This window comes from Podarcis cretensis (assembly GCF_951804945.1).
Source record: "Podarcis cretensis genome assembly, chromosome: 6".
NCBI lineage: Eukaryota > Metazoa > Chordata > Lepidosauria > Squamata > Lacertidae > Podarcis > Podarcis cretensis.
The window spans coordinates 56076655-56142672 of NC_137175.1; the positions used below are offsets into that span (position 1 = coordinate 56076655).

The following is a 66018-nucleotide window of genomic DNA, read 5'->3' on the forward strand; positions in this document are numbered from 1 at the left end:
GTGTGAGGAGGTCAAGGAAATAAGGTAATGAAAAATAAGTAATGAGAAGATTTGCTGTATTTTTCTTTGTTTTTTTCCCGTTTTTGTTTAATGGATTTTATTTTTCTGTTTTTTCATATTGTGATGTGTTGTTCTGTTTTTACTTAATGTGGCATTTTTATTTTTTCTTTCTGTAACCTTTAAAACTTTAATAAATATTATTAAAAAAAACAAAAAACAAGAAGGCCCTCTGCCTGGTTCCCTGTAACCTCAGTCCTTGCAATGAGGGAACTGCCAGAAGGCCCTCTGAGCTGGACCTCAGTGTCCGGGTTGAACAATGGAGGTGGAGACACTCCTTCAGGTATATTGGGTCAAGGCCATTTTGGACTTTAAAGGCCAGCACCAACACTTTGAATTGTGCTCGGAAACATACTGGGAGCCAATGTAGGTCTTTCAGGACCAGTATTATGTGGTCTCAGTGGCCACTCCCAGTCACCAGTCTAGCTGCCATACTCAACCATTTGGACATCAGATCCTGCCTTCATCTAACCCCGCCCCCCAAATGCCACCTCCCCAAAGAGTTTCCTTTACTTTGCTACATGATAGGGGAGTCTTGTTGCTTCAGAGTGCCAGCAGATAAGGTGGCCCATCCTTTCCCCACTCTTGAGAAAGGAAAAAGCTTGACCCTGCAGTCCTACCTATATAGATCTCACATAACCCCTCTTTTAAAACAGCTGCATTGGTTACCAGTTTGTTTCCAGACACAATTCAATGTAGTCGCATTAGTGATGAAAGCCCAAAGTGACTCAGGCCCCAAATACCTGAAAGACTGCCCCCCTCCCTACAGACCCCTCAGGTATTGAGCAAAGTGGGACTTATTGGCTGTTACACCACCTTCAGAAGCTTGGAGTGGCCCAGGAGAGGACCTTCTCTATGGCAGACCCTAAGTTGTGTATATTTTTTTAAAGAAAATGAGTACATGTTTCTATCTTCATGCGGAATCTTGGAGGGTATGACATTGTGTTTTAATTGCTGTAATCTGCCCTGAGACTTAGAGTGAAGGGGGGCAGTAGTTAACAACAACAACAGCAACAATTTATGCAAGAAAGACAAGACTTGTTTAATAAGCAGAAGGTCTAAGATGATCTGTTTCCCAAAATGATTGAACAATGGTGGTCTGAAGTCCACAAGAAATGTGCTGCAAGTTTGGCACTGGCACTGCCAAGCATATGTTCTATTCTTGTAATCACATTTGCAGCAAAGTAAGCAGCAGGCAGGACGCGGGTGGAACTGTGGTCTAAACCTCTTGGGCTTGCTGATCAGAAGGGGTGAGCTCCCGTTGCTCGGTCCCTGCTCCTGCCAACCTAGCAGTTTGAAAGCACACCAAAAAGTGCAAGTAGATAAATAGGTACCGCTCCAGCGGGAAGGTAAACGGGGTTTCTGTGCACTTCTCTGGTTTGGCCAGAAGCGGCTTAGTTATGCTGGCCACATGACCCAGAAAAACTGTCTGCAGACAAAGGCCGGCCTGTAAACTGAGATGAGCACCACAACCCCAGAGTCGTCTGCAACTAGACTTAACCATCAGGGGTCCTTTACCTTCTTTTAAGCAGCAGGCAAGGCAACGTCTCTGATCTCACTCTGGGATTCTGAGTGTCCCTGCAAGTGACCTGGAAAGCTGGCAAAAAAAATTGTGGAAGCATGCCCAGGAGATTGCTTAGTCATTTGGTAATGGGTCTGAGTGAAGGTATGTGGAGACGTCATCACACCATGTTATCAGTTCAGTTTAGAATGAAATAAATCAGCTCAGATATTCTGTTCATCAAAGAAGTTTTGTCTTTCATTGCACAAGCTTTCTGGAAGGGGCAAAACTATTTGGTGGGAAATGCTGATCTATGTTTTCTTTTCCTGCCCTTTGACATGAAATTATTAGGCCTGTCAACCAATTTGTTAGTCCATTAACTGCCCTGTTGTAACCAATTAATAATTCAATTCATCAGAGCAAAACATGGGGCTACTTCTTCACAATACCAGGAAGACTCCTCTGGCATGCTTCCATAATGAGGCAGTTATTCTTCGAGTCCCAAAGCCATTTCATGAGCTCAGTGGATTCTTTAGGCAGACAAAGCAACTCGTTCACATATGTTGAAATCACCCATCACTGACCATGCATCTTGAAGGATTTGTTTATTTGATCTGTCCATCTATGCCTGCTATATTTTATATAACTCCCTTTAACTTGCTAATGGTTTAGAAAAACTTTTTAAATTTGCTTTTTTAATATATTGACTCCATGATCCTAGCCTATCAGGGACCACATAGTCATCCTGGTGATAACTCAGTGCTATGAAAACATTGTTAGAGTTTCTGCAAGCAGAATCACTGATCTCGACCTTGTGTAAAGTAGACATGAATTTGCTCTCCAACCCAAGAACGAGCTTTACTGCAGAATGGCCTTAAAATAGTTACGAATAAATGTTACAAAAATACAAAGTAACACATTGCTCTTTAACAAACATGATTTTGCTACAGCACTATGTGTAACTCTTTGTAACATTAAGCCAAACTTTGACTAAGCACTTTTGTGACTGCCATGCTACCAGGAGGTAAGCCACGGTTTGGCTTAGCACTATGTGTAGACCCAGGTTTTTAAAAAATATTTTATTTTCCAAGATTTTTAAAAATAACAACATTTTCCCATTCATCTTAACACCAAATTCATCTTGTTTGACTTCCTCCCCACTCCACCCCCCGGTTTCCATTTTTTTTTTCATTTCTTCCCCTTTCATATAATTACTTTTCCAATTAATTTTCACTTCTTCATGTTTAACTAAAATATCAAATTAGTTCATAAATGCTACACCAATCCTGCTAATGTTTTGACATATTTACAGTGTTCTTTAACGTAGTCTATAATTTTTTTCCCAATCTCTCTCAAATTTCTTCTCGTCCTGGTGTCTGATCTTCATGGTAAGTTTTGCCATTTCGGCACAATCCATCATCTTAATTATCCATTGTATGTGTAGATCCAGGTTTGTGGTTTGCCTCCCAGGAGTGGTAAGCCTAGAACCACAAATCATAAGCCAAGAACAAACACCTTGGTTACAGCTCTTGGTTTGTTTGGAATGAGGCAAACCATGATACTTCACTCATGGCAGTAAAAGCAGGGGAGGAATGAGGTGTCCATGATGTTCTAACTATGAACCAGTAAACTTGCTGATTCATGCTAACTCATAGTTTGGCTTAGCATTGCATTATATGGAGTCAGACTGAGGCTGCTGCTTTTTGCTCCCACTCTGAATGGGTGGATAATTTCACCTCAATTTTCAGCCCTAAAAGAATGAACTTTTTCACATTACAATAAAAAGGTACCCCCTTTTAAGCTCAGCACTACTAGAAACTCAGCGCTACTTGAAACACATAATACCTTAATAGCTCCAGACTAAATAAAGTGTGTGCCAAAACTACTAATATTTTAGACCTATTTACCAAAAGTCTGTGAAATCGGTGTAAATTAAAATAGGCAAAGATTTAGCACAGTACTAATTATAGCACTTGAGGTGGGTGGGTTTTGGTGAGTTACCAAAAAAAGGAATTCCTTTTATGTTCATCATGTCCAACTGCTTCTCAATTTGTTACCCAGATAATTTTGTTAGAGATTCTCTTTGTTGTGAGTGTTCAGTACAAGGGGAATCATTCATAAAGTGGCTCCATGCCTGTGGCAGCAACAGAATGTTCTCAGTACAATTTTGTGTGTTGTCATGGTGATGCTTCGCAAAAAAACACCTTTGGAAGGTGTTTTTTTGAATGGTCATTTTTAGGCCAATCCATCCAGCTTATTGTTAATGCAACCTTTATTATACAGCACAGCACTTTTGTGCATTCTATTGTCTATTAAAACAGACTTTCATTATAGCACTAAATGAAGTCTTGACCCACAGTCATGTCTCCTAAAATACACATAATGGGGGAAGGGGTTGCAGTGGAGAGTAAATTAATATTACAGAATACAAGGGAAATATATTTTTTCTCAGTCGTGTCATTTTCCATGTTATTGCATTTTTCCTATACAGTTGGTAAGTTTGATACCTTTCGATCCAACTTATTAAAATATGTGTGTTCCATCTATCTGCACTGTGTATGCTTTGCAAATTATTTTGTTTTCCCTTTTTGTCCGATACAGTAAAACATATATTAAATGTTTCTCTCTGTGTTACTGGTTTCCAAATAATGCAACACACTGATTATTCCATTCTGTAATTCCATTGAGAGGACATTTTGAGTAGATTCATGATATCATAAAAGGACATCAAAAAGGATGCAATCTTTGCAACTCTCTGCTTTGCAAATAGTGAACTGAGGTTAGGATGGAAAACTCTTGCTGAACCGGTGTCCAAGTGCATACCTGAACTCTTGTCTTCCCAGGGGTGGCATTATGATAAATGTTTTTTTTTTCTGGAACCTTTGTCAGCTGTTGGACAGTGTGGGTATGTTTTCATTTTTCTCAAATCTTTCATGAGGTTTAATAACATCTAGCAAACAGCTTTCTATTCAGAGTGTTTCCCAAAAAACACAAGTCCTCCAGGCACCACACATCAGATACAGTGGCAGGTGTTTTAGTTCTATTATGAAACGTTGACTGCACAAATTTCACTCATGGGATGAATCTGGCCATTGCCATCTGCAAAGTATATGAATAAACAGAGGTTTTCTGGGGGGGAGAATGTATTCTAGCCTATGCCAAATACGCATCTGAAAGATCAGGGATTCCGTTGCAGCAACTCTTACAGGGATTAGAACATTATTAGCTTCAACACTAGAGTACTGATCATTAACATTAAAAAAAAGAATGATTCAGCTTTTTCTTTCAGTGCATGTAAGCAGGGCCATCTTAAGTATAACCAGCACCGTGGTGCAAAGATCCCTCCAGTGACACGCCCCCCCCCATTTCCCAGAGTTGCTGACCTTTTTACAGCGCTGCTGGCAGTTTTGTGGGGCTGAAGAAGGTGGGCAGCAGCTGGAGGGTGGCTCCTCCGGCAGGGAATAGGCAGAGGCTCCAGACGCTGCGCTGCTTCAGCGAGGTGGGCGAGGGCGGTGAGCTGATGCCGGGAGGCGCCACGCCCAGCCTCCACCTCTTCCCTGGCGCCTGTGCCACGGTGGCCACGGCAGGCAGAGGCTCCAGGCGAAGCACTGCTTTGGCGCGGCATGGCAAAGGCAGCGAGCTGATGCTGGAAGGTGCTGCGGCCAGCCTCTGCCTCTTCCCTGGCACCCTCCAGAACTTGGCACCCTGGGGCCCCTCGCCACTTGCCTCTATGGGCAAGACGCCCCTGCATGTAAGTCCCTGTTCCTGCATCAGGCGCACTTAATATATGCAGTTGTGGTTCCTCCAGGGGACAAATGCTCCCAGACCAATGGGATTCCACCCAGAAAAATGGTTGTTTGCAACAAATAAGTTGACCCTATCTCTTGGAGTTATTGAAATCAATGGTAGCATTCTCAAAAGATGCCTCTGGAGTAAGTTTGTTCTCTTAACTTCAAGGGGCCCCATCAAAACAGAAGCAAATTATCAGAATCCTTCTACCAAGTTTAATGGCATTGAGCCAGACCTCAGAGATGCCTTGTCCTTCTTCTTCAGCTACAATTCACCACAGAGGGTTCTCATTCTTCATAACCAAAGCCAACCCATATTTGTATTCAGGAGATTGACGAAGTACAGTACATTGTGTGTGTTTCCTGCTGTTGATCACATGATCTATTTTGGTCTCATCTCACGCATGTTTTCCTTGGGCCATTTCTTCTAGTGGGTCGATTTCATTTGACTTAATCTGCCCAATTCTGCTGAGTCACTCAAATAGCCTTTCTCACTTAGCCACTATTCCACATGACAAGGACTCTGGTTCCTTCTTTCCCCCCACCTTTTTTATTTCCAGCACCAGTTTCAATTTCCTTTGCCAGTACTAATAATATCTATGTGCATGGCACACTATATACAGGCCTGGCTTCTGGGTTCTGTCAGCAAAGCTGTTTTTTCTCAACAGTTTATTAACAGTGTTACAGCTAGGCAAATGGGGGAAAAGGATGTCACTGCCAGGAAGCAATTTTGTTTAGCCATGTTGCAACACTTGAGTTATTATTAGGTTCCATTGAAACCAACAAAGGCTTCTGAGCATGGTTATGATTATGACTGGTGCACACTTCTCCACGCTTGACAACTGCTCCCTGTTTATTTCAAATAGCCATAAGGACCATTCTTTTGGGGGGAAGCGTATTTATTTGATTGGGGAAAAATAACAATAATAATGGTGAAAAGGGAAGCACTTCAAATCAGAAATATTAAATATCCAGCTCTTCAGATGTGCCACGTGAAGAAGTTGCCTGAAACTATAAACACCACAGCAGCCAATCATATTGACAACACATATTTCTCCTTACAAGGAGAAAAGGTTAATGCAGATGAAACAATTTCTCATTGTGTAATATATATTGTTGTTATTATTATTTTATTATTATTACTTCCCAATCACCAGGCGGGTCAGCATTGAAATACGTTTTGACTCTAGATAACTGCTCTGAAAATATGGAGTGGACTTAACAATATTGCATGCCACCCAAACCTCTAAGCGGTGTGAGATTCCAGATGCTTGCCCAGGCTTCGTGTTTCCTTTGGAATGAGGCACAGTAGAGACCATGGTGTCTTTATGATATATGGTTTATTTATACATCTATACAACCTGAGCCTGTAATGGAGGGGTTCACTTTATTAGCACACCAAGAGGGTCTTGCTTCTTCTATAGCCAAATCTTTGGATTTCAGCAGAAATCAGGATGGCGCTCTCTCTCTCTCTCTCTCTCTCTCTCTCTCTCTCTCTCTCTCTCTCTCTTCTCTCTCTCTCTTTCCAGCCTGCTGCTTTTGCATCCAGCTTCTAGCTCATTCAACTCTTCACTCTGGCCTTTTGTCTTTCTAACTAGCAGACAGTTGAGGGAGGGAGATCCATCTATTTGTTCACTGGCTACCCATACTTAGCAGGTGATTACCAGGCTGGCTTGGCTAGTCCAGCAGTTGAATTCCTGCCTGGATTCAGGAATTAGAAGGGAGACTCACACTATGTTGAGTCTTTGTGCAGACTACCTCAAGTGGAAGCACTGGAAGTGGTAACATCACAAGTGCCTATGTTTTCTCTGGGTGCTGAGCAGACACCATATTAGGCATCTTATACAAACCCCTTCAGCAGTGCTGATCAAATGATCCTCCTGTTGGTGAGAAAAAACAAGTGTTAGGCTTAACAGAGAGGTATAGTTGGGAGGAACACAAGCATAGTTCAGCTTTTCCTCTTCTTGCCTTTAGGCAAATAGATCCAGAATATATGCCAGACTGTTAATACTACCAGCAAATAGATAGAAGCATATGGGATATGGCAAGTCAGGGAGTGAGCTCTTTGAGATGACAGTCCATCATTTGCAATAAGTAATTCCAATATGAAAGCCAAAATGTGCTTGTGAGCTTCTGATGACAGATTCTTGTCCAATAATGTATCCATCCTCTGTTACGGTGGGACATCTGTTTTATATTTCAGCATGTCTGACCTGTAGCTTTGGCTGATCTGATTATTAATTCATATTTTAGTTATCTGAATGCAAAGAAAAAATATATTTTTAAAGGGAGGGAGAGAAAGAGTGCATTGGTATCTCACTGATGTGCCTGAAATACCACAGTAGCCTCCCACAGTTTACCTTTGGGCTGACGATTAAGTATGAGGAACAGCAGTGCAAAGGGAGAAGATATAAGCAAATGGATCAGAAATTCCCCATGGAATGTCTCCTCCAGCATCTCTGATATCTTTCATGATTCAAAAGCAATTTGGAAGTATCTGCAATTCAATGTCCCTTGGGAATTTTGAAAAGGGTAATATGTCAAAAGTTCTTTAAAATCTGTTATTAAAAAAAAAAATATTGGCTTTATGCAAAATTATGAAGTTAACAGTCCCAAATGAAGGTCTATATTTTGCATAATATACAAAGTGATTTGCAAAATAGCCCAGCCAAGGTTATGCACTTTGGAACTCTGTTTTATTTCAGTGGGAGACTTTAGTATGTGCTTAATAGCACACTCTAATGCATGCCATCTCTGAAGTCCCATTAAGGCCGTGGAGCTTAAGTAAGTGGGTATGTGACTGCAGCATAACTCTCTCTCATTAAAAAACAGTGGGACTCCCAAGTGATTCAAGATAGATCATGACATGTGTCTTGGCACTGTGTGCAGCAATAAACTTTTCTGCTGTGCCCTTTGCTTTTAGGCACTACCCTGTGGGAATGCATTGTTCCTTGCCCTCGTGATGCTCATAGCTGCTTGTCTCACGTTTATAATTCATATAAACTCAAAAGGAGCTGTTCTAATTGAACTCTGAAGAGGTGCAGCCCAGATATAGGTTTACCACCTCATCTGCTGTTCGTAACAGCCAGAGTCACTTTTTTTTTTTTTTAAGGCTGGGAGAAGGTAATCAAACTCCCTCTACTTCTGCTGTGGGGGTGCCTGCTAAGTCAACACGCCTGCTTCCTGTTTAGGAAGTGTCATGAACTGGCAGGACGATGGGGAGGAGGAAGAGGATCCTGGTGAGGGATGTAGCCGGCACTGAGACACACCAGGGCAAGCTGGGGGTGGGGAAGGAGAGGTTGGTGTAGTAAGAGGATGGGGGTCAGCGCATAGGAACCAGAGCAGCAGGACACATCACCACAGCCAGAGGGGCCCTGTCTCCATAAACACAGCAGGCTCTGGGGGCATAGGGAGCAGTGGGAGGGGCACTCTAGGAGGCTGAGGCAGGGAAGGGCCCGCAGCCCAGTTCCCTAGCTGGCCAGGTGGAGCTCGCTAGCTCTGGGAGGAGATGTGTGATTCCTCAGCTGGAGTAGGTTCGGAACAGGTGAGGATCACCTGCCTCATCAAGCCCAGGTGCTGAAATCAGCATACAATATATACAAAAGGGAAGCAGAGGTAAGGTGTTGTTTCTGCTCAACTGTCCATTTTAATGGACCTTGATCTGGATGCTCCTGGACCTCTATGAGACTGTGCTTTGGGTTCAACTCTGGACTGTATCCTGATGGCTGGACTTTGGACTTGGCTACTTGGATTGACTCTGAACTTTCCTGACCTTTGGACTTTGCTTGTGTAGATCAACCCTTGGACTTTGAACTTTGCATACTGACTTGTTGCCAGGTAGGCCAGGGGTTCAGGACAGGAAGGTTTGGAGCAGGAGTGTGAAACCTCCAGTCCATGAACCTATTTAGGCCCACAAGGCCTCCTACTCTGGCCAAACCACCCCCTGTGCCTTGTGTTATATGTGATGTCAGGTGTGGGACAGGTAAGGACCTGCAAAGCACTGTGCAATGAACTGACAATCCTTTGCAAAGTGCTCTGTAAGACCACACTCTCAGCCCATTGTTTGGTCTCTCATTTTGCAATGAGCTTCATCGAGAAATGACAATAAGCTGATTGTTGGGTCTTATAGAACTCTTTGAAAGGAGTTTTGTGGGCTGTGCTTTAGCTCATATTATTTGATTTCAAACTATGTAGGCAAAAGGTTCACCTGATGTCATTTGTAATATCAGGTGACTGACGGGCAGGTAGCCCCACCCGCATGTCAAACATGGCCTGCAGGAGTGTGGGGAGCGGAGATAATGATCTGGCCCACTGGCTAGATCCAGTCTGCCACCCCTGGTTTAGAGGATGCACTAGACATGAACCTAGACAACAAGCTAATTGTCCCTTCCCGGTACAAACAGATACAATACACCTCTAAGGGATAGTCTGCAAGTTTGTATTAATGAGCTGATTAGCATTTTCAGCACTACCCATATTAGAGCTGCACTGAGCAACCCTGAAGTCTTGTGCATTTCTGTTTGAGAATGGAAGGGCTTCCTACTTGTACAGAGGCCCGTTATTCTTGTGTGTCCTCCTGAATTCTCACACATCCAGCAGTGCTGCTCTTGAGGCTCTCTAGAGTCACTTAGTAGGAGAGCCATAAACCACAAGTAGGCACAGACCCTTAGAAAGCAGAAAATGTCAAACTTTCTGATCTACTGATGCCCTGAGGAAATATATATTATGAACTATCATGCAATAAAACGTTGGGGTCCTGCTCATTTTTTGAGAATCAGAAGCAGTCTGATTAGAATTGCTAATTATCTGCTGAGTAGGTGAAATGCAATTTGTATTGGATCTAGTTTTTGGATAACTAGGTTAATACAATTAAGTTCTTTTAATTACTTTGTCCTGTAAGCTTTAGCTAGGCTCTGTTGTTCTACCATGAGATTTGTAACAAGATGATCATTTCTAGGTGTTGTTGATTTATTTTTTTTAAAAAAAGTAGTCTACAAGCTTATTTCAGATGGTCTATAGCAAGTCCACATTAAACATGTTGATTTCTAATTGTATTTTTATTGCTTCTTTTATTTATTAGATTGTATTTTTATTACATACAATAATAATTACATGGAATTCAATAATTGTTTTTTTTTCAATTATTCCAGTAGATTGGAATTATGGAATAATACAAGAAATAAAAGAAGCAATAACTATACAATTAAAATCATACAGTATATTGCACAGCAGGATGGTCTGCCCAGATGCTCATCAATTTTCAAATGGTTTATGGGGGGGGATAGAGTTTGGGACCCTCTGCCTTGCAATCTTCCTATTCAGAGTGGAGATATATTGGGTATTGTAGACTTCAGGCTTGCAGGATCTACTTTGGTTTTTTACCAGAACCCCAAAATTCACTAATCAGAATCAGGTGCAGAAATCACTACACCAGGAACTTGTTTCAAATGCCATAACTGAACAGAACTCAGTCCTTCCGCACTCAAAAAAAAAAAAACCCACTTCCAATTAATTTCAGAAATATTATTTAGGGCAGAATGGGAGGCTTACTGATTTTAATGTACAATTGTGAACCAGAAATCCTTGCCCTTCTACTGAAGATCATCACCCCCAGATCTGCCACCAGCTCCCACTCTAGATTCTGCCCACCACAAACACTCCATGTGATAGACCCAATCTTTCCTGTTGACGTGGTTCAACCCTACAGCACATGGCAGCATGCATAAACAGATGTCAAACAAGGGCATATCTTGGAATGATGAGTTAGTAAAATATAGAGACTTCTTGTGTGAATAAAAATCCCTTTCTTGGGGTGGGGGGTGGGGGGGATACAGCCGGGTCTTGAGCAAATACCCAAACATAGACTTCTGATGACAGCTGCACAAACATGACTTAGTATAGTAGATCTCACAATTAAAATCAGGCTGCCCTAATTTGAGGGGAAAATAAACACAGGCCAGGGCTATGTGGCTTGCTTTCAAAAAGAATCAGCCTGAGAAGAGACAGTCCTTTCAGTTCATTGCAGCCTCAAAATGGGGAGGAGGGAAGAGAGACACCAGTCTTGCTTGTGGCATCTGTGACTCACTGCTGCTCCCCCCAACAGAAATAACCTGATAGAGGAAGGTCCAGCTGAGTGAAACTACAGGAGTTGAGGATTTCCCATCATTCCTTTTAAAATGAGCTGAACTCTTCCCCTGGCAAGTGATTTGCATTGGAGTGCAGATTTTTAAAACATTTGTCGAGTGATCATGACACTTGACAAAGTCTATTTGCCATGTCCTATATCAGTGCATCCCAAACTTCTAACCCCCAGGCAGGGCCGGATTGAGGTTTGATGAGGCCCTAAACTACTGAAGGTAATGGGGCCCTTTATCTATCAAGGTGTCCTTTGTCAACAACAAATTGTCGCTGTTTTTTGTGTTGAATATATGCTGTGTAGTAATTTATGGACCTAATAGGTATCTAAAGCCATTTTATTTGGGGGGGGGGGGTTATCTTATATTTTGGAAATGTATATCCAGTTTTTTTCCTGTAATTTTTTTGGGGGCCCCCAAGAGAGTGGGGCCCTAAGCTATAGCTTGTTTAGCTTATACCTAAATCCACCACTGCCCCCAGGGACCATTGATATTTGCTGAGCACATTTTGGGGGAATACTGTATAGGCCAAACAGATGTTGGAATGGTGGTCACAGATTAAGGTCACAACCCACACATTTACCTGGGCTTTGGAGTAAGGGTCACTGAACACAGTTGGAGGAGACATGCATGGGCTGTCAGACATCCTTAATTCTGAAACACAATAGGGAGTTCAGACATCACCCCCACCCATGTACTGTAAAAACAAGTGTGGGGAGACTGTGAGGCTGTGAGCACCCTGATGCTGAGGATCACAGTGCCACCCCCCATACACCCCTGTGCATTTGACCACTGAATCAGTCCTTTCAAAATCCCTCCACCACCACCCCAAAAAAGGTCATGGAGGGTAAATAAAATTTCTCAGAAATATTGCAGGGGTTGTGCACACCCCTGCAGTACACTGCCAACCTGGAGCTCTCTGACCCTTGCCACCATTCCATCCCTGCGCTGATGAATACAGCATTGGCACCAGAAGGGCATCACTGTCTCGCTGCCCTTCACACCACTGCTGCCAATGCCAGCCCATCCATGAGGCATGGTGAGGTGACCACCTCAGGCAGTAGGCTCCAGGGGGGCAGCAGATCCCGAAGAAGTAGATCTTTGTTGTTGTTGTTTAGTCGTTTAGTCGTGTCCGACTCTTCATGACCCCGTGGACCAGAGCATGCCAGGCACTCCTGTCTTCCACTGCCTCCCGCAGTTTGGTCAAACTCATGGTCAACACTGTCCGACCATCTCATCCTCTGTCACCCCCTTCTTCTTGTAGATCTTTATCCACCCCTTGTTCTTGATGTAGATCTTCATTCCCTGCTTCTTCCCTGGTGGGGGGGGGGCACCATTTCGTGGTTGGGGCCAGGGTCCAAAATGTCTCAGGCCAGTCCTAACTACTCACTGACCACTAGAGGGGTGATGCAGCCCTCATCCTCAGAAAGGTTAGCCACACTTGCTTTTTTAAAAAAAAAAAAAAAAGATTGCTACAACATATATTTCACCAAGCAATATTACAGGAAAGGGCGAATTCCTTTATTTTCTAGGTGACCATCTTTCCGAACTGCTGTGCAACCTTTTTAATAACTCTGGCTGCAACTAACGGAGTGTAACGTTTCTATTTGTCCCGGCTCCAGAGCACAGCTAACATTGCTCCCTACTGTCTGCTGGCTCAGTTCAGGGGAAAGGATATTGAAATATGTGCAAAAAGGGATGGTTTCCCCTCTTGTTTAGATTGTCTCCAAGCAAGCTGCACCTGCCTTGCCCCTTTGCTCTTTCTCCCAGATGATACAACTCCTTCCTCCCGTTCCTCTTCCCCCACATCCCCTAGTGTTTGGCAGGGGACAGGCAGACTCATAAATGTTCTCTTCATTTGCTAGTGAATCATTCTCTCCGACTATTGAAAAACAGGCCTGCACATTGCATTAGAGCAAACAGCTCAGAGCGTGCTAGTGGAACATTTCTCTTCCTACTGAGCTTTTCCACACGTTCGACTGATATAATGTGCTTAATGCAACGTTAGCACCACCTTCTGGCAACAAAACGAGAACCCTGGAATTTCCTGCTGAGTATGAAGTGACAGGGGAAAGTGGAGGAACCTAATTCAAAGCACCAGTGGAGTTGCTGGTTCTCTTCTCTATCTGCTCCCCCTTGCAGTGGGGTTGCGGGAGGAGAGAACCGCCCTCATCCTTTTCTGCTTTGTTCCACCTCTGGAGAGGAAAAGGCCAAAACCCACATAGACACTCTGAGAAAGGAAAAAGGAAAACTTTTTACCTCCTCAACTTTAAAAGGGAGGCTACTTTCCAAAAGTTGCCAAATACCCCACATATTTTCATGGGGGACAAAATTGATCTGTGTAAGTGTATGGGGAGGCATCTCTGACTGGCATTAAGACTGGACTGAAATATCCCTTAAACAGACAGAATATACAGAGCTGTTTGTCCCCCATGAAAGTGTGTGAGGTATTTGCCATTAATTTAGAATGAAGCACAGCTGTTTATTTCAAAGCGTAACTTTTTGGGAGCCCTACTACTACTACTACTACTACTACTAATAATAATAATAATAATAATAATAGCTGTGGTCCTTGTATTAAAGTAAGCAACACACACATACAAGGGTTGGCTGTCCTTGAAGGCAAATTGGAAACTTCAACCCAGTTCAAAATATAGCAGCCAGGTTACTAGCTGGCCTTCCACTTAGAACTAATATAACCCCTATTTTAAAAGAGCTTAACTGCTTGCCAGTTTGTTTCCAAGTACAATGGAAGGTGCTCATGCTAGTGTTTAAAATCCCAAATGTCTTAGACCACAAATATCTGAAAGACTGCCTCCTTCCCTACAGACTCTCTTGCATGTTAGCATTAGCAGATCCTATCTTGATAGTTCTGGTCCCCCCAGACATTCAAGTTGGTGGCAGCACGGGAGAAGTAATTCTCAGTGGCAGGTCCTAAGTTGTGGAATTCCCTCTCCTTGGCCTTTGACATTTAAACAGAAGGAGGTTCCACCCTATTCCTGCAACTGTAATTTGTTTTTAATTGTTTTTAATGTTGTATTTTACATTGATATAGCCTTCCCTGAGACCTTCTATTGAAGGGTAGGTGGTGTGGTGGTGTTTTGCATAAATAATTTCCAATCAGTATGTCAGCAAAAAGTTTCCTGTATTGTGAGATGGAAAAGAAAAATCTGGGAAATTGCCCTTGTCTGCTTTTTCCACACACACAAAAACCCTAGCATAACGATTTCCAGCACAGTTTCAGAAATGAAGAAAGGCGATTAGAAGCACACTTCCTCAAAATGGCCATTAGGGGGGAGAATAAGACAGAAAATGATGGATTGCTATGGCAGTGTTTTATGGCAGATGACATTGCTAGAGGGGAGCTGTCCTTCATAATCAGGTAAAATATAATGGTGAACACTTATCACTTGTAAAACCTGACGATTCGTAACATTTTCCGCAGGAGGATGAATGTGAAACCTTCTGCCCTGTCCAAAGACAAGTGCAGACTCTTCCATTCTGTCTCAAAGTCTGCGTGGAGTAAAAGAGTTTAAGTGTCTTTAGCAGTACAATTCTACACTTGGCTAAATAACCACAAACATAAGAGAATGTTGGTTTTCTTTAGGGGCAGTTGGAGAGTTGTGGGTGAGGGGACACTCAGTAGAGGAGCATCTGTTTTGCCTCCAGAAGCTCCCAGGTTGAATTCTCAGCATCTCTTGGTAGGGCTAGGAGAAGCTTCTGCCTGAAACCCTGGAGAGTCTCTTACAGCCGGTGTAGGCAGTACTGAGCAAGATGAGCACAGTATAAGGCAGCTTTGTATGTTCCTACATCAAAATGCCTCATGGCCACCAGCTCCATGCTTTCCCCTCTTGTCTCCTTCAGCATCTGGCTACAAAAAAAAAAAAAAAACAACCCAGAAAAATCAAAATTCAACCTAGGGGTCGTTATTGGGACTATATTATGTCACATGACCCCTACAATTCCTTTAGGGAATGTATAACAGACCCGTCTGGAACAGGGCAAGACATGTCTAGTTAAATGAAAATTTTGTAAACCTAGAAGTGCTGGCTTTCCTTCATGGTGAGCTCTAATTTGCCTTCCTTTCTGGGTAAAGGTAAAGGTAAAGGTACCCCTGCCCGTACGGGCCAGTCTTGACAGACTCTGGGGTTGTGCGCCCATCTCACTTAAGAGGCCAGGGGCCAGCGCTGTCCGGAGACACTTCCGGGTCACGTGGCCAGCGTGACATCGCTGCTCTGGCCAGAGCCAGAGCCAGAGCCAGAGCCGCACACGGAAACGCCGTTTACCTTCCCGCTGGTAAGCGGTCCCTATTTATCTACTTGCACCCGGAGGTGCTTTCGAACTGCTAGGTTGGCAGGCGCTGGGACCGAGCAGCGGGAGCGCACCCCGCCGCAGGGATTCGAACCGCCGACCTTTCGATCGGCAAGTCCTAGGCGCTGAGGCTTTAACCCACAGCGCCACCTGCGTCCCATTCCTTTCTGGGTAAACCCCTACAATTCCTGAAAATGGCGAGTTTTCAGCATCAAGGATCAAGCTAAATCATTTGGCCAGCTAAACTGGGGCTCCTTCTGGTGGCTGACTCATGCCCTTTGGTTTCCTTTCAGGAAGTGGGCGGTAACGTTTTTTGCCTTCTCAGGCTAGGACTGCCACTTGGGAGGAGAGATCCTTTTCTTATGACTCCAGGTGGTTCTGCAAAGAAAATAAGAGAAAGATTCAGTGGATCTCTAAGCATCTCCTTATAGGACTCAGGAGACAGTGCCCAAACATCTCCCTGAGATTTTAGAAATGAGATCCACTGCCTGGGACCGCTAGGAATTGCCAGTTTTGGGTCTTGTAGATCCTATCTTTGGGCGCATTCCTGGCTCAGCTTCTCCATCTTTCTGCTCCCTCCACTCTGTTCTGGGACTGTTTGAGCCCTTCTCCTGATGCTGTTCCTTCTTTAGCCTGATCTCAACCAGCTTTCCCTCCTTTCACTTATTGGGCTTACAGGTGAGAGAGCCATGAACTGCCTGATTTACTGTTCAGGGTGCAGGCTCTCACCAGCATGGTCTCTGAAAGGCCTGGCTGTGGTGCCTCCTGGTGGGACCAACCATGGCCATCTTAATGGGATATACTGCAAGAAAGCCATGTGCAGAAGGCAGAACCCCAGAAGTCCCTCACACTGAAGCAGGATGTGATATTATCTACCTTGAACTAAAAGGAAAAGGCCAGTTTTAATGGCCATTTTGACTTTGAGTCCTGGGAGATGTGTTCCCTATCTTGCAGGCCTTTTCTACCTGGCCTGGGAGGGGAGGGCCCTGACTGACTCCAGCTACAAAAGTTGAAGCTGCTGAACAAACTCTGGGGCAGGGTAGGGTGGGGGGGCTTTTGAAAGGGTTGTTTTGGCATCTTTATTTTAGATCTTGTGATTTCTGTGTAAGTTGTTCAGCTTGGATGTGTACTTTTAAATCTTTTATTTATTGTTTGTGACTACCTTTGTCAAGTTGTGGTCATGTTGTAACCTGCTCTGAACATGGTTTGAAATGTGACAAATAAAATTATGTGTGTTTGTATGAGATACCCAATGCATTTGGAGCTTTTGAAAAGATCACTGCTATAAAAGGTTTTCTCCACTGCCACCCCCACAAGTACTCATATCCAAAAATTAGTTTTTTGAAAGATGCTGATTGCTAGCCCTGAGTGCATTTGTTTAATCAAGCCCACACAACAGTCTCGGTGTGAGAGTGTCACCTGATCTAAAATTCTACTAAGTGTTTGCTTTCTTACATTTGTGAGCTTTAAATAACAACTCAAGGGGGTTGATTTTCAGAGTAACTGTGGTCACCTGGAAAGAGACGCCACTTTCTAACCTTACATACTTCATAGTACTGTTTGTCACCAGGAGTGGTTTAGTCTCAACACTGATCAGGCCTGCCCTTCCTTCCTTCCTTCCTCCCTCCCTCCCTCCCTGACATTTACTCTAAGACTTAGAGACAGCAGGGTGAAGTATGATTATTATTCCTGTCTACTAATAATTCACTTGCCAAAAGGGATTGCCCAGGTATTTGGCTGGGGAACAAGCACCTTTTGTTGGAAGAGCACTAGAGCAAGTCACTCCTGTTTCTCTACTTTCTTGAATTTTAGCACCAGAAAAGAGGAAGTAATCCTCTTCTTCTGTAATGCAGATCACTAATGTAAGCAACCAACAGGCATGGGCCACTTCCTAGAAGTACTTCTCCAGCAGTTTAGTAAGGCTCAAATGTTTCAGGGGTAGAGTTTGGCAATCTTTTGTAATATGGCTCCCTGTGCAAGGCCAAAATTTAGCACCCCTAAATGGATCTTCTCAATTATGGATGTTCTCATTTTTGTGCCCCTTCAGCTCAGTGCCCTGCATGGGGGAAGCACCCACACTGCCCTAAATCCACTGCTAGAGAGGGGTTGGTCCCTGGTTGCTTGAAGGAGGCAGTGGTAAAACCTCTCCTTGAGAAAAATGCCTATTCACCTTTTTAAGGTGTCATGGGGCAAACAGACATTCAGGAAATCGATGCAGGTGCTCATCTGATAGACATTGAGCTAGGTTATCTGTGATAATCTGCAACTGATCTTGGGTGGAGTCTGATCGACTGTGAGCTGTTTTTCTGGTCAGGTGGTTTTGAATGAAACTACCACAGTGTATGTAAATAATCCAAGCCAAAGCAAATGTCATTCAGCCCCAGCTTCAAGTTATCAAACACAGGGGTGAGAGGGAGGGAGGAGAAATGTAGACTGCCTCAAGCACACATCAAGGAGTGCTAGCGAGGAGTGTCCAAGCGAGGAGTGTCCACTTTGAGATGAGCCAAAAGTAAGGTGAGGCAATAGAAGGAGGAAAAGGGCAAGAGAGAAGGAGACAGAAGCTCAAGGTATTGTAGAACTCGGCATCATTCAAGGGGCCAGGATTATCCTAAAGATACCACAGCAGGGTTGAATTTATCAGTTGCTAGTTGGGAAGAAATAGGCATTCTAACAATAGAACCCATCCTATGGAACATTTGTAACAAATTTTTTTTAAGCCACTAGGCGGTATTGATGTTTTCCAATTATAAAAGCTCTGGATGTATGGCTCTTCTCCCCTAGTAGCATTGCTATTAGTATCTTGCAAGATAAAAATACATCTTTCTCAGCTATTATTTTGAAAGGAGCACTTATGAATCACAAAATGACTATGTTGTTGTTTGTGAGGTGCACTTCGCTTTCAATCTGCAACAGGAGTTTCGAGTGACTCAGGAGCTGTGGAAGGGCAGGGCAAGCAGGGCATAAGTAAGGGAAAGAAGAATGCTGGCTTGGGAAGCCCTGTAGCATATAAAATCATAGAATTGTAGAGTGGGAAGGGATCCCGAGGATCATCTAGTCCAACCCCCTGCAATTTCTTTGGGTTGCATCCAATGTGGTGCTAAGTTTAAAAAGATTGGCAATGAACTTGTTTCACTCACACAGGAATAAGGAACCTGCGGTCCTCCATGAGTATTGTAGACTACAGCTCCCACCATTTTTTATCATTGCCCAAGCTAGCAGGGGCTGCTGGGAACTGGAGTCCAATGGCATCTGGTGGGCCACAGGTTCCCCATCCTTGCAGACTGTCCTGTTCAAGTGTCTCCTCTTGTGCAAGGGGTTCTGCAGCTTGACAGCTTGTATTCATATGTACAATTTGTACAGAAAAGAAAAGGAAATTCTACCGCATTTCCACCAACCCAAGCTCTTGTGTAACCATTGCATTTATTTTCCCGGAACTTGGTTGCTGCTTTATTTCAATAGGTTAGTTTATTTTACCTTATTTTAGCTCTGCTTGAGTTATCAGCTGTGTTTTATTCTGTATAATGCTTTCCATACTGATGCAGTTTAATACTGACGCCACCTTGAAGCTGAGGTAGTAGATGGTATATAAATATTTTAATGAATGAAGAAATAAAATGAAATAAAAATGAATGGTTTTACCCATGGTCCTGTTGTAGACTGCTAGCACAGTCTGAACTCTGTTGACAACATTGCTACAATTATTACGGAACAATAAGAATGTCACCAAAATGGCAATACATTGTTTCTTGCCATTAAATATCTGAGAGTTATTAATATCTTGTCCCACGTGCCCCAGATCTCCTTTCTGGTTGAAGTGGGGCACCTGTTGTTGAAGAAGAAGAAGAAGAAGAAGAAGAAGAAGAAGAAGAAGAAGAAGAAGAAGAAGAATTTATTATTTATAGCCCGCTCATCTGGCTGAGTTTCCCCAGCCACTCTGGGCAGCTTCCAATCAAGTGTTAAAAACAATACAGCATTAAATATTAAAAACTTCCCTAAACAGGGCTGCCTGTTTAGTTGCTTATTTCCGTCACATCTGAAGGGAGGGCATTCCACAGGGCGGGCTCCACTACGAAGAAGGCCCTCTGTTTGGTTCCCTCTAACCTCACTTCTTGCAATGAGGGAACCACCAGAAGACCCTCGGCACTGGATCTCAGTGTCTGGGCTGAACAATGGGGGTGGAGACGCTCCTTCAGGTATACAGGACCGAGGCCGTTTAGGGCTTTAAAGGTCAGCACCAACACTTTTAATTGTGCTTGGAAACGTACTGGGAGCCAATGCAGATCTCTCAGGACCGGTGTTATGTGGTCCCAGCAGCCACTCCCAGTCACCAGTCTAGCTGCCGCATTCTGGATTAATTGCAGTTTCCGGGTCACCTTCAAAGGTAGCCCCATGTAGAGCGCATTGCTGTAGTCCAAGCAGGAGATAACTAGAGCATGCAGCACTCTGGCAAGACAGTCCACAGGCAGGTAGGGTCTCAGCCTGTGTACCAGGTGGAGCTGGTAGACAGCCAGGTGGAGCTGGTAGAATTGCATTTTCCATGGCACCCAATTTTCCCAGATGCACCACACATGAATGGGAGTTCTTTACCAGCTCACAAATCCTGTAGCTGTCATCTTGTGGCCCACTTCCCAGTACTTACTGAGAGTGATGGCATGGCCAGGAGGGTGCGATTGCCAGCGCTACATGCTTCTGTGAGGCTTTGTAAGCAAGCAGTCCCTTGAACGTGCAATGCATGCCAGAAGACTAGAAATGCTAGGAAATTGTCGTTCGTATGGTACCCAGCTTCTACTTACATGTAGTGATATTCAAGAGTTCAGTGAAACAGAAGCCTTTGTGTCTTGAATGGAGATGGGCAAGCCACCCCTTCCGTCAGCCTCTGGTGCAATTTGGAGGAAAGGGGAGCAGAAAGGTCTCATTCATTGAGCAAAGACTGAGCTGGATTCTGAGGTTTTCAGTCTGTGATGTGTAGGGACGTCATTTATCCCCCCCACCACCATATATGTATGCACATGCATATATGTAAATTTAAGGAAATAAATACAGTGGAACCTTGATTTCCGAACAGCTTAGTTGCTGAACAAATTGGCTCCCAATTGCTGCAAACCCGGAAGTAAGTGTTCTGGTTTGCGAACATTTTTTGGAAGCCGAACATCCGACACGGCTTCTGCTTGAGTGCAGGAAGATCCTGCAGCCAACTGGAAGCCGTGCCTTGGTTTTTGAACAGTTTCGGGAGTCGAACGGACTCCCGGAATGGATTAAGTTTGAGAATCAAGGTACCATTGTAATACTAAAAGTTAAATAAAAATACAATGTATCTCAACATCATGAGGAAGACGGTGACCTGATGTATGTGCCATCCAGCTGCTAACTGAAGATGGGTTACTTTAAGGCCCCTGTTCTCATTTCTTAGGGGTCTTTATCTTTGAACCAGTGTTGATCCTCTATTAGAAGGTTCTTCGGTTCGTGTTCTGCAAAGTAGAACACATGGCTACTTTAATGTCATTTCCTCACATTAGCAATGCCTAAGGATACCAGCTGCTGATGTTGGCTTTGTGCACAGCATACATTTTGTGCACAGCATACATGCCCCCCCCCCCCAGAAGCCTGAGAATGGTAGTTCGAGAATGCTGATAATTGTAGCACTGTGAGGGATAAGCTACAGTTTCCAGGATTTTGGGGGTTGGTGCTTTAAATGTATGGTAGGTATGCAGTCATTGTTTGTTTGTTTTCAGATTAGGCACAGACTCCATTGGGGCTGGTCTGCAGCTATGTATCCTTTGATTTTTCCTGATCCCCCCCCCCTATTGCTAAAGCAGTATGAATATAGGTCTGTATCCTTTTGCCATATATTCACATTGTGTGATCTTCAAGGATTGTGATCTCCTGACCTGAGTGTCCTATATCTTACCTGTAGACAGATGTTTGTAGACGTGCTTCTTGAAAGACCTGTGGGATGCTGGAGTTACTATTTAACACGATAGTATTTCAAAGCTTTCCTATGCTCAAGGCGCATCACGTAGACAAGATTTTACAGTTTGCTAATGGTTCTTGCAGAAATAATTGTAGTGGAAAAGCAAAGGTTGCCTGTAAGTTACACAGTGGTTCAAATAATATTTCTGGAAAGGCATCATGAAACTATTTCCCTAAAATCTCTCTTTCAGCTGCTTAAAGAAATGAGATGGCGACTCTTTCATGACATTAAGTTAATGTTTAAATAGGTTGTTCAGCAAAAAAAATAAATAAAGTGGTTTGGGCTCCTTGTTCAAGAAAATGCTGCTTCATTATTTGATGGTGGCTTTCATTCCTGCAAGCTCACCTATGCAATCTTAATAAGTAACCTAGAAGCTGACTTGTGTGATTTAGTAACAATGTGGGAAATTTGTGTCTAAACTGCTGATCTTTGCTTCCTTTTCCTGTTCTTGGGATGGAGCCCTTTGGTTTTATTCTATCAAAATCTATTCAGAACCTTATTTCTGCTGCAGTGTTTTGGGGAAAAATCTGTTGGATGTTTGCTTGCCAGTGGGGGGTTGAACCAAAGCTGGCAGAGACAAAAAGATGCTGGCCTAACTAATTTCAAAAAAATGACATTCCTGGTTCAGTTGTCACCATGTCTATGCCAGATCAGAATTCCTAATCCCATGCAGGTCTGCTCAGAAGTAAGCCCTGTAATAGGAACGCAGAACAGTTAGTACAGCAGACAAATACAGCTCCTGATCTAAAAATCTAGGGAAAGTATTTCGTTTTTTATTTTAGTGTGTTATACACACAAATGGCAGAGGTCTACCAATTTATTCTCAGACAGCAGGAGAAAAAATTATCCCCACCCCCCCCAAGTCAGACAATATTGCCCCTTTCAATTGTCCTGAAAATGCATAGAAAGATGAGGGAACACTTTTTGAAAAGCAAAAAGGAAAGGAGGAGGGAACTATGAGAGAATGGAAGACTGGGCAACATTAGGAGATGCCCAGGAGGTCATGTCAAGGCTATACGAAATCCTCAGGTTGCCCACCTGCCAGCATCTCTGTTGCTGTTATCTGACTACATATTAAGACCTCCACAAGGAGAGAATCCTGTGACTGTGAGTAGGACTGCCAGTGGGGATTTATTTATTATAAAGGTAGGAAGCATCCCCTTAGATGCTTTTTTTCCTTTTTCTTTTTAACCGGTGCTAGGCTGCAGAAACACTCCATTAACAGGATGAGCTTTCTCCTATTCTACCTTGCTCAGCTGGTACACTTTCTGCTCTTCCACAATTGTCCTTGTTCATTTTTTTGTGACGCTACCAGTGTTTGTTTAATGAAGAAATGTGTTGCTATTGTGAAAGGTTAACTGGAAGTCCATTACAAGCGTGACGTGCAAAAAATCCTCACCAACCTACTTCAAGGTGCAGAGTGCATATACTCTGTTCACAGAGAACAAACATGAAAGCAGAGGGAAAACATAGATGGCCCCAATGAAGAAAAATAATCCAGACTGAATGTTAGAGCAGATTTTATTTTTTACCACTTTACCCACAAGATGGTGCTGTGCTACCCATGAATGCATAGATACCATTGTCTTTACGGTTCCTAAATTGCCATTTGAGAAACTATTTTATTAGGATTGGTGAAACAGTGTTATAGCTAGCGCCTGTGACCATTTACTGGAAATTAAATCCCACTGAGTTCAGTAAGCATAACATCTCTAAGTTCTGTTTCTGTGCGTGACGGAAGGCTGGCTAGCTAGCTGGGAGGGTTGTCATCGCCTCCACCCCACTTGAAGGAGAAACGACTCACCCTGTGTCTGTAAGAACCAAGGAAGCCATCTAAATTGCGGCATAAAATGGCTCCCCGTCTGAAAATGGGAGAATCTATGCCAAAGAGGAAGCTCTGACAACCAGACTTTGGGGACAAGGGTTAGCATTATATGTGGCAAGCCTCGTTTCGGTTTCACTATCTTCCGTAGTTCTGTGTACCAGTCAAGCCCGCATAACAGCTGTTTCCATAACAATTATCAATAAAGTAATTATGGCGCAATTCAGCCTTCTGACACACAGAGCTAAACTACATTCCCCTTCCTGCCCTGACTCACGAGCTGTGGTACAGCCACGTCAGCAAATGTGCTTTGCGACGAGATGCTGCAGCTGTCAGTATTTAAATGCCAAGGAAGGGGGTTGGAGAAAGCTTGCTGTTTCTAAGAAGATGCATCCAATGTCAGAGTGTCATGGAAGAGAGATAGCTTGTCTAATGGAGACCACTGCTTTGGGCAATATTAGAGATAACCAAATCTGAAGTCAGTTCCCCCACCACCACCTTCTAATAACTTGGGTTATTTCATTGCCCAATATTGATCCTGCTTTATCCCCTTCTACTTACCTATTTAAAAGATATTAGTACTGAGCTGGTATCTAGCTCTAGAGCAGCAGCCCTGAGCCCAAGAGCTACAGCCAGAAGTGGCTCACTCTGTGAGGCAGAGCTGCAAAGCTAGCTTCCCAGCCTCTGCCACCTACCAGGAGAGAGGAAAGATGGCTGAGAGGCCAGGGTGTGTGGGCATACCAGCAGAGACAATCTGGTGCTCCCACCAAAGCGCCTTCACTGCTCTGATCTCCTTGCCTCCTTCGTTGGAGGTTTTTAAGCAGAGGTTGGTCATCTGTCATGGATGCTTTAGTGGAGATTCCTGCATAGCAAGAAATTGGACTAGATGACTCTCAGGGTCCTTTCCAACCCAACTTCCAGGAAGCAGCAGCAACAAACTTGCCAGGAAGCCCCAACAAATGATCCGCTTCTGAGTATAGCAAATCTCTACTACAAGACTTTTCTTCTCCTAATCTCTGTTTGTGCCTTAACTGGAGGGATCAGCCAGGAGGAGAGTGTAGAAATTCTTCCTTTATTTCTAATATGTTCTTCTCTTCAAAACGTTAAGCTAGAAATTGCTACCAGGTGACCTGTTTATACTGTAAATCACTTCAAGATGGCTTATGGGACACCATTCAGAAGCCCATGGGGCCAAGCAAAAGTCACACGATGTTCTGCCACTGAGAGGTCAAGAAGAATCAACAGGGTTGCATGCCCCCTGTTGATCAACAAAGAGGGGTCCTCTCTATCAACAAAGGTCATTCATTTATCAGGAGCCTGAACTGAAATGGGGTTAGAAACTTGGTCTCATCCACACAACTAATGACATATCAAGCCAGGTTATGCAGGCTTGGTTTATGGACTCATGTTATGCACCTGCTACGGCTGAAATATTTGAATTGGCCACAACTCTCTTTAAAAATTTCAGCACATAATGCATATATGTGAGAAACAGCTGTGACAAAAAAGTTGTTTAGCTGGTTCAAACATTACAGCTGAACAGCACAGATCCATACAGTGTACTAAAGCTGCAACGTGCGAATTGTCTGTTTTGATGGACCTGCCTGCTTCTTCATCAACATTCTCACTTTCTCAACCCGGTTAATTATTATTAAAAAGGAGTAATGAAGAGAAACGTGTGCCGAAGTCCATTGTGAGATAAAGAGGCAACAGGCGACACCTTTTTGGGCAGTCATGAGCCAAACACCAGCCACTACTGAGCCACCCACTGCCAGGCCTGAAGAGAAGAAACTTGCCTTTGAAGTACCGGACATCATTGTTGTTGTCCTTTATTTTGCCTTTGTCCTTGCTGTTGGAATATGGGTAAGTCAGTCGTTTTGCAATAACTAGTAGTGCTAGATATCTCTTGTTTTTGAGAAAGGCCTCTTCACCGAACAACATAGCACTGTAGTATATAAGTGATGCTTCTATTTAACAACATATTGTTTCCTTTTGGCCGCATAGAACAGAGCCACGTTTCCTTCCTTTTATCCACATAAGGTCCTAGGTGGGCATAAATCTGTGTTCAGCTGTGCATTTCAGAGCTGCAAAGCCATTATTTCCCCCCTCTTCATTTCAGTCTTCTCTTCGAGCCAGTCGGGGAACAGTCGGAGGCTATTTCTTGGCTGGAAGATCCATGACATGGTGGCCGGTAAGTATGTAATAACCCACACCTTGTTGAGAACAGCCTTTGCCAGATGTTGCAGATGACTGCAGCTCCCATTAGTCCCAGGCAGTGTAATGGTGGGAACTGATGGGCACTGAGTCCAAGAACATCTGGGGGTGCCAAGTTGGTTGCATGACTCTTGATCAGAGGTGGCCAGCCTTCCAGATGTTGCTGGAGTAAAACTCCCATCACCAAATCACCACTGGGCATGTTGTCTGAGCTGATGGGAGCTGGAATACAGTACTTTTTTTTCAGGGGGTATTCAAGGGTACACAGTACTAGCACCTTTTTCCCCTAGAAGAAAAGTACTGCTGGAATCCATCAGCATATTGAGGGCACCATGTAGGCTATCTCTGTTTAAAAAGCAGCTCTCCTTAGTGTGGTTGAAGCAATTGACATATATACAGATGTCAAGGGATAGTTGAAGGCTGAGAAAGAGGGAAGATGAAACTGGGATGATCCTTGCTGTGGTGAAAAACGAATGAAAGAATGCTACACTAGTTGTAGGAAGAAAATGGTGAGAGTGGGGGTGATAGGAAGAATGTGGCGTATCTTTCCTGCTGTAACAAATATGTAGCTAGGAAGGTTGTGCCAACTGCTGCACTCTCAGCATCACAAATCATAGCCTTGTTGCACAGTTGCAAAGCAATTAGTACAGTAAGCACTGAAGGAAATACATACTGAAGATTTAAAACTTTAGGGCAGTTTTTAAAATACATAGTTTTGCAGGAGTGTGTGAATATGGATGTGAATATGGCAATTGAAGCCAAAACACTGTTTCAAGGGAAGTCCTAGTGGACACCCTGAAACTCAATTCATGCACAGGATTGCACTGTTAAATGCTCATGCACCCAAATGAAGCACCAGTGATGTAAAGCAACCTATGGCCCTCCAAGTGCTGTTCAATTCCCATCAGTCCCAGCCAGCATGGGCAATGGTCAGGAAAGATGGGAGCTGGAGTCTACTAACATGTGAAGGCCTTGGGTTCCCCATCCCTGGTGCAAAGTCTTTAGGAACAGCAATAAATAAGGGAGGAGCTCTTCTCTATTTCAAGCAGCCATATTGCTGGAAGCATATGAAGTGTATCAATTCTGGAATTTAATATATATCAGGTAACATCAGGCTTTTGCAAAGTGGCATTGTTGTTGCAAATAAGAGAGCCAATTTATTTTTTAAAAAAATCTAGCACATCGAACAACCCTAAAGATAAAAACAAAAACAAGGCCTATTTCAAATAAAAATGAAAATTAACTCAAGTTCAAGAGCAGTTCCCATTCCTCTCATGAAACAACGGCAGGAGTCTCTTTTGCACTGTCTAGTAACTTCTTCATTTATTGAGCAACTGTGTTAGGACTGCAACTCTCCACACTAAACCACCCAGATATAAATCTCCAAAATGATTCACTGGAAAGGCATAAACCTTTTGAAGGACACATTTTCTTTGGAGCAGAAAGGTAATATAACAATAATTTAAAGACCCAGAGAAATAAGTGTCAGAGGAGTAAATATCCTTTTTGCCCTGTCACAAAAGAACACAAGGCTGTAGATCTTGCAAGTGTTTAACTGCAAGCTGAATGCAGTTTTGAACTCCAACATTAATTGTAAATTCCATAGGCTACGTTTTCTCCCCTGGAGACACACACTCGCACCTGGTTATTGTTCTAATGCGCTTTGTGATTCACTTTCTCCCAGGTGACATGTAAGCATTGGCTTAGCTGTAGCCTCTACAGTTTCATTGCAGGAAATTTAAGGTGCTGCCAAGAAGTCAAGTGTCCCCATCATCGTTCCTGCTGGACTTAGTTTTTTCAGGGAAAACAAAACTTCCTGGGAACTGAATCCAAGCAGAGGCTTGGATTCCCATTACCCTGAGTAAGATGGCTGTTTAGCATTCTTCATTTTATTTATTTCTTGTTTTGGTATCCCATGGAAGCCCAGGGCAGCTAACAGCAACAAAATATAATAAAACAATGATTAAAATATCTAGCAACATGGAGTCTTTAATTTGGGGTGCCTCCTAAGTGTCCTTTCTAAATGAAGACCTGATCTAATAATCCTGCTCATGTTGCAGGAAATCTCACATTATACACTACCTTCAACTTTTTGCAGATCACCTACACTGTGGGTTAGCAGAGTTTGGGTTCAATAATGTGGAAAGGCAGCATACAGAGTTCCCAGAGAAGAGGGATTGGTTGTTAAACTACCTCGGGAGGGGACTTCCGGAGGCGGCGCGAACGGCAATGGCGGTCCTCTTTACTCTGTGAAGAGGAGGCTCTGCAGAAACGGGTCGTCCGCTACGGCGAAGCGGAGACCCGCGTCGGAAAACCACAGGCAGAGATAGCCTGTGGCCGTGGGACTCGGCGGGCACCATTTGTGCACCCAGAAACGTTAAAGGAACCCCGTAAGGAGCTCCGGAGCGTGAAAGGGCTAGCGCGGTGCTGTGAGTCAATCGCTCTTCCTGCAGAGACGAAGCCACGAAGCTGCTGCCAGTGAGCGCTGACCTTTTTTCCTGGGACAATTCGGATATAAACCAACTACTCGTGAGTAGGTGAAGTTAATCGATTTGGAGACTAAATTTGTGGAAATTTGGCACTGAAGCGGGAGATGCAACCAGGAAGTCCGTCTCCCGGTTTTGTATATAGATTTTAAGCAGAGACTTTTAACTTTCTAATTGCCGTTGAACTATTTCTCTGAATAGCATTTTTCCAAGCATCAACTGGCTCTAATTTTTTATGCGTGTGGACTATACCCTATACCTGTGGATATATCTTTCTTTTTTTATGGATTTATAAATTCTTTGAGAGACAGTGACTGCAGCGGACTGCCAGATTGGTAGAGCTACTAAATTGCCAGAGCTGCCAGTCTGTTGGAACTGTTACAGTGGATTGCTACATGGAGTTGTTACACTAGAAACTTGCACTCTTTGAGACATTGTAAGGAATTAAGGCTGGGCTCTGCAAAAATTAAGAACCTCAGAAGGTCTTTGGAAGTTTGGGGCTGTTAGACATTGTTATTGAACTTTCTAGAGACTTTGAATTTTGGCATATTGCAAATTGTTTTTCCTTTGTGAAGAAACAGCCAGTCTTCCCCTAGTGGATTATTGAAAACTTGCAACGGCTGGGGGGGGGGAATTTTCCATCCAAGGGCTTGTGGATTCCCATGGGAACTGTTAATCATAAGACTGACCTTGGCGCCTAGATAGTGGTGGGATGAGTGGGAAGACAAGATCAGCAAAAGCCAAAACACAACAAACTACGATAACTTCACAGCTGCGCAGATCATCGGTTCCTACAGTCTCCGTGACTCCACAGGAAGATTTAGAGCCAGCTAGGCCTGCAGGAATGGCCACAGGTGGAGACACATCAGTAACAGTATTGGATAAAATCCTTGGGAAACTAGATGATCTGTGTAAGCAAGTGAATGAACACTCATCTAAACTAGATCAGAACACTGCTAGTGTAAATAATTTGACACAACAAGTCGGCTTAAATGCACAGGCAATTGGGAAACTCTTAGAAACCACCACTGAAAATCGTAAAATTGCAGAGGAGGCTCAGCGGAAAGTGGAAGCCGTGGAACAGGAAATAAAACCTATGCGTAAACAGATTGGTGACCATCAGGCATATCTTTCCATGGTGGATCTGAAAAGTAAAGAAAATAATTTGAGGCTGAGGTCAGTCCCAGAACTTGAAAAAGGAGACTTGAAGGAGTATCTGACAAAAGAATTTGCAGAACTTTGATCTTTGGAAGAAGATAAGGATTTTAAAATAACAACTGCATTCAGGCTTGGAAGAGGAGGGAGGAAAGACAAGTCTAGAGACTGTCTGATCTCCCTCAGATCGAAAGAAGAAAGAGACAAGATACTGAATGCACACTATCAAAAGGCCTTAACTATCCAGGATATCAACGCGGAAATCTACAAGGACATCCCAAAATATTTATTAGATCTTAGAGCTGATTACAAAGATTTGGTGACACTATTGAAAGGAAACAGCATCATCTTTAGATGGGAGTTCCCCCAGGGACTATCTTTCACTTTTAGGGGGAAGAAGGTTAAAATCAAATCAGCTGAAGACAGGGAAAAATTCCTGAGCCACTACGGAAAAGACCTTCAGAAAGGGATTGAAGTGGAACAAGGAGCCTTAGGATCTGGACCACTAAGCTCTGTTCCCACACCTTTGGGATCTGTGGACCAGAAGTAAGTGACACCACCCAAAAGGAACAAGAAGGCTCCAGCATGGCCCTGCAACTAGTAACTTGGAATATTCATGGCTGTAATTGTCCGAAGAAAAGGAAGAGGATATTTCACATATTAAAAAAGGAGCAATTAGACTTAATTTGCCTACAGGAAACACATGTGACTAGGCTTCATAGGAAAGTTTTGATTAATAAGAGATTGGGTCAAGAATTTATCTCATCTGACAGAGTGAAGAGAGGAGTTGTTATATATGCAAAAGAAAGCCTGTCACTGAAATTTCTTTTTAAAGATGAACAAGGAAGGATTGTGGCAATTGAAATTCAAGTACAAGGAGAAAAATTTTTGATTTTAGGAATATATGCACCAAATGAGGGAAAGTTGGAATTTTATAAGAAGTTGCATGAGAAAATGCTGGAGCACATTGACTACAACAACATCATTTTGATGGGAGATATGAACGGAGTGGTGTCCACGAACATGGACAAAGCACAAAGTCATAATATAACAAAAGAGGGCAGACTACCTAAGACTTTCTTTGAACTAACTGACAATTTGGATCTGATTGATATTTGGAGAACTAAAAACCCCCTAGGAAGAGAAGGGACTTTCTTTTCTGAAGCTAAATTGACATGGACAAGAATTGACCAAATATGGATAACTAGAAGACTGGCACCAAAGACTAGAAAAGTGGAAATCTGCCCAAAAACATGCTCCGACCACAACGCCGTCAAGATGGAAATGAGATTAACTACAACTGGTTCCTTTAGATGGAGGATGAATGACACCTTATTAAGAGATCAAGAGATTGTTAAGAAGGCCCAAAAAAACTTGAAGGATTACTTTGAAGTTAATTTGAACATTACAGTGGAAAAAAGAATAATCTGGGACGCAAGTAAAGCAGTTATGAGGGGGTTTCTGATACAGCAGAATGCAATAAAGAGGAGAACCCAAAATGAGAAAAAAGACAAAATTTTGGAAAAAATAAAAGAAGGGGAAAAAAGGTTAAGATCGAAACCCAAGTCGCAGGAGATTTTGAGAGAAATTAAACTCTACCAAGTACAATATATGAAATTAGTAAATAAAGAAGTTGAATGGAAAATTAAACAAATGAAGCAGAAAACTTTTGAATCGGCAAATAAATGTGGAAAGTTGCTAGCATGGCAGCTGAAAAAAAGACAGAAGTTCAATACGGTAACCAACCTTGAGATAGAGGGGAGAAATATACAGAAACCTGAAGAGATTAGAAAGTGTTTCCAGAGATATTTTAAACAACTTTACATGCAGGGGCCGCAAAAAGAGTTTGACATAGACCAATTTTTAAAGACTAACGGATTACAAGAGATATCTCAAGAAAATAAGATGATATTGAATTATGAAATAACAGAACAGGAGATTGAAGGTGCTATTCGGAATATGCAGTTGGGCAAATCTCCAGGGCCGGACGGGTTAACCTCCAAATATTACAAGATGTTGAAAGACTATTTAATTCAACCACTAAAGGAGGTGTGTAATGAGATAATGGAGGGGAAGAAGGCACCAGAATCGTGGAAAGAAGCTTTCATCATGCTTATACCAAAATCTGAAGCTGAAAAGACACAACTTAAAAACTACCGTCCCATATCCCTGTTAAATGTGGATTATAAAATTTTTGCAGACATTTTGGCAAATAGATTGAAAAGAGTGTTAAATGAAGTAATACATAAGGACCAAGCAGGCTTTCTCCCTGGAAGGCATCTGTCTGACACTACAAGAAACATCATTGACATATTAGAGTTATTGCAGACGAATATAAATACAAAAGCAGTGTTAATTTTTATTGATGCGGAGAAGGCCTTTGACAACATTTCTTGGAGTTTTATGAAAAAAAATCTTAAGGGAATGGGTGTGGGACGAGGGTTCGAAAATAGCATAGAAGCAATATATTCGGAACAAAAAGCAAAATTGATAGTTAACAATGTGGTGTCAGAAGAGATTAAAATTGAAAAAGGAACGCGACAGGGGTGCCCTATCTCTCCATTGCTATTTATTTCGGTCCTGGAAGTGCTCCTGAATCTGATTAGGAGGGACCAGTTGATTAAAGGGGTTCAGGTCGGAGCTAAACAATATAAACTTAAAGCCTTTGCAGATGACTTGGTCTTAATGTTACAGGAGCCAGAATCTAGTACGAAAAGAGTCTTAGAACTGATTCAGGAGTTTGGTCAGGTAGCAGGATTCAAATTAAATAAACAAAAAACTAAAGTATTGGAGAAAAATATGACTTCAATGGAAATAGAAAAGCTTCAGAAAGAGACAGATTTAAATGTGGTGAAGAAAGTGAAATACCTAGGGATAAATATGACAGCTAAAACCTGAATTTATTTAAGGACAATTATGAAAAATGTTGGTCAGAGGTAAAGAAAGATTTAGAAACATGGTCAAACTTGAAACTCTCCTTGTTGGGCCGAATTGCCGCTATAAAGATGAATGTTTTGCCGAAAATGTTGTTTTTGTTTCAGACTTTGCAGATTGTGGACAGAATGGATTGTTTCAAGAGGTGGCAGCGAGATATTTCTAAATTTGTCTGGCAGGGCAAAAAGCCCAGAATAAAATTTAAAATATTAACCGATGCTAAAGAAAGAGGGGGGTTTGCCCTGCCAGACATGAAGCTTTACTATGAATCAGCAGCTTTCTGCTGGATTAAGGACTGGCTACTTCTTGAAAACACTGACATTCTAGACTTGGAAGGGTTTAATAATGCGTTTGGATGGCATGCATATTTGTGGTACGACAAGGTAAGAGTTCATAAAGTATTTAAGAACCATATTGTCAGGAGAGCAGTTTTTAATGTCTGGATAAGATATAAAGACTTGCTAGAAAATAAGACCCCAAGGTGGTTGTCACCTATGGAGGCTAAGGCTCTGAAAAAGCTCAATATGGAGGCCAAATGGCCAAAATATTGGGAGATATTAGAACAGGAAGGAAACACATGGAAATTGCAGAGCTTTGAGAAGCTAAAAGAGATTGGCTACATTACTACCAAATTAGAGAGGCTTTTAACATGGACAAGAAACTAGGTTTCCAGGTGGAAAAATCGAAACTAGAAACGGAATTGTTAGAACCTAAAACTAAGACAATGTCAAGAATGTATAACTTGCTGTTAAAATGGAATACTCAGGATGAAATGGTTAAATCAGCTATGATTAAGTGGGCACAAGACATTGGTTATAATATTATGTTTGCTGACTGGGAACGGTTATGGACCACTGGTATGAAATTTACGGCATGTAATGCCTTGAAAGAAAATATTATGAAAATGATTTATAGGTGGTACATGACACCAGTCAAGCTTGCAAAGATATACCATTTGCCTGATAATAAATGTTGGAAATGTAAGGAACTGAGGGAACATTCTTTCACCTCTGGTGGACGTGCCCAAGGGTAAAGGCATTCTGGGAAATGATCTATAATGAGTTGAAAAAGGTATTTAGGTATACCTTCTTGAAGAAACCAGAGGCCTTCCTTCTGGGCATTGTCGATCAGAAGGTGTTAAAGAAGGATAGAACCTTTTTTATGTACGCAACAACAGCAGCAAGAATACTCATGGCAAAGTATTGGAAGACACAAGATTTGCCCACTCTGGAAGAATGGCAGATGCAATTGATGGACTATATGGACCTAGCAGAAATGACTGGCAGAATCCGAGATACGGGAGAAGAACAAATAGAAGAAGAATGGAAGAAATTCAAAGATTATCTGCAAAAACATTGTAAACTATATGAATGTTAATATGATGCAGGATATTGAGACAATGTGGCATTAGTGATAAAGCAGAAGGAATGTGCAAAGATGTTTCATTAGTAACAAATAAGAGAATCACAGTTTAGTTAACCTAAGGATGGAAGATAAAAAGATGAGTGGATAGCAGTAGGAATGGTTAACTTTAAAAGAAATTAAGACATATTAATTTGGTTAAAATAGGGGAAAAATCTGCTGAAACTAAATTGGAAATTTGAAAACAGAAAAGGGAGATGTGAGGAAGTCCGGAAAGAAAGCTGTATGAAACCAAGAATTGAACTTTTTAATTTTGTTTGATCTCTGTTTTGTATTGTTTGTTTGTATTGTTGTTGTGATGTTTTGCTTTTTGTGTTACTATAAAATTTGTTGAAACTTTAATAAAAATTTATTAAAAAAAATAAAAAAATAAACTACCTCGGGAATTGTAGCTCTCTGGCAGTGGAGTAATAGGGATCACCTAACAACTCTCAGCACCCGTAACAAACTACAGATCCCAGGGTTATTTTGGGAAAGCCATGACTGTCTAAAGTGACATGTATTGTGCCCATGAGGCCTCAGTTATGAAGCAATTCCCTTTCCAGGGTTTCACTTTGGGGCTGAGAGGACCATTACCTAAATCGTAACAGGCCTTGGCTTGGGATAGGAAGTAATGTTTCCCTAAACTCCTAACTCCGCCTCAGGCTGATTAGTGTGACTTTTTCTCTCCCAAACCTGGAGGAAATGTTGGTAGAGGATGAATCACCACACAACATCCTTTTACTGCCTCTGTGTTCCAGGATATAGGGAGCGCATTATGGGTTTAGACCCAACTGCTTCTAGGAAAATGATAAAATGGTTACTTAAGGCCACCGTGACATTGTATTACATGGCTTTACGTCGCCTCTTTTATACTGCCTACTACAATAAGGACATGTGTCTTAAGGAAAGTGTTTACATTTCTTGGGAGCCTTTCTGTTTACCCGAGATATGAATGCATATTGTAGCCATTAGTCTTTCAATCAGAGGCTTCCCAGATGAGATGTTTGCAAGTGTTTGCTTCAGGAAAGGTTTTCAGTCTTATCTCGTATTAATATTTTAACTATCCCAAAGGTGAGGAGCAGGTCAGATTCCATTAATCTTTGCTTAGGGCTCAGCAGCGCAAGAGGCAGAAAGACCTGCTACTTGGAAAAGGAAAATCACAGAGCAAGTGAGGCAATACCTTTTATGGGGGGGTGGGAACCCAGTAATGTTGAAAATGCTGGATTACAAAAAATGAAAGTGTAAGTGTTGAAAGCAAACAGCAACAAAGGAGTAATGTCGCCTTGGTCCAGTAACAGGTAGAAAATTAGAAAAATGGAGCAGACTAGTCTGGAATCCTTTCCCCTAGTATTTTGTTAGGTTGTTGGGTCTTCTTATTTTCACATATACATAAGGAGTCAGCATTTGGGAATATTGTCCAGAGACATCTGGAACGGATGAAGCACCTACATTTCTGTGATATAAACCTATGGGGTCACAAGCCATAAGTTATCTCTAGTCAATAAGGGCTTTCCTTTTTTAAAAAAAAAGAAAATAACAAAAAAAAAAATCTTGCAATCACATCAGGAAATAACAGTACACAGCCAGTATGTACTGGATACAACCTGAGGTGTGCCTCATAACTTACGTCTACATTTTCATATCGTCTCCTCAGTAACAGCACTGTTAAAATAAAGCCAAGGTATTTCATCTTTCACAGTTTACACTCTGTATATTTTTAACCAAACAGAGCCACCTACTTTGAACACACACTGCCGGGCTGGGTGCCCCATTGCTTGTCAAGGCAATATTTTCCTTCATGGCAGGCCAAGCTGAAGCTTCCAGCACGCAGTATAAATATTTGCCCACAGATATGTCCTGCATTCTTTCATGTAAGACATGATCCAGTTCCACCCTGCCCCTGCTCCAGAGTCCCTGCTTTGAGATGCTCCGGATTGGTTGTGACGCTTGGCTTGAATCAAGTTGTCTTTACATTGCAGAAAACATCAATTCATGTAACTCTGGTGAATCCTTGAAGGTCTCCTTCATTACAATGAATATATTACAATGAAAAATTGATTATTGCATGATAAATATTTAAATATGTTTATTTTATATATTTACTTTGAAAAGCATTTGTCCTTTGCAGATGTTAAGTGGCTAAAATACATGATCGCCATTGGTGGCATGACGGATCACGCTGCTCAGCCATTAACCATCTGAAAAGCGTAGATTGACACCTTCAGTCTCAAAATTTGCACCACCATTTTCATTTTTAACACAGTTACAACATTCTTAAAACATCATTACATGCTGTGCAACCTTGTTCCTCTTGGCAGTGCCACTATTTATGCACATTATCCAAATCTGTGTATTTATATTTGTACATGTAGCAAACTTAAAAGTTTGGCTGGTTGGGAGCTTCATAATCAGCTGGTTTGGCCATTTAGCAATGATTAACCTGAAGTGTAGGAATTAGCACAGTTGAATGAGGCTTTGTGTGACATCCTCAATGATTGGTCACCCAGAAGATACTGGAATGGCCTAATCAGTTTTCAAGTGACCAGGCCAGCTGATTGATCTGACATTATCACTCCCATGTTGAGACTAGTTGTTTGGGGTGTGCCTGGCCTGTAGTAGCTATGTGTGCCTTTTAAAAGTGCACACATACAACCACTAGTGGGATCTGGAGCCATCCTAAGACATTTTGCTTCTTGGAACAAGGAGGAATAAGGAAGTGGAGACAAACCAAGATAGAAATTCACCTTGGGGAGAAATGAGGCGTATATAGATACAAGCTAGCAGCCTAATACCTGACATTGCTCAGGAATTCTGAAAAATTAGGAAGCCAAATATCAGCATGGTTTTGAAAGAGTCAGTCCACCATCTTGATTTAAAATGGTGTCCAATTGTACCCAAACAAAAACAAAAATAGGCCGAATTGCTGCTGTTAAGATGAATGTATTGCCAAGGATGTTGTTTTTGTTTCAAACATTGCAGATTGTGGATAAAACAGAGTGCTTCCGGAAGTGGCAGAGAGATATATCTAAATTTGTCTGGCAGGGCAAAAAGCCCAGAATTAAGTTTAAGATACTAACTGATGCGAAAGAAAGAGGGGGCTTTGCCCTGCCGGACTTAAAGTTGTATTATGAAGCCGCAGCCTTTTGCTGGCTAAAAGACTGGCTACTTCTCGAAGACACTGACGTATTGGATTTGGAAGGGTTTAACAATGCTTTTGGTTGGCATGCATATCTATGGTACGATAAGGTTAAGATCAATAAGGTCTTCAAGAACCATATTGTCAGGAAAGCAGTTTTTAATGTCTGGACAAAATACAAAGACTTACTGGAAAACAAAACTCCGAGGTGGCTTTCACCTCTGGAAGCTAAGGCCCGAAAAAGACCCAATATGGAGGCCAAATGGCCAAAATATTGGGAAATATTAGAAAAAGACGAAGATAATTGGAAATTGCAGAGTTTGGAGAAAATGAAGGATAAAGTGCGAGACTGGTTACATTACGCTCAGATTAAAGAAGTTTTTAAAAATGACAAAAAGGTAGGGTTCCAGGTGGAGAAATCGAAGTTGGAAACAGAATTGTTAGAACCAAAAACTAAGGTATTATCAAGAATGTATAACTTGCTGCTGAAATGGAATACACAAGATGAAATGGTTAAATCGGTTATGATAAAGTGGGCTCAGGATATTGGGCATAATATTATGTTTGAGGACTGGGAAAGGTTGTGGACCACTGGGCTGAACTTCACTGCATGTAATGCTTTGAAGGAAAATGTAATGAAAATGATATATAGATGGTACATGACCCCAGTTAAACTTGCCAAAATATACCATTTGTCTGATAATAAATGTTGGAAATGTAAAGAACACGAAGGAACATTCTTTCACCTCTGGTGGACTTGCCCTAGAGTGAAGGCCTTCTGGGAAATGATATATAATGAGTTGAAAAAGGTATTTAAGTATACCTTCACTAAGAAACCAGAGGCCTTCCTTCTGGGCATTGTCGGCCAGAAGGTGTTAAAGAAGGACCAAACATTTTTTATGTATGCAACAACGGCAGCAAGGATACTCATCGCTAAGAGCTGGAAAACTCAAGATCTACCCACACTGGAAGAGTGGCAGATGCAGCTGATGGACTATATGCAACTGGCCGAGATGACTGGCAGAATTAGAGACCTGGGAGAAGAGAGGGTTGAAGAAGACTGGAAGAAATTCAAGATTTATCTACAAAAGTATTGTAATTTGGTTGAATGTTAAGAAGGATGCTAGATCATAAATAATTGCCTACCATTGAATTAGATTTGAATTTGACGATAAGTGAGATTGAGGGAAACATAAAATTTTTGGAGATTAGATTAAATTAACTGAACAAGATTTAAGAATATAAATAAGATGATAAATTGCTGGAAAAAATTTATAATGATGTAAGTGGGAGTGGGAGACGCGAGGGAGTCCAAAGAAGTTCTGAAAAATGTGTTATGATCCATGTTATATTGTTTATTATTTTTGCATTTTGTATTTAAAAAAAATCTCAATAAATATTTATAAAAAAACAAAAACAAAAACAAAAATCCACTCCTTGTTCTCAGGAACCATCGTGTAAATTTGGTTACGATATCATAGGAGGTGCCCAGATGTGTAGCAAACAGACAGCTTTCCAAAATATATAGCAGAGAAATAAACAGAGAAAAACATGCAGTCAGCTCTTCTAATTTATGCTTAATTATGCAGATTAAAAGATTATGGCATTTGAGTAGTCCAAGTATTGGCAGCCAAACACTCAGAGCAGTAAAGTAGGAATCTCCATCACTGATGATCTTAGGATGAATCATGCAGTCTTTGTTTTTAAACAGGGAAATTAGATTTTGAGGTGTGAACTCTGTGCTTTCTCGCCACAGATAGAACATACAGCTGACCTTTTTCTATCAACTAACGGCAGCATTTTGTGTTTTAGATTGGAGCATCTCTGATGTCAAGCAATGTGGGGAGTGGCTTATTTATCGGCCTGGCGGGCACAGGAGCTGCAGGAGGCTTGGCCGTTGGGGGCTTTGAGTGGAATGTAAGATGTCCTTGAAGGATTCAACTTGCTCTTGACAAGGGATGTGGGTGTGGGCATCAGCTTAGTCAAGTGAAGAGGTTATTTGGTACTCCCCAATGCCTGAGTTTTATTGTATCTCCAACAAGACAATTGGAAATGCATAACTGATTTCAGCAGAAACATTAGTAGGCTCGTGTGGCACATTCCAATGTAAATAAGCAGGATAAAATTAATGCTAGAGCACATTTTCCTAGAACAAACAATAGTCTGAAACTTGGAAACCTCTGTAGCTTCAGATTTATTTTTTATTTTTATTTTTTTGAAACATTGGGCTGGATTCATTTGTGCTAGCAAAAGCCAGGGCAACAAGACCCACATGACCCAGTTACCTCCCCAAATCTGCTCAAGAGGATCAGGAGAACCCCCAGAACAGCACATGGGGGCATGGAGAAAGGGGAGATAATTCTATCTGGCAAGAATGAATGAATTAGATGTAGGATTGCCTGTTCTAGTTCTTGAAACTGTGCCTATAGCTTTAAGAGCACTGAGTCATAAAGATTGTATATAGCATCATGGTATTGAAAGAGGCTATTTGACCACTGCCCCATCTTCTTTAGCCTGCAGTGCCATCTAGGTGTGTGGTGCCACTGTTTCATTGGCTGGTGTCACTTGCAATCTTGGAACTCTTAAAACAAGTTTCTTGGTCTGAATCTGGCAACCTTATGCTGGATATGGGAGCTGGATATGGGAGAATGAGCCCCTAGTTACCCAGATGGGAGAATGAGCCCCTAGTTTTTACCATGTACCGTTGGTCATTTCTTGTTGGTAGGATTTGTTCTAGCTATTTGTACTCTCTCCCAGAGTTGCAAAATGAGGAATGTCAAGTAAAGGGTTGGTGCCAAGGATTAAAAACAAATGTTTAGTGGATAAGTTATTCTCTAGTTCACCGCTATGGATTTTAGAGAGCATTGGGGCAAATTTGTTTCTAAATTGAAAAGGATGCTAACATGAACACTACTAATGGCAGTATTCTACTCCTAAATGTGAAACTGTCTTCAAGCAAATGTTGATTCATAATAGTCACTTGCAGCAAACGTCAGTTGTATTAATACATTGCTGCAATAAACTCCTATAGAGTTTCTAAAATAAGAGGATTATCTTGTGGAAAAAAATGTTTTAAATGATAAGTGCCTTTTAACTTTCATCAAATTCACGTTATTATCATGATGATAATATAGTATTTATGGTAGTTGAGAGGTAATGTGGTTCCCACTTCTATATATTTCAAGAGGGTGTGCAGAAAGCAGAAGGCAGGAGAAGTGAACTGAAAGAGGCTAGCTCTGTGCCAGCATTGTTTGAAGATCATGGCTATGCCGCTACTGGAGGAGCTGGTGCTGCATGCAGTGACAATGCTTCACTCACAGCACAGGTCTGCAGCTGTCCTGAGGGATGTGTGAGCTTCTCTGCTGCCAACAAAACCGGCAGGTTGGCTGTCTCTAAAATGAATGACTCCCCTTGGTGCAAAAGGTCACCCAGTAATATACCTCCTGTTGCAACAAAGTTCACTCTTGCTAGAACAATAATGATGTGGGATGAAAGAGAGGGCTCCAAAATAAGGCAGCATTCTTCTGAGCTATCAGCAGTGTTCACCTTCAAGCAGCCTGATCACATTGCTTGGCTTTAACCACAGCAGTGTGAGCCCTGATGTGCAACGTTTCAGCAGAGGTGGGGGACCCATGGAGTTCCAGATGTCAGAGTCTAAAACAGGCATAGGCAAACTCAGCCCTCCAGATGTTTTTGGCCTACAACTCCCATGATCCCTAGCTAACAGGACTAGGGGTCAGGGATGATGGGAATTGTAGTCCCAAAACATCTGGAGGGCTGCGTTTGCCTATGCCTGGTCTAACAACATCTAGAGGACCATAGCTTCCTCACCCCCGTGTTAAGTCTGAATCCAGCCTTCACTTTAAAATGTTTTAAAACACCCCACCAGATGTTTTAGACTACAGTGTGGTCCAAACCATCTGGAGGGCACCAAGATGGCAAAGGCTGACCTTATCCTATGCCTGGCAAGTAGCATGGAGTTCATTTATTTTGCCCATCTACCAGAAACTTCTATCCCTTGCCCTACTCCTGGCTTTCTTTTCTCTTACATTTATATCCCAACCTTTACTCCACCTCCTCATTTCATCCTCACAAACAATCTTGTGAGGTAGTTCAGGCTGGCAGACAGTAACTGGCCCAAGGCCACCCAGTGAGCTCTATGGCTGGGTGAGGATTTGAACCCTGGCCTTCTGGATCCTAGTGGAATCTAACCACAACACCATACTGGTTCTGTTTTCACAGTTATATATTTGTCTTTTAAAAAAATAAAAAAAGTTTTATTAACGTGCCAATCAAATCACATTAATTCCAAATCACTTTAGTTCCAAATTATACAGCCAAATTGTTTAAAATTTTGTTGGGGGTACCCATACTTCGAGCTCCGAAAGGGATCCAAACATCACTCTTGCTTCTGCTTTAATTATACAGTTCTGTCCAGATAGTCTCTCTGTTATTTTCCTCATCTTCTTGTTTTTATCATATATTCCTTTCTTCGTGATCTCTGATAATCTTCACAAGCGGGTTAAGAACAAACATATCCTGTGTCGATTTTACACTCTCCAAGAGCCATATCACATAAAGGACAGACGCCATTTCCACACCTCCGTAAAGAACATTCCCACAGTCTGTCCGTTGATTTCCACAGGCCTGCCAATCTGTATCTCAGGGGGCCCTGCCAGGTCAAATTCACATTCTGATAACCATACATTCACATTCCGATGACCATGGTCCTCCTCCCCCTCGTCCTCCTGTGGGCAGGCCTGACTTAATGAATCTCCATTTGTAACTGCATCACAAAGCTTTCTTTTCATTCCCGATGATTCCCACCAGTCCTCTCTTTGATCAGTAATTCATTCCCACACAGTTCTTAATCTCCTGCTTATGATTAGTAATTTGCAACGATTCTTTCTCTCTGGGGGGGGGGGAGGATTATTGGGTACTCACATAAGACAAAAAAAGAAAAGTTTTTTCCTCCCCCCCCTTTCCGTTTCGCTCCGACATACCGATCTTTTAATGATGAGTCTTCACTTAATTTATTGTCCAGCCCATCGCTCAGCATCACAGAGATCCCATTAATCAGCAGTCTTTACTCCCGATCTTCACTTGAAGTATGTGCATTTGCTTCTTTTTCCAATTATATATTTCGAGCTGATGCAAACCAGTGCGCGATCAGAGACAGCGTCCGGGAGAGCCGACCCCACCCGAGGGCTTCGTGCCTAGTGCCCTCACCCCCTTCTTTCAAATCCGGGGGTGAATTATGGACATAGCAGGCCAGGCAGTGCCCCCCATTCCCTTGGGGGGCAAGGGAGGCTGCATACTCCCATATTAGCCTCTTAATTACCTCGTGTGGGTCGGAGAGATGTTATTGTCAGCCCCCCACAGTTATATATTTGTCATGACATATGGCGGTCAAAAATATTCACAGAAGGTGAGAAAGGTTGATACGCCATTCATATGCCCTGACAAAGAAGGATGTAATTCTCCTTTTCTGGCACAACTGTACCTTTTCAAGGGCAGGAGAGAGCTGCCGATAGAGGAGATCCAATGGCTGTTGCATGGTTTGTGTCTGCTCCCAATGCTGCCAAAAACACAATTTGTTGTGCTTTTCTCTTGTATTTTTATCTTGTGAACTGCCCTGAGATCTTGGGATGAATGGCAGTATATAATAATAAATAATAATAATACTACCAGATAGAGTGGGGCTATAGTGCTCTATCCTATGGCTGGCTCCCCTGCCTCAGTAGAGCAGTTCATAGAATCACATCACAATTTGTGAACTTAAACACAATACAGTGATGCCTTCCAGCAGTCATAACCTTTTTGACACTACAACAGCAGTGTTGTCAACCCATTTCATTCGGGAGTGATCACATTCCAAACCCTGAAATCTCCTTTTGCCCAGGATCTATTTCTGGCAACCCACACCCATGGTTTTTGTGATTCACCCTTGTTTTTTGAAAAGTACTGATCAAAGATTGTATCCATTCTCATCTTTACTCCAATCTGTCTAGGGATGGGTGGACTCACGGAAGCCCAGTCCATCCCAGTTCTCAAAAGTGACAGGACTAAGTATATTCTGTTCCACTTCCAGGTGAATTTTTAAATTCCACCTGCAAGCACACATTAGGAATATGTGTTTAGAAGCATCTTATGAAGTAGTCTGAGCATTGCATTCACTTCCCTCATTTTCTGAAAGTGTGTTGCTAGCCTTCCATGGCCTGAGCAGCTAGCATATGGGTCTTTTTGCTGTCACATGCCTTGAGTGAAGACAGAGCAAGTCTCCCTTTTAATGACAATGCTTAATGACGTTCCATTGCTCGGGGGGGGGGGGATTGTACAGGAAAAAAACCCACAATTGCCTCCAACGCTTAAAGGGGGAGACGGGACTAGACCACTAATAGAATCTGCCAACCTGCTGATTCTGAAGTGGATCATTGACCCATAATCTGGGTCAAGATCTGGCCAGGTTGATCAGGTGAGTTCACACTGGAATCTGAGTAGGGCAGATTCCTTCTCCATTCTTACATTAATCCAATGGCCTTCGAGCCTCTTTTCATCCCTTCCTTCACGTAGTTGAGAACCAAGCAAGGCATTCCAGTTTTGTAGCACATGTTGTATCTGCCATTCTTGTTCATTAGAAATACTGGCAATTTGCCTTTCCAATTTTTATATAAACTATTGCTTGCATAGAATTGACTGTGTATCACAAAGTCTGGGCATCCATTGCATGTGTTCTTCTTCCTTGTTAGGCCACCTGGGCATTGCTGGTCCTCGGCTGGATCTTTGTGCCAGTTTACATCTCTTCGGGAGTGGTCACCATGCCTGAATACCTGAGGAAAAGATTTGGAGGGCAGAGGATTCAAATCTACCTATCTGTACTGTCCCTCATCCTTTATATATTCACCAAGATATCAGTATGTATCTCGGGGAAATAGAGTTGTAGCTTGTAGAGCACAGCACTTTCACAGAGAGGTTATGGGTCATTAGTGTGGACAAGTCATTCCATTATCCTCACTGAACTAGTCCTAAATACTGGATCAGTCCCTTCACTAAACATTATATACAAGCTTTCAGGGCTACCACTCCATGTTGGAGGAGGCCTGTGGTGGTCTCCCTCTTCCATCAATGGGCCCTGGTGGGCTTGTGTGATAGTAAGCAATGGTTGGATCTACCTGCCATTGCAATGTTCTCCCCAAAACTCTCATTACTTCAGGGTCTTATGAAAAATTTAAATGCAATGAGACCTAGCTGCCTGATGCAGCTTGGACTGCCAGGCCAGGATTTTATTTAACAGGTGGGGCAGAGCAAGTGTCAGCCATAGGCCCAGTTGGGTGATGGAGCCTGGTATCCAAAGATACCAGGTATGGATTCTGCTAGCTTTTGTCAACACGTGCATCAGTTGAGGTTCTGACATTTCTGATGCCTGATTTGATTATTTGCAAGAGTAATTTTATTGTAATTTTCCAGGCAGAATATTTATTAGAGATGTCATAATCCAATGCTACTGGTATCAAGGTCCTTTTTCTTGTATTTGTTCCAGACAGATATTTTCTCTGGTGCACTTTTCATCCAAGTCTCCCTTGGTTGGAACCTTTACCTTTCTACGGTGATCTTGTTGGTCGTGACAGCCGTCTACACTATAGCTGGTAACTATGCTGTATAAAAATGCCACTATGAAAAGCCAGATATAGCCAGATAGTGTGGACAGTTTCAGGTCATGCTTCATGGATACCAGTGAGGGGGCATCCAGTAGGTGGGGATTTCAACTGATACCAACCAAGCTACCTACAATGGACTTAAAAGTATAGCACCTGTAGTCAAGTTGGCGGGTGGGGAATGTTGTAATTTTCAGATATCTCCAATGTGCTGCATTCAGACTTGTGCTTTCAAAGCAACTTTGCTGGGTTTGAGGATCAAGCTACTTGAGGTGCTCAGCTGTGTGACTGTCTTCCCTGAAGTGTGTGCTTAAGTTAAAGCAGCTGTGAGGAGCTAGTATCTGCAGCAGGAAATTACAAGGAGGGCAGAGGGTGTTTCTCTCCTGCCCTGCAGACCATTCTTTTCTTCTTCTTTTTTAAAAAACACCATTTTCAAGCCCAGGTTGTCATATGTCATCTTTTTCCAGGACACGTCTTCTTTTTCATGGGTAGAGTCATCACAGTTATCCATAGTTAAAAGTGGAATTTGGCAAATGTGTCCTCTTTTTTGCTCTTCAACATATGGCCGCCAAAGGCCAGCCAGGCATATTCCCTCCCCAAGAGGCAAAACGTCAGCTTAGAGTAGGAAAAGAAAAATAGCCTAAGGGGGAAAAATGAGAAATGGCCCCTTTCCCTTTCTGATCCTGACTGCAGTTTCCTGCAACTGATTTGTCACAAGTTTGGTCCGAAATGTGCAAAGTTTGAAGGAACAGTGATTTCACTATTCCATTCCTGCATTGCAGGGGTTTGGTTAGATGGCCTTTGGGTTCCCTTCCAACTCCACAATTCTATGATTCCATGATTCATTTTATGTACTCAAAACCTTAGTTTTTGTAGAATCATAGAATTGCAAAGTTGAAAGAGACCCTGATCTGATCCAACCCCCTGCAATGTAGGAATATGCAGCTGCCCCATACACGTTATCAGCACCATGGTCTAACCAACTGAGCACTCCAGGCTCTTGCTCATGTGTTAAAATCCTATTCTTTTCATCGATTCATTTATTAGAATCACATTCCATTTTGTAACAGAGTAAGGGAAACCACAAAAATGTAGAAATATTGGTCTTTGAATCAGTTCTTTCTAATCTTTTTCACAGGTGGTTTAACTGCAGTGATATACACAGATGCTTTGCAGACTGTGATCATGGTACTTGGAGCGTTGGTTCTTATGTTTATCGGTGAGATGAAGATGGGATTGTGTTGCTTTATTTCTTTGGCTAATAGAATGACACATCTTGGGGGGGAAACGCCAAAAACCATCTGGGTTGATGTCATCTCAACTTCTACATCAAACTTTTTTTTTATGAGAAGAGAAAACTGGACTTAAGTTTAGTTAAATGTTTATTATGTCTCATCTAATATCTGCAAAAGCTCTGCACAATTAATATGGCTTGTTTAACCAATGTGTGGTTAGTTTGAGCATCTGAATCTAGCCTAGCAGATTTAACTATTTTGTATTCTGGCAACCAACTACACTGCAAAGATATGGTTTGTTGTTGGCTTGCAAAATGTGGCTTGTTTTGACTATAGTTTGGTGTCGTGCCTGAACCCAACAACCTTGCTTACTTTGGGTTTGTCTGGCCACTTCAAGTGCCTTCCATGGGGGAGGGGGTAATTATTGGTAATCCATGGAGTCAAAAGCTTAAAGCCCTTCCTTCAAAATGCCATGGTCCCAATCCAGCTTGCCCCTCCCTGCAATACTATTCCCCAACACAAAGGAAACCATTAACAATTCATATTACAAACTTCACATCTGGTTTGACCCTGCAAAATGTGGCTGGAGGGGACGATGTATAGCTGGGGGAAAAATATGGATGGATGACATGAGCTTGCTGACTGGACTGTGGCCTCTTTCATTTCAGGCTTTGATAAAGTTGGGTGGTACGAAGGACTGCAAGAGAAGTATAGTCGAGCCATCCCCAGTGTCATTGTGCCAAACACTACTTGCCACTTGCCACGGGAAGATGCCTTCCATATGATGAGGGACCCTATCAATGGAGATATTCCATGGCCTGGACTTATATTTGGCCTCTCAGTGCTCGCTCTTTGGTGCTGGTGCACAGATCAGGTAAACTAAATCAGGTAAAGTAAATACCGCATTTTTCGCTCTATAAGACGCACCAGACCATAAGACGCACCTAGTTTTTGGAGGAGGAAAACAAGAAAAAAAATATTCTGAATCTCAGAAGCCAGAACAGCAAGAGGGATCGCTGCGCAGTGAAAGCAGCAATCCCTCTTGCTGTTCTGGCTTCTGCGATAGCTGCGCAGCCTGCATTCACTCCATAAGACACACACACATTTTCCCTTACTTTTTAGGAGGGAAAAAGTGAGTCTTATAGAGCAAAAAATACGGTATGTCTTTCTTGCTGCATGTTTGATAGATTTATCACTGCCCTCTACAGGAGAGTTTTAGGACTAATTTATTGTGCTGGGATCAAAAACCCATTGGATTATTTCAGTCAAAATCAGCATATGAGATCTCTGTTTCCTTGTACTTACAGCACGTAAGAATCATTTGCATTACTCAGATTCTGAGCATGCATTAAAAAATTCAGAGGCAGAGTTAAAGCCTACTGTTACGAGAAAAAACAATGGGTGCCTTCAGTGCTAGTTGCACTTAGAGTAGGCCCATTAAAGTTAATAGACACAGCTAACCTAGGCTCACTAATTTCAGCAAACTGAAGAAACAGCCCTAACTCAGCCCTGTTACTTGAGGTAATGGAATGGAATACAGTGGTACCTCAGATTACATACGCTTCAGGTTACAGACACTTCAGGTTACAGACTCCGTTAACCCAGAAATAGTACCTCAGGTTAAGAACTTTGCTTCAGGATGAGAACAGAAATCGTGCAGCGGGAGGCCCCATTAGCTAAAGTGGTGCTTCAGGTTAAGAACAGTTTCAGGTTAAGAACAGACCTCCAGAATGAATTAAGTTCTTAACCCGAGGTACCACTGTAGAAACTTTCCTTATAGCCAGTCCGATTAACCATGCATTAATTGTATAGTACATTTTAACAGGATACGTATGTTTCACATGTATTTAGGCAGCTTTTGTCTCTTAATTTGAGAAAGGTTATCTCTTGAAGATTCTTTACAAACCCTCTAGCCTAGCCTTCAGTTTTTAGCGACTGACATTTCTTAACAATTTGGCCAAAAGATTGCTTTGACTATCTTGGTTCTCTTCCATTTCCAAGAATGTGAAACAACCTGTGCAAAGTTTCCTTAAAACTAACTGTTTCTCCTTTCAGGTAATTGTGCAAAGGTCACTCTCTGCGAAGAGTCTCTCTCATGCTAAAGGCGGGTCTGTGCTAGGCGGATATTTGAAAATCTTCCCAATGTTTTTCATTGTCATGCCGGGCATGATTAGCAGAGCTCTCTATCCAGGTAAGCTTCTGCTGGCTGTACTAAGGCTACAAGTGCCCACAGGTGGCCATTTACAAGGAGGGTGGACAGCTGTAAACATGCAACCACCTACAGTAGGAACTCATCCAGCTATATGGGGAGACAAACTTTCCCAACACAGTCATCTGCTGTCACCCTATATATGTATGGGTGGCACTGTCAGAAGTAATAACTTTTGGGACAGGAAACACATGGCATGGATCTCAAACACAACCTGAAAGGCATATGTCTGCTGCACCCTTAATCACCCATAAATGTAAACAGCAACTGCTTCCTCTATATCTCCTATAACTAAAACCTGAATTTCTTTATTTACTTGCTCGCTCCAGATGAAGTGGGATGTGTAGACCCAGAAATTTGTGAAAAGGTCTGTGGAGCGAAAGTGGGTTGTTCAAACATTGCCTACCCTAAGCTAGTAATGGAGCTCATGCCTGTAGGTAAGGTAATTCTATTCTTGTCGAGAGTGAGGTGGACCACATGGGCAAGCATTGGCCTGCTGATGAAGTGGGCTGATGCCTGGGTGGGCTGGTGAGAGTTCGCTGGTGAAAGTTAACTAGGCTTTCCTTGTTGACTTCTTAGGACTCCGTGGCTTGATGATTGCCGTGATCATGGCTGCCTTGATGAGCTCTCTCACCTCTATCTTCAATAGTAGCAGCACCCTTTTTGCCATAGATATCTGGCAGCGACTCCGCAAGACGGCCACTGAGCAGGAACTCATGATCGTCGGAAGGTTCTTTTTCTTCCCCACACCTTAATTTGCTTATCAAAAATGCTCCCTGAGCACTTCCCACAAACTGCCTAGTGCCCTCAGTTGCCCCTTATCTGCAGGTGCACCTAGTGCAGTTTCCAAAGAGGTTTCATGCCCACGATTATCAAAATTCCTTGTGTGCGCTCCTGTTAAGGTTCAGTTGGAGCCCAAGCAATGCGTGAGCTGGGGCAAGAACTTGTGAGATGCTGCAAAAGTCATAGGAAACGTTCCACGGTGTATATTCTGTTTCCAGGGCTGCATATTCTGCTTCAGTTAAGAACTGAAAGCAACTCAAACTGAGCCATGAAAGTCTCTGATCCAAATCACTGAACCTGATCCCAAAGCAGATTTGGTTGGACCAAATGCTCATGTCATTGCCCTCCACAGCTGGTGTCCTCCTGTCTCCATACCCAACTCTGCAGCTTGTGCCGTTGGCTGTGTGCTCTCCCCATTTCTGGGATTGCTCTGCAGCTGCTCAAGTGACTTCTGCCTGTAAAAAATCATGGCCGCCAGAGATGGGAGCTGTCCACGATCATTGCAGCAGCAGCATGTTTGCAGCTTTCCCTTAACGTCCTTTTGGTCAATGAAATGTACTCTCTGTTTGAAGTCTTGACAAAGCAGCACTTGCCAAGTTTTCCCCAAACCCTGTTGTGCTGTGAGGGGGGAAATCCCCACCCCCTTTCCATGGCTCCATAGAGAACATCAAAAGTTAGATTTGTCAAGTTGTGCAGAAGTAACATGCTTTGTCCTGCACTTGCAGGGTGTTTGTCCTCATTCTCGTTGCCATTAGCATCCTCTGGATCCCCATCATCCAGCTAGCCAACAGCGGTCAGCTCTTTGACTACATTCAGTCAATAACCAGTTACCTAGCGCCACCCATCACTGCCCTCTTCATCCTAGCAATCTTCTGCAAGAGGATCAATGAGCCAGTAAGTACAGAATCAATGAGGAGGTGCGTATGAATAATAGCATCTCCCAAATGTCATCGTTTCATAGTTTTTCAGGGCAGACAAGACCATTCATTACGATTATATTGACTGACTTTCCCTTGAATGCAACAACTGTGGAATTTAGGCCCATTAGAGGACAGCATCTCTTTAAAAAAAGATTCTCAGGGCTTTGATTACTGGTTTAACTGAAAGAAGTGATAAGGCACAGGAAGTGAGAGGGGGGAGCAGGGAGAAAAGAAGGGACTTCATAAAGATTCACCAAAACTTATTCTCTCCCCCCCCCCACTGCTTAGAAAGTAATTCTTATTCAGAAACTGAATTTCCCTAGCTTTAATCTTTCAGTCATCAAATCTCCTTTGGTTTGAGACTTCAAGAGAGCTGAGCCGTATATAATTATGTGGGAGATCTAGCCACATTGTGAAATCAAGCCAAGTTTCACTTGTTTCTTTTTGAAAAACTTGCTAAATAGACCCATTTCTGCAGAACTGTATGTCCTGGTATAACACCAGCACCTCAAGTTGAGGGGGACGCCATTTTTCTCTAAACCCACACAAGTGAGCATTCAGTAACCATCTTCTGGGGCTCAGGACTCAAACCCCAGGTGCCCCAGCGTGCAAGGAATACCAGTTAGGACTTGACTTCCTGAGGACCTTGGGGACTGTGCCTGTCCCAAACCCATAGCATTTAAGAGGATAATTTGAATAGGTATACTCCCTTCAAAGGGAATGGGGCAACTCAAACACTGACCAACTCACTTCAGGTCTTTGCCCCTTCAAACCCAGTTAAGGGTATTGGGGTGGGGAGTGGAAGGAAAGGGCTTTGTTTTTGTTTAAAGGGAATTTCAAGGAATAAAAAGAAGCGGCATGATGTAAGATCAAACAAAATCAGAGATCCGTTATTCTAGGCTACTTGTAGATGTGCAATATAATTTTCTGGCCTTTTAACCCATAGGAACCCATAGTTCTTTCATCAGTTTCCAACACCAGCTTTGTTCTAGATTCCCACCCCCCTCCCAGGTGAAAGCCATACATTTCATGCAAACTTAGGTTTTTCTATCCATTCAGTCCCCTTGCTTGCTTTCCCTCCCCTCCCCTTCCCATGGGGCTCCCATACGCAGCTATATAAATGTCATTTACATAGGTCTGTTGTTTACCCAGTGTGGTTTGGGCAATGGCTGCATTAATTCTGTTCGTATTCCAGCTAATTGTATAGCTTGACTGATGAAATTTACAGGAACTTGGAGGGGACAATTCTCACTTAATGCTGAAGAGCTAGTTTGGGACCTATCAATGTTCCTACGGGACTGATGGTCAAAGCCAGAGGGGTCCTGGAGAAACTCCACCTGATAATATGGATGCTTTTTAATCTGGGTTCCAACCAGGCATGCTGTTTTATCATTTCTGTGCTTCCTTTAATGTATCCTTGCAATTTCAGTCCTATGTCCTGGGCACTAACTTGATATCTGATCCTGAGTTCATGCCCCAATGCTGTCAGCCTAATCCTAACTTCTCTTCCTGATCTGAAAGCCATCCTCTCCAACTCTGTAGCAGTGCAACACTATAATCAGTTCACTCATTAGTCTTTGCTGTCTTTTCAATGTAATTAGTCCCACGGGAGCCTCTCTAGAAGTTTCCACTGTGCTTCTGCAGTAATTAAAGGCTTGTAACGATGTGGGTTCTTATCTTGAAAATCTCTGCCAGGGTGGAATTAGGGACCCCAGTTTTGTGTTAAGGACTCATGCGGTTGGTCCCACTCTTTGTATGCCTTTAAACATTAAACTAGTGCTGTAGGATAAACTGTCTAAAAAGCTGTTCTGAAGGCATTACTTTAAAAAGGTAAATACATTGACTCAGAGGCAGAGTGTTACAGTGGTCAAAAGCTTATTGGTCTAGGGATGTGGGGGTTTTTGTTACCAGAACCAATATAACTAAGTTAAGATTTGAAATAAGGCTTTCTAAGTCTAGGTATGGCAATCTTATATATTAGGTGACAATGACTCTCATAAATAAATACCTGTTAAAATATAGTACATGTGTTTAAATTATAACTAAATATGTTTTTAGCCCTTCTCTCAATAAAGAATGAAATTGGATCGTGTTAATTTCCAAACTGGGATGTTTTAACAAAATCAGTAAGCAAGGACTGGATTTAACTAACTCATTCCACCAGTGGAAGCCAGCCCAAGGAATTCCACTAGCATAACAGGGCTTTCCCCAACTCCCCCCCCCCACTCTAACCTCCACTCTGAAGGGACAGGAGAACCCACAGAACACCATATGTTGGTAGCCTCCATTGGGCAAGCAGAAATACTTGCACTGATGGATCAATCTCCCTAGCACTGCTTTGAATCCCACCCCATGTTTCCAACTCCTCCACTCAAATTTCATCACATCTCCCTATGTTTTCTTCCCAGGGAGCTTTCTGGGGACTGATGTTTGGGTTAGCAGTCGGACTCGTTCGGATGGTTATGGAGTTTATCTACATGGCGCCCTCCTGTGGTGAGGAGGACCAGAGGCCAGCTCTGTTGAAAGATGTGCACTATCTGTACTTTGCTATCCTCCTGTGTGTGCTAACAGCAGTTGTCATTGTCACTGTTAGCCTCTGCACACCACCAGTCCCAGAGGAAAATGTAAGTGGTTTTCAAGGATGAATATTATTTTTAAAACAAAACAAAACACCCAAACACTTGCCTAGTTTTCCTTGTTGTACCTTGGACCCCTCAATTACTACTGCAAACTGGAAAGCCCTACAAAGAAGTCTTCCTTCTGCATGATCTTGCTTCCCAGGTATTATAGGGTTAAAAATCCTTTAGACTCAGTGAGCACTGGAAATGGAAAGCAGGCTTCCATGCTGTGAGGACACTACTGGCACATCCTATCAAGTAGAGAGGCAGACAGTGGGGAAGAAATCATATTAGAATGGGCTGCTGAGGAGGGGATGTAATGGCTCTAATTGAACCCTCTCTCATATTTCAGAAGAGATGGCATCAATCTTGTAAGCTAACAAGATTAATATTGTTGGAGCCTTGGCATTTAGAAAGAACATTCCATCCCAAAGTGATCTCAATTACATTGAACGACTGAGGTTTGGTAGCAAAGAACTTTATTTCATTTGCTGCATAAAACTGGTAAAAAAAAAAAAGTTTTCTTTCAGTGAGTTCTTGAAGAGATGCTTTGAATACTTTCTCACAAGTCTGGTTTTCCCAAAAGCAGCCCAATCCTGGTTTTACTGGGTCAGCTTAGTGAATAATGGAAAGAGTTTTCCTCAGTGAACAAAAGTATGGATCATATTCTCAACTGATGTGAATAGACAATGGGTTCAGAGTGCCTGCAGCCCTCAGCTTTCCCAGGTAGCCTTCCTTCCAGACAGTTTCAACTCCACTTGACTTCCCATATCAGAGTGGGGCTCTCAGAATTGTATGGCCTAGGAATAGTGAAGAGATTTGTCCAGGCTGCATTTTTCAATGAGCTGGACTAATATATAATCTGAAGCATAATTATCCTTCAGATTTTGCACTGAATTTTAGAATGCAGGTTTAAAATACATATTTTGTGATAAAACATGTACTTAAATATGAATTTTCAGACAGATTAAAAAAACCAAAATGTAAATATGTAATGGAACACATGCAAAACTGACAAGGACTGAAAAGCATGGCCTAGCATGGCCACAAAGGAGTGATTAGTGAACCTTAGGCTGAAATGATCTCTTGAATGATCTCTTGAACCTATGCTCTTGAATGGATAAGGACCCTGGCTCCCCATTGCAGAGTTGAGTACAATCCTCCTGGAGTTTTATCTGGGAAAGTGTGACTACACATGGCCTCTCAAAACTTTCTCTGATGACCTTCTCCTCTGACAGTAGCAAATGGACAGAAGAGGAAGGAGAGATTTGTATCTGGTGTTTGAGTAGTACCGTTAATGCACCAAGCTTTAAATGAATTACAGCCTAAAAACAGCAAGCAGAAGCATTTTTCCCTGCTGTTTTGGACACTCTCCCATCCCTGTGGTGATGGATGCTGTACTGCAAAACAAATATGCAAAGAATTTGTTTGGTATGCCTCAGAGTTCATATGTCTTCATTGTACATAGCCCATATTGTGTCATGTCGTCCTTGAAAACTCTGCAAAGGAGCTTACAATTAAATTTGAGACTGTGAAGCTGAAACACAACTGCCAGATGCCAGATGGCATTTTGGAAGAGAAGGATTTATTCTAGTTCGACAGAGGAAAAGGGGGGAGGGAAAACTTTTTTAAACAATCTTGACAAAGTTTCTTTTAAGGTTTGTCAGACGAGAACACGAGGAAGTGGGGAGTGGCAGAGGAGGAAGTGAGGTCACAAGAGGATAGTGGTACTGTATTAATTCAATTAAAAACTATGTCCCACTTTTATTTATAAAATAAATTCAGAATAGATTGCAAAAATAGTAAAATGTCTAAAAAGACAATGGGAGTCAGAATTCTTTCTCCTCACAGCAGCTCCCTCCCCCCCCCCCCGAATACTGAAACTATTCTACTGAGGGATTGTGAACCCTACTGAATTTATTTCTTTAGATGATTTATATGCCCAGGGTGGTTTACAGCGAAGCACACAGATCAAAATCCATAAAAACAGAACAATCCTTTAACAGCACATAACAACTAATTAGTGAATAACAAGTAACTAATAGCAGCAACAGCAGCAGCAATCACATCTCCCCTCCTCCAAATATGCACTGAAAAAGATGAGTCATAGCTAGCCTCCTAAAACTATAGATGGAACCAAATGCACCTTAGCAGTGTATCAGGAGCCACCACTGAAAAGGCCCTTTTCAAGGCTATCACACCATGTACCTCATTCCACAGAAAGACTACCAGGTGGGTTTCATCTGCTGATCTTAGAGCATGGACAGGTCGAGCCAAGCCATTGGGGGCTTTAAATGGGGTAGGCTGTAGCATGGGGAGCAAGGGGGAAGAAAGATCCTCCCAATTCAGGCAGAAACATTTACCATGTTGCTTCCACTCAATTTTGTGGGATTCTCCCTCAACCCTTAGGGTTATTTGAATGTCTTTCATTCATCAGATAAGAAGGTCCTGCAGCCACTGTACTTCCCAGCTTGTAGGTTTACTACTCCTTCACCTGCTCAGTTTAGTTTGTAGAACTCTAGTATGTGCTTGAAAAAAACAAGAGAAGACAGGATAAGCAACTGATGGAGTAACAGGGTCTCAGGTTGGCATGATGGGCCTTTCAAAGACACATGGTCTCTCTCCAGATAACACATATGAACTCTAGTATGGCAGAAATAAGTGTCCTACACAAGCCAAAGTCATGATGAGCCTTGCCCATGAATCTGTTTCCTATCCAATAAGTGCATTTTAGAGGTACAAGCATTAATCATGCCTGCACTTAAATTAGTTTAAGTGTTTTTGTCGCTACTGCTAAAACTATTTTATTTCATCCTAATGTATCTCTTCCCCTTCACTCACCAACAAGCCATTTGTGTTCAGAGGAAGAGGGAAATGTCTCCTGGATCCTTTTGTGTCCTCCAATTTCATTACATTCTAGTTAGATTTAATGAGTAACCAAAAGGGGAAAAAAGGAAAGGAACGTAAAAAAGAAAGAAAGAAGCCCCTAAAAGGATTCTTCAGGAAAGATGAGGATCATCAAATCAAAGCAATTTAGCACAATGTGACAAGAAAGATTAGCCTTGCCTGATGCTCATCTTGGTTGAAAATAATTTAAATAAAGCTATAAATCTTCCGGAGATTATACAACTTTTTGTGTCAGCTGGAAACTGCCTTCCAGATTTTGTGCCTGAAATTCAAAGTATTAAAACTACTGTTCATTTATAAGTGACCTTTTGAGAGTTACTTTCCAAGTAGAGTAGTATGCTAATGGCATGCTATGTGCAAATGTGTCTGTATTAGAACTCCCTACAACATTTTTGTTTTTTAGAAAAGCAACTTTAGGAGGGGTCAGTTTGGAGCAGAGAAGTGGGGGGGGGTGTGCTTAATGCTTCAACACAAGAGAGATGGGTGGCTTCCACATGAACTGGTGCTGCTTCCACATGCAAGTTTTTCAGTGTTCACATGATGCCATCCTCTTCAAAATACCCAGGAAGTTCCGGTTCTCTCTTCTGTTTTGTATATATAAAGGTTCTGTGTGCCACTCTACAATTCTATGATTTTATATTATTGTGATTCTGGGAGACAGCAAATCACAAGGTACTTACTTTTGAGTAGACATACATCAGATTGTGATGTGCCTTTTTAGTATGAGTTGCAGGACAACCTATCCCCACACAATTCGTGTGGCTAAAGCCATGCTCCTTTAAGCCCTTCTGTGTCAATCTGACTACATCTAAAGCAAGCAGACGCATAAGCTAAATGACACACAAATATTCTGCAGCTTTCACACCTTTGTTTTTCATTTGCAAATTACCCAGCTTGCCCGACTGACATGGTGGACTAGACACAGCAAAACAGATGAAAAAGACTTGGAGAGCCACACCTGCCCAAGCACAGAAATGATTTCCTCCAAGAGAGAGAATGATGTAGATACTGTTCAGTCAGAGAATGGAGATTTAGTATGTAAAGAGCATGGAGGTATGTTACCTGTTTTCTCCTGCCAGTTGTATATTTTTGTGTGTGCACAATATACATAGAACATCCAGGGTCCATCAAAGCCAATAGATGACTAGAAAGCTTGCTCCATAACCTTGTGTCCTCTGCTTAGTTTAAGTGGTTTGCCAAACTAGACACACCATGGTAGATAGGTGTAACTTTCTGCTCATGTTATAATGTATTGTACTTTTTCCTGATTTTATGGTTGTATCTTTTTGTAAACTGCTTTGAGGGTTTTATAATCAAGCAGTGTATAAATTTTATGAAATAAATAGAGAGCTAATGTTCCTAGAAATTAGCCGAATCTATGAGCAACATAGGTTTTGGTTTTTGCAGCAACATGTGCCAAATTCTACAAAAACTGATCAGTGTAGCATTCAATAAGTTATATTTTATAACGCCCCCCATGACTGTTGTTCTTTAAGAGACCTATTTTGAAACATTTTCCTTTGACGTGTAACATTTCTCCACTAAAATGAGGGAAACCAAAGATTGGAAAGCTTAATTGGACTTTTGGTCAGAGGAATTACTCTTTTACAAGTTCACAGCACTGCAATGTTATCTTCTGGCAGCAATTTGAGAGCAGAAAAAGGAAACCCAGTGGTTGCAACTTGAAAGTTGGATGGATGTAAAGTGTTGTGTTTAGCTGGAATAATCATCATTCATTATCGCAAAAAGATCTTGCATAAAATGTTTTAGTCATTTTCATACAGAATCTGAGAGTCAGCTCAGTGAGGAGATGCCACAAATATTTGTTTAGGATTAAAGCCATTCTCCTTGCCTCTCAGTCTAATCCGCAGGTATAATGGGAAACAACAACAAAGCAGCTTAAAAACCAATAAATGTATTATGACATGAACTTCTGACAAAATAGACTGCAATCCACTGAAGTATAAATCAAAGCATAATAAATTAGTTTGGCCACATCCACACCATACATTTAAAGCACATTTAACATGCATTTAAGACACACTGATTCCCACAAGGAACCCTGAGAAGTGTGATCTCTTAAGGGTGCTGGAAATCCAAGCTCCGTGAGGAGTAAACTGCAGTTCCCAGGTTCATTGTGGGAGCGCCGTGTGCTTTAAATGTATGGGGTTGTATCCAGCACAGCTAAAAGTCACTTAGCAGTATACTTGCTCCACTGGTGAAATGTTTTGTACCAGTGGAACATTGTTGCAAGAGAGAATGCATAGCAGATTGCACAAAAATTTGCTTATGCAATCTGTTTCATTGGATTCTTCTTCTGCACAACACTTAAACTCACACTTGCACTAGCAGACAGAACATTGGATAAAGCCTGTGGCCTTTAAGGTGCCACAACACTTTGCTGTTTTTGCTGCAGCACATATCTACACTTCTGAAAATTGTTGCATAGCAAGTAAAATGGGACGTTTACAAAGCCCCCTCCCCAAATCCTTGGATTTTCTAACTTGGCTGACTTCCCATCCTTTGCTCAGAGCTGTTGGATTTACCTTCATCAAAGTGTTCCTTTTAGAACTCATTGTCCTATATCTTTGTACAAAGATGGGGAAACTGTGGTCATGCATATGCTGTCGAGCTCCAACTACCATCAGCCCCAGACATCATGGCCAATAGTCAGAGATGATGGGAGCAATATCTGGAGGACCACAGGTTCCCTAGCCCTGCTTGGTGCCTGTGGAATAACAACTATGCTGGCCCACATGTTAAGTCCAGAACTGAGAAAAAAAGGCAGGGAATCAGGGAATCAGGAGACGGGGGCACTATTATCCTCTGAAACTCCTTATTGTGGAGAGGTCCAAAGGAAACAGGTCTGGAAACCACTGTAAAACGAGGAGACCAGACTTTTATCTGTGGGTCTGACAGGTAGTTTGATTCACATTCGAAGCAGCTGTTCAGCCTAATGTTGTTAATTATTTGTCACCTTTGTTTTCACATGAACTAAACTCATCTGTCCTTGCATCTGTTTGTAAACAGCTATCCTGAAGATGAGGTTATTAGCACTGACGGCAAAGGAAATGTAACATCCTTCATGCAAAAGCATAATGAGGCTCTGTGTGTGTGTGTTTATGCCATTTTAGTACCTCAAAGGGCTGCGTTTGGAAAAATAAGTGGGAAAGATATAAGATATAAGGGTTTCCTTCTGTTTTATATCTGGTCTGTTCTACCATGAGAGATGAAGAGGTTCAACAGGTGAAGTGAAGCTTTCCCTAGCAGGCAGATGTTATTAAAGGCATAGGAACTGAGAAAGACAGGGCAACAATGCTATGCACACACACATCATATTAACCAACAGATCTCGTTTGCTGGAGGGACTTCAGAGAAGGAAAGCAGGACAACAAAGCAAGAGCCTCTGTACTTTACGGCTTAGCATCCAGGAGCAAGGGCTTTACTTGTGTTCACTAGTAAGGTCCTTCCAACAGTGCACCCAATAGTATTGGTTCCCAGTCATTATGAAGTGTCCATGCGATCTAAATGCTGCTTCCTGGTAGCCTCAATAGTTAGGCTATAGCAGTGATAGCCAAACTTGGCCCTCCAGCTGTTTTTGGACTACAACTCCCATCATCCCTAACAGGACCAATGGCCAGGGATGATGGGAATTGTAGTCCCAAAACAGCTGGAGGGCCAAGTTTGGTCATCAGTGGGCTATAGTTTAGAAGTGGGAGCCAATGCTGGAGTTCAGGGGATCCAAGCCACCTGGGGATTGGGGTAGTACGTTGACCAGCAGTATAATGTCCTCTTGGCTCCAGTAACCAGTGCAGTAGCCATGCTGTACTTCGGAGTTGGGGAACCTGTGTGAGTTTGTGACTCTCCCATACTTCATCTGTCTCTGTCATAAAGTTACCTCATCCTGCTAAAACTGTAAAATACCAGTAAGTGGTTCATATAAACACACAAAACATTTTTAAAAATCCACACCGTTTTCCTCATTTTTCCCCATTCAGGAGTGAAGCAACCTTGCTGGAAGAAAGTGTTTTTCTGGTTCTGTGGGATTTCCACTGACCCCAAGCCCACTTTAACCAGAGAAGAGGAAGCGGCGCTTGAAAAGAAACTCACCAGCATTAAGGAAGAGCCAATGTGGAAGGCTGTTTGCAATGCCAATGCTGTAGCTCTCTTGGCTATTAACATCTTCTTATGGGGATACTTTGGATGAGCCCAGGATTGCCTTGCTCCAGTTAGAACAAGCACAGGCATCAACCAGAAGCTACAAGTTGCAATTCATCCAGCCGTGGACCTACACTGTGGCTTTAGCTGGTCCCCTTCTCTCAGTCTCCACCCCTATCAGTGATACCTTGATCTACCTCATTGGGTTGTTGTGAAGACACACGATAAAGTGATTTACACACCACAAGTCTAAAAAATATTTATTATTAATAGCTGTTACTTTCCTCCAAAGCTCCATGCTTCTGAAAATGGAAAGACATCTTTATTTACACAGTCATACCTCAGGTTGAATATGCTTCATGTTGAGCACGTTCGAGTTGCACTCCACAGCAACCCGGAAGTAACAGTCCGTGTTACTTCTGGGTTTCGCCGCTCGCGCATGCGCAGACGCTCAAAATCACGTCACGTGCATGCACAGAAGCCGCGAAAAGCAACGTGCGCGTGCGCAAACGTGCCGTCGCTAGTTACATTTGCTTCTGGATGAGAATGGGGATCCAGAACAGATCCCGTTTGCATCCCGAGGTACCACTGTATATAAAGTGGGGAAGAACTACTACATGGTAATTTTTAAAGCAAGAGATGCAATTAACATACCTTCCGGTCAGTCTTATTTCTTGAATGGCATGTACTCAGGCTGCCAGTCAGTGTAGACAAAACGAAGCTAGATGGGGCAATTATGTGACTGGATATAAGGGAGCTTCCTATGTTCCTATCTGCAGGTAAGCTTCAGAACGGGAGGCAGCTAATACCAAGAGTGCATTCATTATGCTCCTTTGGCAGCTTCCTATGCAGTGTTTAATTCAAAGGTCCAGCCAGGATGTGCTACATGAATTGTGCTGAGAAACATAATGGGTTTCTGAATGCATTCAGGTGGGGTCGTTGGAAACAATGGAATATAAAATCCACATTTCCATTTTGTTCTCAGCCACTGATGGGCACCATCAGAACTAGCAGCACCAGAACTAGGCATCAGTTCAACCAAGTAGAACTGTTTAGAAGACCTATATGCAGTCTCATACTGTACAGACATACATGGGTCAGAGGCCCTGACTTACTAAAGAAACAAAAAAATTCCTTCCAGTAGCACCTTAGAGACCAACTAAGTTTGCTATTGGTATGAGCTTTAGTGTGCATGCACACTTCTTCAGATAAATCACTAAAGAATGATTTTTTTCATGCTGGGACATTTCAAGAAATGAGTTGTTAGCACTATAGAATTCATACGTGTGTGTGTGTTGTAAACAGATTGTGATAGAACAGCACTATCCTAGGTGCAGTGTGTTGCCTCAATTGTAATTGACGTGTAAGTCCCTTGGCAGCAGACATTTTTAATGATGTCAATGCATACTTTCTTATTAATCTTCCTTGCTAGGGCTGTGTCGATCAGCAAATGATTATCATTCATTTTCCTGACAAATCTATCAAGGTCATTCATTATGGTTCCACACACAAAAAAAGAATCTTCTTTTAAACTAAGATTAATGACTTGCTGTTTTGTTGTCAGGCTGGCTGAGCAAGAGGAAATGAAATTAACAATGAACCCCTACAAACATGTCACTACACTAATTTATTGGGGAAATATTTTAAAATGTTATCTGAAATATAGTGGGTTTAAAAAGAAAACCTGCTTCTATGGCACATTTTTAGTACTGTAAGCAAAAAAAACCTCTACAAATTTGAGGAAGATGGGCATCAGATTTGCAAATCACTTTTCATCTTTTATGCACAACTCCCTATAAATTCTAAATATATAGAGGAGTTAATAAGATGACTTTCTCACCAATTAAGGCATTCATCTTTATTACACTGCAATCCATTTTGTCCAACACCAAGAAAATCCTTCCATGCTCGTTCATTCAAATTTAAAAAGACTTTCAGCTGCTAGAGACCATTCAGATCAGATAATTACCTTCCATTTCCAGCCTGAAATCCTAAACTTTGTTCAGATTGTTATACTGGCAAACTACAATGGCACATTAAAAACAACACAGTATTCTGGGATGTTTTCTTACAATGTTAGCAAGCACTAAATAGTATACGGCAGTAGTTTTCTTAAAATAGTTGAAAAACTCTTTTGTAAGAACAATTCCTTTGCTATGCAAGCACAACTGGGGTATGTGTGTGGCAACGCTACACCACCACCTCATGTCAGCTGATGTCACACAAACATGTACCTAGAAACCCTGGCCCAGTCAGGTTTGTGAAACCTGCATGGGTGTTCAAAAATGTACATATTTTCATCTTACACACTGTATGGGTTTGTGGTGGTAACACCAGTGTACATGCAGCTGAAAGGGGATGCGGGTGGTGCTGTGGTCCAAACCACTGAGACTCTTTGGCTTGCCAATCAGAAGGCTGGCAGTTCAAATCCGCCCAACGGGGTGAGCTCCCATTGCTCTGTCCCAGCTCCTGCCAACCTAGCAGTTCGAAAGCACACCAGTGCAATTAGATAAATAGGTATCTCTGTGGTGGGAAGGTAAACAGCATTTCCATGTGCTCTGGCTTCCGTCATGCTGTTCCGTTGTGCCAGAAGCGGTTTAGTCATGCTGGCCACATCACCCAGAAAGCTGTCTGTGGCCAAAGCCCGCTCCCTCAGCCTGAAGTAAGATGAGGGCTGCACCCTGTGGTTGCCTTTGACTGGACTTAACTGTCCAGGGGTCCTTTACCTTTACGTTTTACACACAGCCGCCATCCTTGTTTTAGAAAGTGTGGCACTCTGCTAAGGCAAGAATTCTCAAGTGCAGAAGTGTCGTCTTCTCAGTTTGGCACAGCTAAGGAGCTGGAAGTGAGTGGCAGAATCTCTCACTGTTGTTTAAAGGGCAGTTCCCACAAGTGGTCTGCTAACATAAGCGATATTACTGAGTGAACTGAGAGGTGACAAAATGCTACGTAGCTTTTGCAGAGCAATGGAAGCACTAGTGGGACAGAGGCAGTCACATTTCAATAACTCAGTGCTGCTGAAACAGTTTAGCACAATGCGGTAGGGCAGGCAGCACCGTCCTTAAGTATCGGCCACACTGAAACTGTTACGCTACAGTTCTCATTGTCCAGAAGAGAAAATCGACCTCTGTACAAGCAAAAAGATGGTCCCTGGTGAGATGGTGATTCCCATCTACCATAGTCTGCATTTAAGCAAGGAGATGGTGAAGAATGTGTATGATAGCTGCCAATGGAATTGATTCCAAGAGGTGGTTCCTCATCAACAGAGGCAAAAGCATTTTTCACTCTTTCTCTGTTGCCTGTGGGTTCTGTTCAAGCCATTTTGTATTGTGTCTGGGCAAGACTTCATTGTCCACTGGGTCATTCATCTTATCACAATGATAAGACTGGGTTTAAAACTCAGTCGGAAAAAAGCTACCCTACAGATGTGTTACCACTGAAGTAGCAAGCAGACTTCAGAGATGTTGGGGCTTTTTACACAGAGGGCATAAGAGAAAGCACCAAACAACCCACACCAATTAAAAAACATTAAACTGTTTATATTGCTGTAACTGTCCTGGGATCTTCTAGTGAAGGGCAGGTAATAAATCTAATGATGATAATAATATTCTGCATGTAAAAGTACAAACAACTGCAGTACTCTTTAGAGGCTTCTGAAGATATTCTACTCTTCATACAAATAAACCACATAATTTTCTGCAGTGCTGAGACCTGCAGCAAATCAACTTGCTAAGCAAATATATTGCCCAAAGCTGCACTTTTTTTTCAAAGAGAGACTCACTAGCTAAAGTCATGTAATTGCATAGAGACTTAACAGTGGTGTGGGAAAGGGAAGTTATGTCTCCAACACCTTTTAGGAGAGTATGTTTAATAGATGTTTATTAATTTTTCAAAAGTACAGAAAGGAGGAAGGCTTATCCTTTGCTATCTAGAGGCATAGGAAATGGGAAGAAACAAAGATAACTTTCTTTTAAAAATTACAGCTTGAATGTGGAGAAAAATACCGCTAGAAAGATCTCAAGGTATTTTATTCCAGTTTTTGCTGTGAATTGGTGGAGCTCCCTTGTTAGCAAATTAATGGAAACTCAAGCCACTTCTTTGGAATAACGTAATTACTGTTACGCCTTTTTAATTGTTGCTTAAAATGGGAGTTGTAAGGGAACCTTCAGCAATGAGTCCTGATCACTTACACGTGGGACTTGTAATTGTTTCTGTTGGTGCAACCGTTTACAACTGATGGGGACAGAAGCACTGTGTTGGAAGCGCCAGCAAACCACCATTTTAGTTTTTTTGTTATCCTACAGTCATCATCTTTGAAGATTTACAGACAGGCATAAAACAGATTACTGTTATAATTTCTTAGCGTCTGCAGGGCTAAAAAGTTTGGAGAACTTTATTTGAGAGAGAGTGAACTGAAGCTTTGTTTAATACCAAGAAAAGGGAGGTGGCAGAAGCTCAGCTTTTAACTTTAAAAGCTCTGTTTTTCTAGTTGCCTTCTGACATTCATTTGCAGCGAGCCACACGTTTAAGTGCCTTGCTATTTGATCCTCCAAATTCAGTGGAATGGGAATGTGTTTGGGCAGCATTAGCTCTGCATCGTGCTTTTGTGCAGTGTATGCACATCTTGAGATCTCCGAGTCTGCACTGGAAGAGGCCAAATGGGCCACCGTTACCAGCATCTCTGGGAGGAGACCAAAGGTAGTCAAAGCAGAATGCAACACGAGTATACCATATTCCAGGCCTTCTAAAAGCTCATCCAGATATCCCACATTTTTCTTGATGGCTACTGTAGTGCTCAATATGTAGCAAAGGAAGAACCCTGGAAAGGCAGATCTTGGGTTTTTTTAGTGTATGGCTTCCAAAGGCCTTGAAGCTTTTCTCAGCCATGTGGACTAACAAGGATGAGCATCATTGGGAACACCTGAGGTAAATGGGCTGTGGATTAGAAGCACCAAAACATAGCATTCAGTCTCCAGAATTAGTGGTGCTGAGTGGTGGTTTCATTCCTGCACCAAAGGCTATGCTGTCCTTTCAACGGCTTTGTTTAGGAATGGATTTTTAATCAGCAGATGGAACATGATCAAAGCCATGATGATAAATAAACTGCCTCCAATGGTGAAAATTTCAGCAAGGGAAACTTTTAACTTTCACGAAGACAAAAGACATCTGCTATCTTCTCTGTTTAAATCTCATCAAGGTATATAGAGCAGCACAGCAATTTAGAATCCATGCAACTTTCCAAATAGTATCTTAATCTCCAGCCCTGATTTCTGGTGTTAACAATAGAACATTCATTCACTTTTATACACTAAGCACAAGGCATAATTAAGAAAGCAACTCTCATGTGTATGCTAAGCCCCTGCCTTGATTGGCCAAATTATCTTAGATTATTTAGACTGCAAGACCCTGGAGCATCCTCCCGCAGTTTTTGTGTTTCTTTGCTATTTTATCTTCTGACAAGTTTCCCAAAATAGAAGAATGGGGTACAGTACAGTCGAGTTGCATTGCAGCCAAGATACTGCCTACACAAATGCCAGGGAGAGAAGCTAAATGAATCCCGAGCATATGGTGCTCTGCTGACAGAGCTAAGAAACCAGTTCTGCATGAGCAGCGAGGAACATCTTGAAGCACACAAGACATATGTGTTTTAGGGAAAAGATTGAAGTGTTTCATAATAGAAAAGGACAAAGTGAAATACAAGTGCTGCATAAAATTTTAATTAAAAACTGGTTTCACCCTTCAACGTGACTAGGCAATATGCTTCACAGATGGATTTCGTATTTTAAGTATTATCCGCACCAAAAAAGTAAATGAGACAAATAAAGTCTTCAAAAATGCCACAGAGGCTAAGATGTATGTAAACACTAGATGATTGTGCAGAAAACAAGGCAGGCAAGGAAAGCAACCTTCTGTCAAATGTTTACTGCTGGAGAGTGGAGAAAGCCAGTTCACACAATTGCAGCCTTTAAATACTTTCATCCTGCTGAAGTTTTTCCCCACCGCAGGAGAGGACCAACTCACAACTGCCCTCATTAATTTTATGCCACATAGATTAAAATGGCAGCTGACGAATTAAAATATATCTGCCTATGAAGACTGAGTTCAGAACTGTAAAAATACAGAATCTTCAATATTAACATTGAACCAGTTCAGTTTAATTTCTTGTTTGATACTATCTAGAAACTTATTCTCAACCTCGGTGAAATGGGTATATTTACCTGTTTCCTTAAGAGTGATGTATATGGAAAGAATGCTACTGTTGCAACCTAAAATTCATGATTCCTGAGGTACAAACACCAAATATGATTCTTTCTGGATAGCAATCTGCACAAAAAGTAAAGTGTGAAAAAAACTTAACAAGCAAGGATGGAGCTTTAAGAGAGGTCAGGAATAATAGTCCAAGAGGTAGGGTCAAAAAACGCACGTCACAAAAGGTATGGGTATCTAAACATCTTACAAAAGTCATGGCATTCCCAAAACTTCCAATCTAATGAGCAACCACTGGGGTGTCTAGCTGGTAACAGCCTCTTCAACTCCCTTTGTGGAACAAGTAATTATTACATCAAGAAGGTACATGGATGAAACAACCTGTATCTATTGGGGAATAACAAACACAATTT

General features: G+C 42.2%; 1 protein-coding gene across 2 annotated transcripts; it reads left to right on the forward strand.

Annotated features, from left to right (window-relative positions):
- The first annotated feature begins 18327 nt into the window (after nt 1–18327).
- On the forward strand, nt 18328–59645 carry SLC5A9 (solute carrier family 5 member 9). 2 transcript variants are annotated; one of them, XM_079980317.1, is made up of 15 exons: nt 18328–18358; nt 25243–25447; nt 25704–25775; nt 38726–38830; nt 43663–43827; nt 44454–44559; nt 45707–45787; nt 46472–46677; nt 47859–47994; nt 48342–48449; nt 48592–48742; nt 49521–49689; nt 52124–52339; nt 56134–56293; nt 59239–59645. In XM_079980317.1, the coding sequence occupies exons 2-15, from the start codon at nt 25319–25321 to the stop codon at nt 59445–59447; spliced, it is 2013 nt and encodes a 670-aa protein (XP_079836443.1). In that variant the 5' UTR covers nt 18328–18358; nt 25243–25318; the 3' UTR covers nt 59448–59645. The 2 variants fall into 2 exon arrangements, with proteins under 2 accessions (XP_079836443.1, XP_079836444.1); XM_079980318.1 differs by lacking the exon at nt 18328–18358 and adding an exon at nt 19236–19254 and having other exon boundaries at nt 25247–25447.
- Nucleotides 59646–66018: the final 6373 nt, after the last annotated feature.

Coding starts and splice junctions, on each gene's coding strand:
- SLC5A9 (XM_079980317.1), top strand. CDS start 25,319: ATGAGCCAAACACCAGCCACTACTGAGCCACCCACTGCCAGGCCTGAA. Junction 38,831..43,662: donor TTGGGGGCTTTGAGTGGAAT/GTAAGATGTCCT, acceptor CTTCCTTGTTAG/GCCACCTGGGCATTGCTGGT. Junction 46,678..47,858: donor GGTGCTGGTGCACAGATCAG/GTAAACTAAATC, acceptor TTCTCCTTTCAG/GTAATTGTGCAAAGGTCACT.